This window comes from Prosopis cineraria, unplaced genomic scaffold (genome assembly GCF_029017545.1).
Source record: "Prosopis cineraria cultivar Desert tree isolate PC_DT_omini unplaced genomic scaffold, ASM2901754v1 PC5, whole genome shotgun sequence".
NCBI lineage: Eukaryota > Viridiplantae > Streptophyta > Magnoliopsida > Fabales > Fabaceae > Prosopis > Prosopis cineraria.
This window is the reverse complement of record NW_026555336.1, coordinates 15,396,938-15,469,026: the sequence shown is the minus strand read 5'-3', so window position 1 is coordinate 15,469,026 and position 72,089 is coordinate 15,396,938.

Sequence of the window (72,089 nt, the reverse complement as noted above, 5' to 3'; positions counted from 1 at the left end):
TGCCGCGGCATACGGCACAGAGCAGGTGATTGTGGCCTCTATGCCACATGCTGTGGTGTACAGTGCAAATTTTCACTTAATTTTTAAGTGATGCACATGTTTTATTGACCTTTGATGCACCAAATCTATATGCTTCCGCTGTGCATGTAATTGTGTATGTGGTTGATTAGCCTAAATGATTAAAAAATGTTTCCTAAAAATCTTTTATTGGGATCCCAATGTTTTCAACAATTTTAACTCAAAGATTAGAAGTAATTGGTGATTTTTGTAATGGAGCATATGGTAATGTCAGTGAGCGCATTGCAATTAGCTGCACCGTGGTTAGGACAACCTTCTGCTTAAGGGTACAGATCACCACCTCAAATATGGTTTCCATTCACTTGATCCACGATTTTGCTTCCCCTTCTCCCATACTTCAGTCAAAAGTTGGTGACTTGAATTGAACAAACATCTTCCAAGCACGATCAATAGATGTATTAGTGCCAAGAACTTCTAGTTTGCTACTCGAACCTTGAGATGATCTAGGTCTACTATGTGCTTCCTCATGCAGTAGAATGTTTTGAGCCTCAACTCTCTCTTCTTGCTCTCTACCTCTTAGGATCATGTCATGATCTCGAACAGTCTGTCTTATATCTACTACCATATCTTTTGAGCTCCTCAAGTAGCTCATCATGCCCATCTCTTCATGGCTGAACTGGTTGTACTTTCAGCTCTTACTCCTCCTCAATAATCCATCTAGACACAACAGTTTTAGCACGAGTGCCTCTCATATTGTACTATTTTCTTCTCTCTTAAGAACAAAAATAAGGAATACAAAGGACATCAAAGAAAGAGTTGTGTAATAAACAAATAAAAGTTTCCATATCTATAAATGAATGCATCAACCACAATTAGGTCTCAAAACTCGAGAAATTGATACCAAAATGTAACCTCCTCCTATATTCACTCAACACAAGAGAAGATTAACAGAATCACCACATCCAAATACACAATTTAGCAAAAATGTTGTTGTAAAAGCTTCGGCCAAAGACTTGTCTCATAAAATCATCAAAAATCATAATATATTCAAGTAATAGTATAAACAAATCACACATTTGTATTGTGCATAGTGAGCACAACCCATGAGCATTCCCATTTCAATTGCATGCATTAAAGCTAGGAAAAACAAGTTGGAAATTAGTCAATGTACCACGATGTGTAGTACGTGCGCTACGGCATGTGACATAAAGCCACATATTCAACCTTTTTTTATCATGCACTACGGCATGTGTCACTATACGCCGCGGCGTGCCTGTTTGAATTTTTGCTATCATTTTGATAGCAAAAATGACAAACTTTTGGCATGTGCCATTTTCACATATGATGTTCGATTAAAATGATTCAAGCACCCACAAGAAGCATAGCTCACAAGTTAGCTAATGAGAAAGTTTTGGACCCAATCTAATGGTCGAATCAAAATTTAGACACCTGGGGTGCAAAAAGCTACTTTTTCTGAAAATTTCACACACCCAAGTGCTCAATTCGACCTTTTGTCTCATTAGACCACACAAGGCCTTGAATCAAGTCCAAAAGGACCTAATACACTTGATTGATCATATTATATCACAATCATACACATATATTAAAATTTGACTCTTCTATGGCCAATTTTTCACATTAATCAACTTTGTATAAATTGCCATTTCTTGGCCCACTTGCCCTTTTTCTCAACATATATATATTACAATCTTAGCTCCAAATTACTCCTTTCATCATAATTTCTCACTTTGGCTTAAGATTCACTAATATCAACACAAACATACTCAAATCATAGCCCTTGATTCATTTCATCACATACACATACAATTGGGCTAAGATTCCACAAAAATCACTACTCAAGTCATGCATGCAACCCCATGGAAACTCATTTACATATATATACACAAGCTTCTTAGTTCAGTTCATTACACAAACTCAGAGTATACATGGCTTTAACAACTCAAGCTAATCTAGACTCTCTTCCCTTACCCTGTAAACATGTAACTATGGGGTGAGATAAAAATCTCAATAATAGAATAACTCACTCCTATTGATTATCACATGCAACAATATGAAAGTAAAGCATAATATATCATTTAAATCTCATTAATCTAGCATATATCACAAGCTCTACTTAAATTACCATAATGTTTCATACTTCACCTCTTTACACCACTTTTCACCACTTTACCAACACAAACATCACATAACATTCATAGCATGATCCCCACTGACCAAACCTCTAAATCACCTTAGCACAAAACCATAGGCTCACCTTAGACTGATGTACACTCTTATTGACCCTTAGCTCACCTTTAGTGGTAGAATCACCTGGCCAAAGGTGTTCTATCTTACTTCTAGACTATGGCTTCCCCCAATACACACAATGGGTTGTCGTTGACTCCAACACCATATCACATAGACACCAAGGAGTCTAAAATCTCTAATATCACACCTTAAAGGCACTAAGGAGATCTTCTCCAACACCGCACCATAAAAGGCATTAAGGAGGAATTTCTCCAACATTGCACCTCGTCAGGCATTAAGAAGAATATGCCATATGGTCTTATCACCACCTTTCCACTCGTGTGAACTCCCACCCCTATGATCATGCTTTTTGAACCATATAGGTTCCTCATTCATCACTTTACCAGTTTCTCATACATAACATATATATATATATATATATTATCATACCATTTGAAATCATCCATTTCAATGCTTGTATTCTATCAAAAGATATTTCATGCAACACTCACACAATACTATAAAACATGTTTAGCTCAAAACTCTTATATGCACTACATAGCATACTAATATACAGTTACAAAAAACAGTTAAACAAAAGAAATTATTCAGTTATGTCAATCCTTCTATCACTAGAAAGGTTACCCGTGGATTTAAACTACCACAATAGCTTATTTGAGGCCTCCTTTTTCTACTCACACGTCCAATATACCAATCTAAACACATTTAGCACATTTTAGTCATTTAGTTCATTTTGACCAAAAACTCATATTTTCTACTTAGGGCTATATTCATCTATAAACTCTTTTCCATTTACCCATTCTAGGTCCATTACTACTTTATATCATCTCAACCAGTCTTATTTCACTCAAATTAGATTTTCTGCCCTATTCTCTCTCTAACATAAGGCCAAATTGAGCCCACAGGTTTAAAGCTCTAATTTAACTTTCGAGAACCTTTTTATTACTATTGGGCAAAAATCAAACCCCTTAAAATCCATCAATTCAATTTTCCTATAACTCATTTTTAGAGAAATTTGTGTAGAATGGAAGGTAAGAGTTATACATAGCTTACCCATTAAGTTATCAATTAGAAGCACCTTCCAATGACCTAAAATAGCTTGCCCTAGCTCCTCAGCCCTTCTTTTCTCCTTCTCTCATATGTTTTAAAATTTCACTCCTCTAAATTTTCTAAAATTTCACGGCTTAAGAAGTCATTTTTGATCCATACACCGCGGCGCATGCAGTACAAGCGCGGCATATGGCACAGTGAGATTTATTCTCACCATGCGCACTTGCTTCGACTTGAAACATACTCCTTCTACCCATATCTATTCATACAATATCCCCATGAGTCAAATCATCAAGTAATCATCCAAATATCTAATCCTATACTAGTTACCACTTTACCCCTAGTTAATAACTAATCACGGGATTAAAAAATTTAGGATGTTATAAATTGTGTAAAAAGCATGATTATAAGGGTGGGAGTTCACTTAGGATATGTGGGGATGTGTGTATATGGAGATGTGAGTGAAAAATTCATATGGTCAAGCTGGCACCATGTGACATCTGGTACAACATATTATGAGATGCTAACATAGGTAATCCAATACAACATATTATGAGAATGTTACCATAGGAGATCCAAGTAGTCTAGCAACTCCTTAGTGTCCATTAGGGCACATTTAGGAGTCAATGATGCCTCTATCACAAGTATGTGAAATGAGAGAAACTATAGTCTATAAGTGGGATAGTTTATCTTTAGTCAGGTTTTCTACCATCGAAAGTGAGATTGGGTTAATATGTGTTTGATCCAGTAGAGCCTATGGTTTTGTGTCAGGGGGCATTGGAGGTTTGGTGGGTAAATGACCATGCTATTGTGGATAATGGTGTGGAAATGTTTGAAATTAGGAAAATCTTACCTACTTTTATATATATAATTGCTATTACTCTAGTTTTGTTACTTTGGCATGCTTATCTGTGGTAATAAACGTTAAATGAAGTATATTGATTATTGAGATTTTTATCTCACGGGTGGTTATTTATATTTTTTAAGTTTTGATAGTCATAATGCAAAGGGAAAACACATAGGTTGAGTTGATATCTCTCACTAAAGCCCTTTTGTAAGAATTGGTATAATGAATTTGTATATTATTAGTTATGAACATGTGTATAAGTTGCCATAGGAATTAAGTGCGTGAGCATAATATTGTAAATATTGTGTTTAGTAGTTTTAGTTCCCTAGCCCTGTGTATATGTGTGAATGATCAAATTATAGAGTAGGCTAGTAGATGAATGTGAATATGTATGGAAATGAGGTATACTTGATGTGTATGTAGAAATTTAGCCTTAGTGGTGAGTGAAATGACAATGTGAATTTTGCTTAAATGTGTGATATAGGCGATTTACAGGCTAATTGCATGTGTGTGTTACATTGCTAATATGATTGGTCAATCAAGTGTGTATTGTCCTTTTGGACGTGATCAAGGCCCTAAAAGCAACTAATGACATACAGTTTCAATTAGTGATGCTCAAGTGACAAATTTTGACATAAAACTGTCAAAATGCACTTGGGTATCCAATTTATAAATGAGACATTGAATTGAAACAAAACTAGTGTCATTAGTTAAATTATAAAACATACATACTATTGCTCCTTCTTTTCTTCCTGTACAAACCCACCATCCTCGCTTTGTGTGCATACTTGAACCACCCCAATAGGACATCGAATGTGAAAACAGTGCATATTCAAAGTTTGCACCAGAAATCACTATATGACAGCAAAATCAAGTATGTGTGCTGCGCCGCATGTATCCACATGCCGTGATACGTGCCATAGATCGAGTAGCTATAGTCTCTATACCACATGTCGTAGTGCATGTGGGACAAGCCGTGGCGCATCCCTTTATTTTAACTTAATTTGATTAAAATGCACATATTCTCTTGAACTTTAATACACTCTTGCATATTGCTTCTATTATATAGGGTTTTTATAGTTTGAGTTATTTATGAAATTATTTTAAAATGTTTTATCTGGGATCACAAACTTTCTAAATAATTGATTTTCATAAGAATTAATAGAGTGAGTAGAGGATTATATGGTAATGTCAGTGAGGGCATTACAAATAGTTGGTATAAGTCTCTAGAGTTTCACAATTTGGTTACTTTAATTGTTTGTTGCATCCATCCTAGACCTTGGCAACTTATATCTATTGTTCATTACACCATTCTTTTCCTTTTTCTTACCTTTCTTTTCCTTTGATCCTTAAGAGGGGAGAACTTGAGAAGAAGAGGTACTCGAACTTCGCATAGTACTCGAGTGTTAAGGTATCTAGTTGAGGATGAGCCTGTACTAAAGGTTTAACTGGATATGCCTTAACAAGCCGATGAAGAGATGGCTTGTTAGAAGAGTTGAGGGACATAATGATTGATTTTCAATAGATAGTACAAGATCATGATGTTTTATTAAGGGTTAGAGATCAAGTAGAGGAAAGAGAAGGTTAAGAGAGGCCGATGCAAGAGGATGCTCATAGTAGTCCTAAGCCATCTCAAGCTTCGAGTAGTAGGAAAGCTGCAGGAGTTGCTGTGGATTTGTCCATTAACCGAGATTGGAAAACTTTTGTAAGGTTCAGTCCACTTACATTTGACGGCAGTATGAAAGAGGGAGAAGCCAAGCAGTGGATTGAGCACCTCGAGACAATATTCGAGGTAGTGACTTCTAGTTCAGAACATAAGGTGACCTTAGCTACAGTTTAATTGGTTGGAGTAGCTAAGAGATAGTAGGATTCGGTTAGAGCATCTGGTGGTATGAGGTATTCTTGGGAAGATTTCAAGAGGGTGTACTTTGATTACTACTTCCTAGCATTATGTTTAATTGTATTACATGTTATGTTTAACTATATAATATGTTATGCTTTCATATAGTTGTATGTGATAGTTTTCAATAGTAAGTTATTATATTACTGAGATTTTTATCTCACCTTGTGGTTACATGTTTACAGGATAGAGCAATGATCAATGCAAGGAAAATGAGTCAAGACTGACATAGTGGTGCCGTTGTCATGAAAAGTCTTTGAGATTGTGTAATGAACTTAAATATTGTGTGTTATGTAAATTAAGTTTCTATAAGAGATTGCATGCATGTTCAAGTTGTGTTTCATAGAAAATGTAGTGATTTTTGTGAATCTTAGCCCATATGTAAGAATATATGATAAAATGAGTATTTGGGGCTAAGATTGAGTTGTGAATATATTGTGGATGTGTAAAGTAGAGATTTGTAGTGAAAATGTGGTGAAAAGGCCAAGTGGGTCAAATGTGTTAAATTGTGAAAATTTATGAAATGGGCCATTGAGTGGCCAATTTGTGATATATGGGTATATATGTGTTATAGTGTGGTTAATTAGGTGTGTTAGGTCCTTTTGGACTTGGTTCAAGGCCTTATGTGGTCTAATGAGATAAATGAATCGATTTGAGCACTTAAGTGCGTGAAATTCTTTGAAAAAGTGACTTTTTGCACCCTAAGTGTTTTAAATTTTGATTGGACTATTAAATCGTGTCTAAACCTATTTTATTAGCTAGCTTATGAGATAAGCTTCATGTAGGTTCTTGAATCACTTTGATCGAATGTTGTATGTGAAAAACAATGCACGTTGAAAGTTTGTCATTTATGTTTTGAAAGCCATAGAAGCAAAATAGGACATGTGCATCGTGGCGTATAACACAAAGAAGGTCTGGGCTTGTGGTTCTGTGCCACATGCCACAGTGCATGGCCTAAAATCTGACCTTGTTTCTTTACTTTGGAGGCATGCAATAGTTCTTATGAATGCATATAAGTCATTTCTGCTATGTAGTACTCTAATGTATTATGATTTTAATAATTTTGCAAAATGAGTCTTGCGCCTAAACTTTTCAAAAAAGTATTTGTTTACTATTTAGTGTGATTAGTATGGTAATTAAGTTAATCTTCTCCTATATTAAGTAGATATAAGGGAGGGTTATAGTTTTGCTTTGTGCCTCCTAGATGGCCATTTAATTTGATAAGAAAGGATAATTTTTTCCTTTCTAAATTAATTTTTGTTGTTCATATCATTGATTATTAATTGATGTTGTTTAGTCTTTTTAGGTTAATTTGAAATAAATCAAATTATATAATTGAACTTAAAGTCCATTTTTTTATGGGAATGTTTTTTCTTTTTTGGATTTACTTGAGAAGGTTATTGGTTCAATTGTGTGAATAAAAGTCTATAGCCATAATAGAAAGAAAGAGATGCATAGGCTCGTACATGTTATTGGTAAACTAGCTTATATAGATCAGACACTAATTCTAAAAGCAATTTTCATATGTCAATTTCTAATGAGTAAATTATTTGAAATTGAGATTTCCAATTTGTAATGTTACAGAAAGAAGTATAAAAATAAAAGAGATTTGTAATGTTACAGAAACAAGTATAAAATAAGTGAGATTTCATATTAGGATTTTTTCTGAGGTGAATGAGATATTTTCTTTTATGTTGTGGAATCTAGATTTTGTAGTTTTTTAATTGGGTCATTTAATGGTTAATTTATTGATTATTGTGTCCAAGATGAATGCAAATGAAATAGTTGTGCCAAGGCATAAGATACTAGTATTCATTAAAGTTTGATTTTGGTTAGCATATATTACGTTAGATCTCCATCCTTTGGATTATCCTTTGTTTTGTTTAGGATAAATAGTTTTGATGGTTTAATTTGCATATTTTTGATCAATTGCAGAGAGACATTATGGATAAGGCACTGACACTTCAAGCAATTTTGGTGAAGACTTTCTTCCTTGGATCTTGGCTTGTGTGTTTATTGTTTTCTCAGTAAATTAGTGTGCATGTGTTTTTTTATTTTTATAGTAAAATAGTTGCACAATAATTGATAGATTTGTACACATGGGTGAATATATATAATATCTTCTTATTAATGCCTAATGATGTATTTAGGATTAGTAATTCTAATATGTTGTTCTTAGATTTGTTTGAAAAATTGTAAAAATTATGAAGGCTGTGAAAAAATAGTTTTTTTTAAAAAATAAAATGTATTCACAGGAGTGCTTTATTGAAAAGCACTTCGAAGGGAATCAAATTGTAGTGCTTTTAAGTAAAAGTGCTCTTGTAAGATGGGATATGGGAGCACTTTGTCAAGGAAGTGCTCCTATAGACTAATACTAGAGGCGTGGCACTCTTGCAAGTTACCCATATAGGAGTGCTTTCTCTTTTAAGAGAAAGCGCTCCTGTACATATAGAAGTACTAGTTACAAGGAACTTTTTGTGTTTAAAAATTAGGGCTCCTATAGGCTTTTTTTACAGTAATGTTTGCATAGTTATAAGTTTTGCAAAAGTAAAAATACATAGTCTATTATGAAAACTAATAATCTATTTGTATGGATTTTGGTGTTTTGGAAAGCTATGTGAAGTGGTATTAAACTACAGTATTATTTCTATGTTTAAGACCTATTTATACTGATAGATCATTGTGAAATCAAATACAAGTTCAAAATGATAGTAATTGTTGTATGATCATCCTTAATAAGCTAAAAATATGTATGAATGGAATTGTATTAGCATGGTCATTGTGAGAGCATGGGAGTTTACCCTAATTGTTTCAAATCCATATGATACACTAGTACTTTGGAGGCCTCGGTGCTCAATTTTTTTTTGTTTGGAAGTCTCAGTACTATCTTTGTGATAAATTGAACATAGACACCCTTGATATTCAAGAAAGGAGAATTTTGTCTGAAAATCAATGAAGTCATCTTTGGCCAGGTTACCTTTGATGATTGGTGAGGTTGGGCTAACCCAGTCACATGGACTTGGTACCATTATGTTGTTAACCCATAGACTTAGTTGGAAAAACTAAATAGGATATAAGCCATAATATTGATCATGCATTGTGTGAATGGAATCTTATAATTATGTGTGTGCTATGTATTCGATAAACTTGTTTTATTTGCCACTTCACACACTCACATAATATTCTAGTATACTTGTGGAAAGATCACTTGCCTTCAAAATTAAACTAAAGCTAACCCTAATGCAATATCGGGCCACCCTAGGTCATCTCCCAAGGAATGATTTTAGCATAATTAAAAGTTATCTAGTAAAATAAATCACCCAAAGTTGTAGGAATTTAGTTACCTAATTATCTATACTAATTACCTAACTGCAAGTAATTAAAATGGTAATTAAAGTGAGTAAAATGAACTTTCCTTTTCACAAGAGTGGAACTCTAGAGATTAGTTAATTTTGGACTCATTATCTTCCCATGATTAGGCTAAGTTTAGCTTTCCTTTCCTCTTGACTAAAGCTGTCATGACTTAAGAAAATTATCCTAAGCCAATTAACTTAATTAGCTAACTTCTCTAGGTCTTAGATTAAAGTCCCTAGTTCAATTAACCAATTGTTGTAAAAATTAGTCAAGTGATTCACTCAAAATCTCCTCTCAATAGCCACGGTCAAAACAACAATATGAGTAACCATAAGATTATGTCAAGCTACTCAAAATTACAATCATTAACACCACAAGATTATGCAATATCAACACATGTAATTCACTAAATTAAAAACACAAGATTGTGTGCTCAACATGAAGTGGCCGAATCAGTCATGGTAGCCTAAAGAAGAAATTAAATGAAACAATCATCTTCTCTTTACATCAACATCAAATTCAAATTAGAATTTACAAGCCAAGATGATCAAACCCTAGATTAAGGAATCTAATCATCTTTTATAAACAGAAGAGGATAGAAACAAAAGAACTTAGCCATATTGAAGCTCAAGACTCATCCTCCATCTTCATCTCTCTAGGATTCCACTAAGAAACTTAGCCAATCTTCATCATCTACAAGAACCCTAAGTTGAAAGCTTGTTAATTGAAATTCATGGAACTTGGGATGAAGAAAATGAGCTTAAAACCTTGTGAAATAGGAAGGGATGGAACAAAAATGAAGAGAGAAGAAGAATGGTGTGAGGTTTGTGGAGGTTTGGTGGCTGAAAATGGAGGTTAGGGTGCTGGAAAATGAAGAACAAAAGAGAGAAAAAAAGAACATTGTGAACAAGAGAGAGAAAATGTGGAAGATGAATAAGATGAGTGTTGGATCTGCATTGGAGAGTTGAACAGCGTGATTATTCCATTTTCAATCAGCTGAAGCTTAATTTAAAAAAAGAAAAAAAATTAAAATGAAAATAGGAGCCTTGTCACACTTGCAAGGTGACAACCTCTTATTAGTTAGTAGATGATTCCACTGTGTGTGTAATTTTTCATGTGTCATCCATATTTTAAAGCTGATTTAATCCCCAAATAAAGCCTAATTCACATGCAAACCATTAGCTTTGACCTCAAGGAGTGTTGACCTTAATTGCTCAATTGATGCATAAGTCACATGCTACCTATGTCACATAAATCACATAATTCAATTAAATAGCATGTGATATAATAAAATCTAATTAATGTCCAAAATTAAATTCATAATTAGAAGGGAGAATTTATTAAATTAACCAAGTTATAAGTTGTAAAAATTATATAAAAATTTTCACATAAAGGCAAACCGAAAACTAGGTGAAAGTAAGACATTTTAGAAAGTGTTGACTTTTTATTTAATTACTCCCAAACTAAAATTAATTTTAAAAATCTAATTTCACTACTCATCAATTGGACATAAACTGCACTTTTTCAAATTTTCTTGTACATTTTCTCAAAATTTATTTTTTTAGACCAAAATGCCCTTAGTGCACTAAACCTAGAAACTTAGGCAAAATTTCATATCTAATGCAATGTTTGCACTTTAAGGTGATAAATCATTAATAAAAAGGTCCTAATTGACAAATAAAAGTGGATAAAAATGTGTCCTATCAATTCCTTGACACTTATCTTTTGCACTCCAGGTAAAATCAAGTGAAAAGGTCTTAAAAGCAACTATTAGACAAAGAAACAAGAGAAAAAAAATGTTCAAAGTCACTAAAATACTAGCTCATAAACTTATACAAATTATCAATCAATGTGGAAATAATTAGGAAAGAATTATGCACATCACAAACAAACCCTACTAAGAATCAATGTCAAAGAGTAGGCCTCTCTAGGTTAAGTGTTTGCTCTCATCACTCAAAATGTATAAGGTATTCACTCAAAATCCCTTAGGATAAGCCCAACCATATATTTGTAACCCTTCCACATCTCCATCACTAAATAGAACTTGCAATCAAGAATCAGGTGGACTTTATTATGTTGTAATATGGATAATGAAAGGATGTTTAAGAATGCATGTATAAAAAAAATAGGGTTAGCATCAAGATAATGCTAAAGTTAAGATATATCCCCTTAATATGCAAAGAATAACCTAATTCAATTGAGTAGCCACCTTGATATAATGAAGATGGAAAGCAATGATAAGAAATAATAAAACAAATAGAATGGATGATCTAGGAAACTTTTTATTCTTTTCTTTCTTTCTTTTTCTCCTTCTTTTCTTCTTCCTTTTGTTTCATTTTCTAGCATCTTTATTTCTTTTCTTTTTGACTATATTTTTTTAAATCTTTCTTTTTTTTTAATTTTTCTTTTGGTTCTCCCTTACTCTTTAAAAACAATAGAAATAATGAATATGATGGTGTAAGAACAAAGGATAAAGAGTAATGGATAGAAAAATGATAATAGGTATCCACTCACTTGATCTAGGACAAGCAATAAATATTAAAAAGATATAAAAAGTGTAACATGCATTCCTTGGGAAAAATAGGGTGAATATTTATTTTTAGGAATCAAACCAAAAGTTCAAAGTAGTTAACAAAGGATAATCAATAATAATAGGTTGGCTATTTGGCTGTTGGCTATTTTTTATGAATGCCATCTTTCATCTTCTATCAAACAAGTGCAAGATATGTAGTCTCAATTAAAAGTAAAACAAATTATAGAGGGTAAGATCACTAAGGAATTAATCACACAAGATTGTTTAGTCTCTTCCATGAAAGGATAATATGCTATTCTAATCATTAATTCAAGATAAAAGATTGTTCATTTCATACCTATTCAATCCTAAAAATTACCATATCTCAAGCATTAAAATATCTATTCAAAGAGCTAGATAATTAAGTAACCTCAAACAAAACAAACAAAGCACAAATTTTTTTATTTTTGATTTTTTTTCAAAAGCCAAAACAAGATATTTATTTCTCTTCCCCACACTTAAATCATGCATTATCCTTAATGTATGCATAGACTAATGATAGAGCAAGGTGAGATCAATATGGATGTATGTGTAACAAAAGTGTGGTGCAATTTTTTTTTTCAAACAAAACAAATAACCAAAAAGAATGAAATTCTACCTTTTCCTACTAGATTCATCTCCTCCACACTTGTAATTTACTCAATCAACAAATCAAAGCATAAAGCAAAGTAAAGTAAAAAGTAAGGGTGAAGAAGATACAACCTAGTTCAAATCTCCACACTTGTAATAAACCAACTCAAAGGGCTCACAGCCTCAACAGCACTTTATCGGTCCGAACTCTTTTCCCTTGCCCAAGTCATAGCTTTATCCAGTAAAAATGTAACTATATGAGTGAGATAAAAATCTCAATAACATAATAGCTCTCTACTATCCACGTTATATCAATACTAAGAAGTCTAAATCTCTAACACTGCACCTATATAGGTACTAAGGAAATAATCCCCAACTCCACACCTCAAAAGACACTAAGGAGATACAAATTCTCTAACACTATATACCCTTGGGCACTAAGGAGAATGATGCCATATGGTCTTTCTTTACATCTCCATATGGGTAAACTCTCACCCTTATGACCTCTCTATGTATATAAGCCACATATGTATACGACCTCTATATATATATATATACATTCTTAAGCATGTAATTCATAAACTCCCTTTCTTTGGAAACAAAATTTCATGCATAAACCTCTCTATGACAATCATACTTTAATAAAATATTTTCATGCATCATTAGTCATATTTTCTAATAGTTACACCAAATAATCAAATAGAGGAAGTTGTTCAGTTACCTTAACCCTTCTATCATAAAAAAGGTTACCAATTAATTTCAATTACCACTACAGCTTGTTATAAATTTCCTTTCTCAACTCATACACGAAACATGCTAATCTACACACAATTAGCACAATCAGTTAATTGATCTAGTTGACCAAAAGTACTTATTTTATTACTATAAACCACCTCTAACCATTCACTTACTTCTACTCATCCATTTTAAGTTCATTAGCCCTCAATTACCACTTTCGATCACTTCTCACAATCCCATTTCACTCAAACATAATTTCACCCTAAATTTCTATAGAATTAGGGCTAAATTGAGCCTAGGGTTCAAAGCTCCATTGCCAACTCCAAACTAGTCATAATGCTCTAACTTAACTCTCGATAACCTTTTTCATTACCATTAGTAAGAACCAAACATTAAATTTTCCTGATTTAATTTTTCTATAACTCATAACAAGAGAAATTATAGCAGAATAAGAGGTAAGGGTTGTACGAAGCATACCCGATAAGTTACTAATGAAAGTTCCTTCCAATACTCTAAAAACCTTTGCCTTAGCCAACCTTTACTTCTTCACTTCTCCTTTTGTGTTTTCCTCTTCTTTCTTCTCAGCCTTCACTAGCTAATCGACAACTTTTATTGTGATTTTTTAGTACATGTATCGTGACACAGGTAGCATTAGCCATGGCGCATGGCATAGTGAGGAGAATCCTCACCACGTGCACATACTTTGCTCTGAAACATGATCCTTCTACCTATATTTGTCCATTCCATAACCCAAAGACAAAAATCATCAACCAATCATCCAAATCTCTAATCGTTTACTAATTACCACTTTACCCTTGATTAATAGCTAATCTTAGAATTAGAAAATTAGGATGTTACATTATTCTCCTTGGTACCTGACAAGATGTAATGTTTGAGAATTATATCTTCTTAGTACCATTTGAGGTATAATGTTAGAGCTTATCTTCTTAGTACTATTTAAGATACGGTCTTGGGAATTTAGCCCCTTAGCATCTGTGATGTGGTGTTGGAGCCAACAACACCCCATTATGTGTGATGGGAGAAACTATAGTCTAAAAGTAAGATAGAACACCTTTGGCTAGGTGACTCTACCACTGAAGGTAAGCTCAAGGCCAATAAGCATGTGTGTTGGTCTAAGATGAGTCTATGGTTTCGAGTTAGGGTGATATGGAGGTTTGGATGGTAGTGATCATACTTACAAAAGTGTTAAGTAGTGGTGAAATATTATATTGATGTAAATTAAGGTGAAATCGATGTTATATGCTATGTTTAATTGTATAGTATGCTATAATTGCTTATAGTTGCATGTGATAATTGGCAGTAGTGAGTTATTCTATTACTAAGATTATTATCTCATCCTGTAGTTACATTTTTATAGGTCAAGCTACTGAGTTGGGTAAAGGAAAAGATTTAGAATTGGCTTAGTATTGATAAGCCATGCACTTCTCAGTTTTGTGTAATGACCCTAAACTTTTATGGATGTTGTATATAAAAGTTGCCATAAGACTTGCATGCATGTCTAAAGTAGGGACTTGTTGAGATTTGTAGTGATTTTATAAATCTTAGCCCCTATCTGAATAGGTTAGTGGTGAAGATGTAGTGAATGAATTGGATTTCTAGCCTAAATATTATATTTTGTTAATATTTTTAGAAAAATTCCTATTTTGAAAATGGGCGATTGAGAGGCTAAATTTTGATTTGTATGAGTATAAATTGTGTTTAATTAGGTGTATAAGGTCCTTTTGGACTTAGTTATAGGCCTAAAGTGGTCTAATGAGGCAAAGGGGTGAACACTTTGATGCACCTAAATCTTTAAAAAAGTAACTTATTACACTTAGGTGTCTAAATTTTGATTGGACCATTAGATCATGTCCAATCTTATCTCATTAGCTAGCTTGTGGAATAAGCTTTGTATGGGTGCTTGAACCATATCGATTGGATATCATATGTGGAAATAACACATATTGGAAGTTTGCTCTATGAACTATCATATGACAGTAAAAATTACTGTCATGTGTGCTACAACACATGGCACAAAAGGGGTGCACGTGGCTTTGTGCCAGATATCCTAGTACATATGGTATACATCGTGGCACATGGCCTATTTTTTGACCTAGTTTCTTTAATTTAAAGCTTGAGCAGTATTGATGAATGCGTACTCGTTTCTTTCACTATGCAATGTATGAAATAATAAAGGAATTTGATTATTGTAAATGAAGTCTTGGTCCTAAGCTCTTCAAATGAATTTTTTTTTAGTTTAGTTTGGTATGTATATGTGGTGATTTAGTTAATCCCTCCTAGTATCAGGTGGATATTGAGGGAGGTTACACTTTAATATTAGTTTCTCGAGTTTTGAGACTTGATTGTTGTAATTCTTTGTTGAATTCATGATAGATATAGCAACTTCTCATTGTTCATTACAAACTCTTTCCCTTTTTATACTCACTTTTACTTCTTCTTTTCATCCTTAGGAGGGTAGAAATAGTATATCATGAGGAGAGGTACTCATGCTAGAAGTGCCTATTCTAAACATGTTAATAAGAAGAAGTAAGAGCCTAAAGTTCAACTGGTTCAGCCACATCTAAGAGATAGGTGGGATAAGTTATTAAAGGAACTTAGGAACATGATGGTGGGTATCAAATAGATAGTCTAAGATCATGATACAATCTTGAGAGGTAGAGAATAAGAAAATAAAGTTGAGGCTCAAGGTAGATTGGTACAAGAGGAAGTATAGAGTAGGACTGGACCATCTCAAGGTTTGGGTAGTAAACAAGAATTCCTAGTACTGATCCATCAATAGATCAGGCTTGGAAGACTTTCACTGGGTTCAATCTACTAATGTTTGATGGCAGTATGAAGGAAGGGGAAGCAGAGTTATGGACTTAGTGAATGGAGTCCATTTTTTAATTTATGGTTTATACTACTGAACAGAAGGTTATTTTGGCTATAATGCAGTTGGTTAGAGCTTTAAAGAGGTAGTGGGAATCTGTAAGACCAACCGTGGTGCTTGTCTGAGTTGAGAAGAGTTTAAGAAGATATTCTTCGACCAATACTTTCCAGTTTCTTTTAGAAAAGAGAATAGAGAAGAATTTCATGCATTCAAGCAGGGAGATCTAGATAAAGAGGAGTTTATTAGGAGGTTCAATGATTTATTTATTTACTCCACATATGTCCGACATAGCAATGACACTAAGTGGAAGGTAGAGAGGTTATTAGAAAAAATAAGACTCGAGTATTGGTAGTAGATTACTCTGTTTGATGTGATGATATATGAAGACATATATTATAAGTTAGGAGTAACAATCCGAAAAGGTAGATAGGCTAAAGTTGAGAGAAGACAAGACATTCTAGGGAGATTCTCATCCCTATTAGGTCTGATAGGCATAATTATGAAGAAGCCTAGGTACAATTCGGGTAATTTTAGTTCCTTAGGAAGGAAGATTTTTATTATAGAATCTTAAACTTGTTCAGTATAGAGGGGATCAATTTAGAGGAATAGAGGTGTGAGAACTGTGCCTCCACAGTCTTGGAGGTAAGAATCCAATGTTCTAATGTCGACACCAAGTATAAGGATGTCATCCCAGTGTAACATTTATGGTCGATCTTATATGGGTAGATGTTGGGCTTGCTTCAAATATGGCAAGTTAGGACACTTGAAGAGGCAACGCCTAGAAAGTAGAATTGAGGGGATCGAGTAGTAATCCACCATTCTTGGCCAAGTGTTTGCAGTTACATAGGAAGAGGCCAGAGCATCTCTAAGCTTGATCCAAGGTATAATTTTCACTTGTAGTTACCAAGTAAAGGCATTGTTTGATTCTGGTACTAGATGGTCCTTTGTGTTTAAGGAGTGTATGAATAGATTGAGTTTGTCTTTGCAAGAATTTACTACACTCATTATAGTAACTACTTATAATTATGCCAACCTAGGATCATGCATCATTTTGGTATACTTGCATGAGTATGTGATTTGTAGGTATTTGACCTAAGAAAATGTAATTGTAATGAAATTATTGTAAAGGGTTTAAATACCAATGCAAGTAGTATTATTGTGGTGTTTATGTGTTTGATAAGCCAAGAGATTGTTATATATGGTTTATTACCACCCCTTAAATTACTGTGAAATTAGGGTTTTAATGGCCATATTGTGTTTGGAATGTAAGTATTGTTTTATAACTACTCATTAGGTGTATTGTGGTCTAATTGAGTTGGTTTAAGTGGTCCAAGTATTATTGGCACTTGGTTGATGGGTTTGGACACCCTTGTGGTTGTTTTAAAAGGAACAAGGATAATTTTGTATCTAGGTGTCATACTTTGAAATGGCAAAGTGGTGGGTTTTGAAAACTAGTTCTAATAACTAATTGGCTTAAAGAGCTACATGTAAACACTTGAATTACTCAAATTGGATGTCAAATGGCGAAACACACACTTTGGAAGTTGGCTGAAGGTTATGTCATGATAGTAGCAATGCATCATAGTGCATTAAACATCTATTTGAAAAGGGTTTCTTAGGATCCCAAACATTTAACTTATTTCTTAAGCCCTTATGTTATGATAACCTAACATAAGGAGTTTTCTAATCTTGGTTATCATAATGGTGTTCATATGCAGCGTTTTGGTAATGACAAGACAAATATTACATACTAAACTTCAAATTAGTACTCATTACTCTTTGCAATACTCCCCAAAAATTAGATGTCAACCTTAGATCATGATCAGAGATTATATCCCTTAGCATGCCATACAATCTCACAACTCTTATGATCACTAAACATACTAAACATTGTACCACACAAATAATGATGCTAAATCTTTAAAGCAAAACTATAGTTGTGAGCTCCAGATTATACACTAGATAGCTTTCCTCATATAGTCTCAATTGTCGAGATGCATATGCTACAACTCACTTGTCCTACATTTATATACATCACAGAGCTTTTAAAGAAGCATTTGTATAAACTTTAAAAGGAAACCACATATTAAGGATAACAAACACAGGCATTATAGTTAGTTTCTCTTTCAACTTTTGGAATACAACTTCACACTTGTCATCTTATATAAATGAAAGATGTTTTTACATCAACTTGGTTAAAGGAGAAGTAATATGAGAAAATTCTTGGATAAATTGTTAGTAATATCTAACTAATCCTAGAAAACTATGTATCTCTATGATTGAACTAGAATGCTCCCATTTCAATACTACATCCACTTTATGCAAATCAACTAAAATCCTATCCACAAAAACTACATGTAACGTCTTGAGTTTTAAATCCAAAAGTTAATTTCTAATTAAAGAGTAATTAGTAAAGTAAGTGAATAATTAATTTAATCATGTTGTTAATTGACAATTTGGATTATGAATAGCTTGAAGATTACACCAGATAGAAGTTGGATCAAATTGAGTTCCATGGCATGAGGCAAGTGAGAAAATGCTCTTTGTGCCACATGCCATATCATATGGCACAGACTTAGCATAAAGACCTAAAAATGATCAAAAAATAAAGGAAAAGGTAGGGAAAGTTTAGGGCACGAAGAAGGATGAGGGTTCTGTTAGGGCTTAGAATTAAGAAAGGTTAAAAAAAATTTGGATCTTCAATCATTCAAATAAGTTTCCTAACAATCTTTTCTACCTATCCACCTTAGTTTTCTTGGATTTTGGAGGAAGGATAGTTGGGTTTTGAGTTGGAGGGAGATTATACTTGAACCCTTGGTCTTACATATGGTTGTGGGATTTTGGTTTAAGCTTTTTTTGAGTTAAATGAGTGTTAATTTAAAGCTTGAGTGTTGGAGCTTTTGGCTTTTAAGGAACCCTAGGTGAATTTAGGATTGCCAAAATTGTGTGAGCTGAAATTAAGGATGAATTAACCTTATATATGTTAAATTAAGATAAGGTGATGGTGTAGAAGCTTTGACTAGCTCAATGGTTGTAAAGCCCTTACTTAATCTGGACTTTACCATCACATTCACATACCACAAAATAAAAAATTAGAGTGATAAGCCTCAATTTAATTTCAAAATGTGAGATCCCAACTTTATCAAAAGCATGTTCAAATAAGAGGGCTAATGGACATGTAAACATAAACTTCAAGACTCAGGAAGGCACAATTATTTTTTGAGAAACATGCTATGTGCTATGGCTTGTACCACTATACACCATAGCACGTGGTACAAAGCAATGTTCCCTGTTTCTCTTTGTGCCATTCGCCATGGTGTGGCACACAATGTGTTGCAGTGCATATGACAGCAAATTCTGCTATCAAATGACAGTTCACAGGGCAAACTTTTACCGTGAGCCAATTCCACATTAGACATCCAATTGAAGTGATTCAAGCACTCACATAAAACTTATAACATATTATAACCTCTTCCAAATTAATAGTTTTTATCTCTAATTAAAATATTATTTATTTGCATAAATAAATACTTAATCTTGAAATGAGAGAAAAAATTATAAAATTGAATTAATAAAATTTATATGTATTTATATATATACTAAGGGCAAGAAGATTAGCTTTATTAACTAAATCCTAGACAAATTCTCCACATGAAATCTAATATTATTTTTTATAAAAAGACTTATTTATAGATTATGTAATATCATATAGACACATAGTAAATAGTATGTTATTTCAAAGGAATTTATATAATATGTCTCTATTTATTTATGTTAGGAATATAGATATATTTAATTCATACTAAACATGTAGATTGGCTGTGACTTGGCTCCTCACTAGGGGTTCCCTGACTTGGGTCTATACTAAGAGCAATATCACCAATTGACTAGCTTGTAATGGCCTGGCTCTGAGTGTTATCACCCTAATTCTCCATATTCCTATTAATTCAAATAAATTAAATTAATTAAAAAATAAATAAAGATAAGATAATTAGGAAAAAAATCCCACAATATAAATTTAATTGAACTAATAAAACATACTTTAATTTTAAAACTAAATTCATATTGGGACATTCTCCCATATCCCTTTATGGTGATTATTTCTTGTAGTATGTTTATCATCTACTTCATCTACCATATCCAAAATTGGTGGCCCTGATGAGAAGCTAGGGGTTTCATCACTATCAATCACCCTTTTTCCTTTAAGTACTATTGACCAATTTTTATTTACTAGATTCGTGACATAGAAAACTTGTTTAGCTTAATCTACCATAATAAATGGCTCATCTCTATGAGTTAATTTTTTAAGATCAACTATTGTAAATCCTAACTCATCATCATGAACACTGTTGATGTCAACCCCTTGCATTTGAAAACAGAAATTCTAAATTTTATATAATCAACCTCCCAAATCTCATCAATAGCCCCAAAATAAGTCCTAGATGTTAGTTTAGGTTTCTTATCTTTTGAACTAGAGAAGTGAACAGCTTCAGCCACTATCATAACCCTACTATTTTACATTGTACTCTTCTTATCCAAGGACTTTGTTTAAAGGAAGACAATTAAATCAAACATTAATTAACTTAAACAAAATTCACACAATTAACTCAAACATTAATTAACTTAAATAAAAATAACTCAATTAATCAACTTAAACAAAATTCACACAATTAACTCAAACATTAATTAACTTAAATAAAAAGAACACAATTAATCAATTTAAATAAAAGGTTTATGTGTTCAAGTTGCTCTTTTATATTTCCTTGATTGTTGTTTTTTACTTAGCCCTTTGAAATATTTCTTCTTATGCTATAATAATTTACCCTTTTTCAAAATTCAAATGCCTTCATTATAATCAATTTTCATGTATAGAGCATCATCTGCAGTGACATTACTTTGATTTGGTGTCCCTTTACTGCTTCATCTTCATTTACTTTTTCATTTAGTAGAAGAATAGACCTTCCTTTATTAGCAGGGTCAAGGACATAAAACACTTGTTTCGCTTGTTACGCCAAAATGAAAGGCTCATCTTTATACCCTTCCTTACTCAAATTCACTTATACAAATCTAAATTGATCATCAAATTTCAAGCTATTTTTACGATCAATCTACTTGCACCCAAAGACTGAAACCCGAAAGGATATGTAATCCAAATCCTATATGTGCTCAATTACACTAAAGTATAACATGTTTGCATAGATAGGATTTTTATCCTTAGTACTAGAAATATGCATGGAATGAGTTACATGAGTTACACCACTATTTTGCATCATGCAACTATTATCTTGCTCACTTGTTTAAAATATATGCCCATTAACAAGGTATGCAATGGAAGAAATGACTTGTCTACTTGGACCATTAGCCAACCATCTCAATTTTTTAGAAACTAAATCAAAATCAACATTTAACATTTGAAGAATATGCTCCTTAAACCATCTTGTAAAATGATTGTTGTGTTCCTTGGCGTACCAAATATCTAATCTATTGAAGTTATCCCTCTTAAGTCAACTATATGCTTGTCTATATACTCTTCAACCTCTTCAGTATTGTGCAAAACATATAGGTGGGCTTACTCCTACTATATACTTGAGATGGTAACAACTTTGTTTCCTATTATCCCCTCTCCACCTATTCTACCCATATATTGAGATTTTAGAAACCTAACATAGCTAACATGTCTTAGGTACTTAGTATAAAAGTCAACAACCTCTTCACAAATATACCATTCAACAATGCAACCCTCCAATCAAGTCTGATTTTTCATATAGCGTTTCAAAATCTTCATGTAATGCTCAATTGGATACATCCATCTTAAATAAGCATGCCTACACATTTAAACTTCTCTAACCAAGTGAATGGTTAAGTGGATCATAATATCAAAAAATGCTTGTGAAAAATACATCTCAAGCTTAGATAATGTTGATACAATTCAAGCTTACAACCTTGGCAACTTATGTAGGTCAATCACTTTACTACAAATGGACTTGAAAAACAAACATAACTTAGTGATCGTCCCTCATACTTTAGGGGATAAAATTGCATGAATAGCTAGCAAAATGAAATCTTCCATCAAAACATGGCAATCATGAGACTTTAAGCCCTTCAACGTTAGATCTTTCATTGATACAAATTTCTAATGTTTAAAGAGTAGCCCTTAGGGACTTTAACTACATGAAGGAACTCATAAAATTTAGTTTTCTCTTTCTTCAATAATGTATGAGCTGCCAAAAGGAGAAAAGTATGATTTCCCTTATCTTGGGGTGCAAATTCTTCTCTTATACACTTGACTTTCACATGATCTTCAAGTTATCAATTAAAGGAGCCAAATATATGTCTATGTCATTCTCAGGTTGCTTGGGTCCTATAATTAGCATGGACAACATCATATACTTACGCCTTATGCAATGCCATAAAGGAAAATTATAAATCACCAAAATGACTAGCCATGTGCTATGCCTATTGCTTTGAAGCCCATGAGGATTCATCTTGTCAACAGATAAAGCAAGGCATAGGTTCCTACTTTCTTTTTTAAATTCAATGTACTTATAATTAATCTTTCTCCATTATGGAGAATCAGTAGGATGATGAAGCATGCCGTCTTTAATCCTTTCATCCACATGCCATGTTAAGCTTTTCATAATATCTACACAGCTAAACATACATCTAAATCTAGGAACGATTGAAAAATACCATAGTGCCTTTGTTAGACTTGATCTGTTCTACCTGTAGCGTGATGAATTACACTTTGAACATTTAGCTAACGATGCATACTCATTCTAAAATAAAAGGAAATCATTAGGGCATATATGTATCTTTTCATAACTTATGCCAATTGATCACAACACTTGTTTTATGACATATGTTTAGCCAGGAAGTTTATTTTCCTTAGGAAAAAATTCTACTTCAAATACCCAAGTAACTCGGTGACGCTTACATCACTCTGTCCATGTTTTACCTTCATGTCGTATAGTTTTAAAACTATTGACAACTTTGGTACACTACAATCAGCATACAATAGTGCCTTCACATCACTTTTTAACTTCTCAAACATTTCTAGACAATCCTTAAGGTCCTCTTCAATTGCTTTGTCCATTTATTCGAGACAATCTTTTTCAAGTATGTATGTGTCAAAATTATTAGGAGATGATGCACAGCCTTCACTATGCTTCTGGCTACAACTAATATCATCTCTTGTCTCACCATGCATTATCTAGCACTTGTAATTTTGATCCATCCCATTAATTACTAGGTGTCCTTCACAAGTATCTGGACTAACTTGCTACACAAGACTACACTTTAAACATGGGCAAATAATCCTAGCAGGGTCCTCTACATGCTTAACTGCAAACTTAACAAATTCTGCCACCCCATCCTAATATTCCTTGGATAGACAATTGGCAGACATCCATTCATTATCCATAATTCCTAGAAAGATTAAGAGGGAAATATGATTAGTAAATTTGACTACTCCTAGATAGTGGGAGAGTTAGATACAAGGACAAATCAGTCAATAAGTCACTAACCACATGTTTGTACATTCCCTCTTGAATCTTATTTAAAACTAATAATTATATTTTAATACTAGCCATTGAAATAATTTTGGCAGTATAATGACTTAAAAAAGATAGTTTCCTAGGTTTTATGGCCTCTCTTTATAAAAAAGTTTTATCAATCAAGTTTTCATATAACTTAATTATACTAAATCAAGTTACCTAACAACAATAGATATAAAAATTTTATCTTAAAAAATTCAACAGCATAATGGCTTGAAAAAGAGAGTTTCCCAAGTTTTAAATCCTCTCTTTATTTAAAAATTTCATCATTCACAAGTTCTCACATAATACTTATATTCAATCAAATTATCTACAGCAATAATTAATACAAAAATTTCATCCTAAAAATCTAATATAACTCAATCATACCTAATCAAGTTATCTAACAATAAAATTATCACCATCACCACAACAAGGAAAGAAAATTTTCAATAAATTCATATAATGCCCAACAGTAAATTGATTTTCATATAATCCTAAATTTAATTTCATAACTAATAAATGACCAAAAACTATAGCCTATATACATTTAGTCACAAATCATAGTTCTAATGAACAAAAATTTCATATTCCAATCACTAATTCCAATCAACTCTCTAATTACAATCAATTGACATCAATGCCAAAAGGAAGAAGGATAGGCCAACTTACTTGAGAGAGGTAGAGCACGAGGATAAAGAAGAGTAGGGGGAAGAGAAAAGACAACTCATGATTTGCATCGATGAAAAGTAAGGAGGGGAATTTCAAGTTGGATTTACCCTAAATACTAAACCTAGAAATGAATTAAGCAGATGAAGGAGAAATTAAACCTACATATGGAGGATGGAGAACAAACCCAAAATGCCTAAAATGAAGACTTGATGAACGAACAATGCATAAACCCCAGAAAATGGAACACACGAGCAAAACCTAAGAAGAATTGAGTCTAAATCTATGTTTTAAGCAGTTTCTGTGATGAAAAATGATTTTTAAGCACTCTGGGTGTGTTTCTAAAAACCTTTTGAGTTGCAAAAATGTAAAAATGAAAGGTTCTAAAGCATAAATTTAAAAGGAAATACTTGACGGTTATTTCATAATAACCGTCAAGTATGTAATACTTGACGCTTGTTATTAAATAACCGTCAAATAAAAGGAAAACATACTTAATGGTTCTTAATAAACAAGTGTCAAGTAATTAATTTTTTTATTTTTCTATTTAAATCATATATTTGATGCTTGTTTACAAATAACTGTCAGGTATATTAAAATATAATTGATGGTTATTTGTAAACAAGAGACAAATATATTTATAAAAGCACCAAATCTAAGATGAAGATATAGTTGACAGTTATGCCAATATAATTGTCAAATATACTATAAATACTTGACAGTTGTTTTATGAAAATATATTTGACAGTTATGTTAATTTGACCATCAAATATATGCTTAATACTTGACAGTTGTTTTAAAACAACTGTCAAGTATTTAGTGCCTTTTTTATTTGTCATGTTACACTTATGACCATCAAATATAGGGTGTCATATATAGCTTATTCTGTTATAGTGAATATTGCTACTTTATCAGTTCATAAATCATAATGTATACTATTATACAAAATACTTGTATAGTTTCATAAACAAACAAGTATAAGGGTTACTCGAGTAACCTTTTACCCTTACCACTAAGGGTACCAAACTATACTAGATTCCCAGAGGGTGTAGTTACTCATGAGTAATGTCTCAGATGCTCATTCTACATAATGCAATGTCCCTCAATCAGTTCTTAATAGTTGACACAGGCACTAATTTTGCATAACTAAATTCCTTAATGAATAACATAACTCAACTAAACCCTTTCAAATTCACATAATCCATTATCTATAGTCATTAGCCCTATAGGCTATTCAAATGACCAAAACACCCTCCTAACTCATTCATTTGCCAAATTCTCCATTGTTAACCTAACAATATGGGTTAAATATGCTCATATCCTAAAGATTCAACCATTAAATTTCAGACCAGTTGTAAAACCTTAGTTTCACATTTGAAAGCCATTTTTAATCCTTTCCCTTAGATTATAACTCCTTAAAACTTCTTAATTCAATTTCTCTACTGATGGCCGGATACTTACCCAATAAGTCACTAGCTAAAGCAAACTCTCGATAGCTAAATAATGCTTACCCTAATAGAGAAATCTTCCCTCACACCTCAGATACATTTCCCCTCCTTTCTCTTCCATTTTCACGAGCTAAGTTGTTAGCTCTTAAGTAAAAATCTATACCACTCACCGTGGTGCATGGCATGGTGAGGATAATTTCACTTATGCTTGTACGTTTCATCCCGACTTGCCATTCTACTATTCAATCCTATAAATATATCAACCAACTAATACAAAATATCAACCTAACATCTAAACCATAATCAATCCAGTAATTACTAATTTACTCCTAATTAGCAACTAGTTTTCTTGGATTGAATTTTAGGATGTTACAATCGTAGATATTCGGATTATTGGATAACTAAATTTAGTTAATTTGGCCAATGGGTGCTTATGTTAGGCTTGAGAAACTAACATATGGTACTTGAAATTGTAGATTTATATAATTTGGTACTTCTACTAGTCACTAGGACTATTGGAGCAAAGATTACACCATGGGTAACCTTTTGGTAAAAAGTGTTGGACTGGGGGGCGCAGGGGAAGAATAAAATTTAAATGCTCAATTAAGATTACAGATCGATCGAAGTTGTTTAAGTCAAGGTAGAAAGAAGAGTTACCTTTCTAGCTTTGAATTCCTCACATGTTTTCTTCAAGTGTTTTGGACCTCAAGAGCTGACAATGTAGATCTACTTCTTTTACCAATATCCTCTCAAACAACTGTCAACTTAAATAGTGCGCTAGCACTCAAAATGTTCATTTGTTTTCTTAAATGTTGAACTTCTCTTTTCTTTAAGGCATTTTCATGGCAAATATTGTGTTTTGTTATTAGGACTTTTCTGACTCTCTTTATCTCAGTTAAGCATGATTCTATAATATATATAGATTAGGGTTTAGACTTCCTCTTGAATAGCTAATGAGAACTTAGATTAAATTTATCTCATAAATAAAATCTATAATATCATATCTATTTTGAATTTATCTCATAAATTCAAAATAATGAACTCACATGATATCATCATATATTATGTTAGTTACTAAATTTAATTTTATCGTACAAAACTAAATTTAAAACTAACATAATAATAAAATAAAATATAATATAATATTATATTATATTATATTATATTTATATATATATATATCAGATATACATATTATATTATAGTATATACACACACACACATGGATATACATGCTTATATATATATTTCAAAAATATATATACATATATTATATTATATTTTGAATTTTATATATCATACACGCGCGCGCGCGAATATATATATTTTGAATATATATAATTATATTATGAATTTTATATTTCATATAAATAAATATTTAAATATATATATATATATAATATTTGTTCATCCTAGATAAAGCATTACATTTATTGAATCCAGACACATTCCAGATTCAATGAACTTGGACATTATAGCTTGAGTTGGGCTATTCTTATGTGCGACCTTGTGGGCCCATATGAAGTTAGCAGTAGGTTGATAATGCTATTAGACCACAAGTCACAAGTAGCCTCTAGTAAGACCTTGTGAGTGCTTAATCCATATAGGGATCGATAATCCGATGTAACCTATCATATAATTGTATCACATCTCTTTTGTCATGCGATGTTTTGGTCAAGTATGAGACATGGAATTGTCATTCTCCTTTACTGACCATTACTTTCTAGGGTGAACCCTTTTCATTACGGTATGGCCAGTCTTACTCATTGAGGGGCCTAATAATACATCTCAATTAATGTGAGGGACAAATTCCATTATGACTACTCATATTCCTCTGCATGAACATCCCTCAACACAATTATAGCCTTTATGATCACTCGATTAAAGATGACTTTTGACTAGGTCAAAATACAATGGTCATCATGTAAGAATCCATGATGATTTTAGGTCAAAGGGCTTAGTGACATGATTATCTATGAGATAAGCTTGTGACTTATACTTGTATCTTTCTCATATCAGGTTGATCTAGTACCTTATCCGCTTTTAAGTGCCTCTAACTTTGATTTATATCTCTATAATTAATCAAAACCATACTAGTCCTGTTTCATCTATGATCCCTCATAGATTACCAACTAAGGACACTTTGGACAATCACTATAGTTTGTCTAAGGATATAGTTATCATAGTGAACATGCAATTAATATGACAAAAAAAGATAAATGTATTAAATAACAATGTTCATAGTACAATGATTGGCCTTATGGCACAATTTCCAATACCCTCCCACTTATACTTGGTACAATCATTAATTTGTCTAATTCCTATTGTCCTGACATGATACTCATGCTTCGCATGTGCAATAGGCTAGGTAAGAGGATCAGCGACGTTATCTTCTACTACTTTGCATATTTTTATATCACCTCTATCATTGATCTCTCTAATAAGGTGAAAACACCTAAGTATATGCTTGATCTTTTGGTGTGACCTTGGCTCCTTGCTTTGTGCAATTGCATCACTATTGTCATAGAACAAGTTTATTAGATATGAGATACTAGGCATTACTCATAGTTTAGGAATGAACTTCCTAATCTAAACGGCTTCCTTAGTTGCATCCGATGCTCTCAGCTTTTATTGCAGAATCAGCTATCATGCTTTGCTTAGATCTCTTCCAACTTACAACCACACCATTTAAGATGAACACATATCCTGATTGTGATTTAAGATCATCCTAGTCAGTTTGGAAGCTTACATTTGTCTAACTTGTTAAAACTAGCTCGTCATCCAATCTGCCATATACTAAGAATAAATCCTTAATCCTTAAGTACTTTAAGATATTCTTGACAGTAGTCCAATATTCCTCTCCTAGATCTACTTGGTATCTGTTAGTCATACTCAAGGTAATGAAACATCCAGTTGAGTACATAGCATGGCATACATGATAGATCCAATTGTTGAGGCATATGAAACCTTACTCAAGCATTCTTGTTGATTACATATACTAGGATACTGGTCTTTGTTAAGATGAATGCCATAAGACATGAGGATGAAACCCTTCTTTAAATCCTATATACTAAATCTATGCAGTATCTTGTCTATGTATGTGCTTTAACTTAGGGCTATAAGCCTCTTAGATATGTCTCTATAGATTTTAATCCTTAGGATGGAAGTGGTTTCACCTAAGTCCTTCATAGAAAAAGATTTTCCTAACCAAGACTTGACATTCTATAAGGTAGGAATGTCATTCCCAATAAGTAGGATGTCATCTATATATAGCATTAGAAATATAATTGTGCTGCTATTAACCTTTTTGTGAACACAAAGTTCATTGATGTTTTGAATGAATTCAAACTCTAATTACTTCTTCAAAATGTTGATTCCATCTCTGAGATGCTTGCTTCAATCCATAAATGGATCTTTGAACTTTTCACACCTTACCAGAGTCATCTGGATGCACAAAGCCTTTAGGTTATGTCATGTACACTTCCTCAAGTAGACATCTATCAAGGAATACTATTTTAATATCTATTTACCATATTTCATAATCATAATATGCTGTAATGGTAAGGAGGATTTTGATTGATTTGGCCATTGTGATTGGGGAAAAGGTTTCGTCATAGTCTACACCATGAGTTTGGGTGAATCCTTTTACAACCAATTGTGCCTTGAAAATATTTACTCTTCTATCTATGTCAGTTTTCTTATGAAAAACCTACTTGCATTTGATGGTTTTTATACCTTTAGGTGGATCAACTAAGGTCCACACCTTATTATCATACATGAATTGCATTTCAGACTTCATGGCATTTAGCCATTTCTTAGAATTTGGTCCAACTATGGCTTGGTTGGTTCGTTGTTTTCAATAAGTAACATATCACAACATTCATCAATTAGAAATCCATATATCTGAGGATGATACTATGTCATATCAGACTTTTATAGCCCTTGTGTTAGTTAAGTAGACTTAATTACTTTTTATGAGTCTTCTAAATTTTCTATTTGTGATTGTATGCTATTTTGTGGTTCTTGAATTTCCTCAAGATGTATATTTTTCCTACTAGTCATCTTAGAGATAAATTATCTTTCTAGAAAGACACCATTTCAAATTACAAACACTTTTTTATTGAAGGGATCATAGACATAGTATCCCTTTGTTTCTTTAGGATACCCCACAAAAAGGCACTTTGTGGATTTGGGTGCTAACTTGTTTGAGGCCTATTTCTTAGCATATACCTCACATCCCTAAATCTTGAGAAAAGACAAACTAGGTTTCTTCCCAATCCATATCTCATATGGTGCCTTTTCAATTACCTTAAATAGAACACAGTTCAGTGCGAACACAGCTATTTCTAATGTATGGCCCTAAAAGGATAGTAGAAGTTCTACTTGACTCATCATGGATCAAACCATATCTAATAGTGTTTGATTCCTCCACTAAAAAATTCCATTCCATTGTGGTGTTTCTAGAGGAGTTAATTGTGAGACTATCCCACAACTGACTCATCTGTATGTATGAGTCCTAGTAAATCATTAGCCTTGTCACTATGCCCAGTAAAAGGTGCTTTTATCATCTTTCTTAATAAAAAAGACTTGCAAGTGTCAAAAGATTCAAAATCAAATGAGTTGAGAAGTCTATCCTGATAAAGCTTAGAAATGCACTTTTCATTTATATAGCCTAGACAACAATGCCATAAGTAGGTTGGCTTCAAATCAATCAACTTGATCCTTTTGATAGTTACATTATAAATGTTTTCATTATTATGATGTTCTAGATTTAAAAGATAATCACCAAAATGCAAATCACCATCAACATAAAAAATGTCATTTTGATAAATAGAACATTTATTATTCCTAGTAATAGAAGTATAACCTTCCTTATCCAAACAAGAAAGAGAAATAATGTTACTACTTAAAGTAGGAACACAATAGCAATTGTTCAAAATTAACAAAAGCCCATTGGGTAAAACTAGTTCATAAGTACTTATAGCTAAGGTAGCAACTTTTACTCTATTTCCAACTCATAGGTCCAGTTCGCCCTTCATCAACTTTCTGCTATCTTTGAGACCCTTCATATTTGTACAAATGTGAGAACCACATGCAGCATCTAATACTCATGTAGAAGAAGCAGAAAGGTGAATATCTATACATAAATACCTAAAGGAGTAGCCCTGCTATCCTTCTTCTTTTTTAGATCTTCCAGGTAAAGTTTGCAGTTTCTCTTCCAATGACTAGGTTCCTTATAAAAAAACCAAACTCCTTCCTTTGAAGGCTTTTCCTTCTTGGCTGTAGCTTAGTTTTGGGCTTGTTTAACTCTCTGGTCTTACCAGCTGAGTCTTTATCCTTTCCCTTATCCTTGCCTTTGCTTTTTCCTTTACATACCCTTTCCTTTTTAAACTATCAAAATAGTGCTAGGCTTTTTCTTAATGTTTTGCTTGATAGTTTTGAGCATCCCATATAGTTTAGAAATATATTTTTCTGTATCATTCATGTTATAGTTCATAAAAAACTAGTCATAACTTTTTGAGAGTAAGTTCAAGATTAAATCTATAGCTAACTCCTAGCTTAGGGAAAATCCAAGCCTCTCAAGGTGATCCATATAGCTCTTCATTTTTAAAATATGAGTGCTAACTAATGCACCCTCAGCTATCTTATAAGAATGTAAGGCCTTTGTGGTCTTATACTTCTCTTGCCTTGCCTGATACTAGAACATTTCCTTAAGATGTACAATCATCTCATGAGCTTTTATGTGTCCTACATCTCTTTAAAGTTATAGAACGATGGTAGCTAGCATTGGGCATCCTACATCCACCATGTTATTAGTATGCTTCATGTAAGTATCCCTTTAAGCTATTAGAGCATTGGCCATAGGCTCCTCAGCAAGGGGTTCAACTAGGTAACATATGCATTTCTTTCCTACTTGAGAACAATTTTCAAGTTCCTGAACCAATCAAAAAGGTTTGTCATATTGAGTTTGTCCTTCTCAAGGACCGATCGCAACAATAGTATAGCAGTGTTACTAGTTGACATGATTCTACAATAATAAAATACACAAAGTTAATTTTATACTTCATATTAAAACTAACAACCCTCAAACTTGATTAAAGGGCTGAGACCTATATTTTACTCAAACTTAAGTGTTCTTTGGCAGGACACTTAAAAATTAAGTTATTTAGGTAGGTAATTCATTTACCAATTATATCACATGTAACTCTTAGATCTCTATGGGATTCAATCATCTGATGATTTGGTATGTTCAATTCTATCTAATGCCTTGAGATCCAAAACCATTTTAATAATCTCAATTAAGTCAAGCAATAATTGTAATACCCTCACTGACATTACTATATGCTCTACTTTAAAATTTCTAATCACTTTAAAATCATTTAAGTTGAAATATTTCAAAACATTGGGATCCCAATAAAAGATTTTCATAAATCATTCCATAAATATCAAACTCTATACATACAGTGAAAGCAATCTTTAAGGGTACATTTCAGTCTAAGAAAACATGTGCATTTCAGCAAAAATTAAGTGAAATCTAACATCATACACCACGATTCGTGCCACATGCACCACGGCATGTGGCACAAATGTAACATCCTAAAACTTTAAATCTAGAAAAGTTGATTAATTAAGGGATAAATTAGTTAAAAATATGATTAATTTATTTAATTATGTTTTTAGGTTGCTAATTGGATTTTTGGGTCATATTTGGCTCTAGATTGAGATAGGATAAAACTCAGATCAAGTTAGGTGGCATTGGGGGTAGTAAAATCAACATTTTGCTCATTGCGACGTGAGCCACAGCTTGCGTGGCATGCGCTGTGGTGCATGGCACAGCAGGCAACTTAAAATTTCACAAATCATCAGAAATTGATAGATTTTGGGGTGGAAAACCTAGAGCACGAAAGAGGCAACTTTGGGAACTATTTTGGGAGGATTTTGAAGACAAATTGAGCCTTCAAAACTCTTGAATAAGTTTCCTACCCTTCTCCTCTACCTTTTTATCTCATTTTCCATGGGATTTGAAAGAGTGAGAATTTGGTATGATTGGATTAAGCTATAAGTCAATGTTTTAAAGGTTTTTATTGACTCTAAAGGTTTAATTTAGGTTTATTGATCTTGGATATGTAGTAATAAGAAGCTACTTTATTGTTTGGTGAATTTTGGATTAAGCCCTAACTTGATCATAGGGTGTTGAAGTGTGATAAGTTGAGATATTGAGTTTTATATTGTGATAGAGTTAGAAGGAGACTTGAAGGGATTGTGAGAACAAATTGTAATCTTGACAAGCTTATTTGTTGAGACTTTGAGTGAGAAGTGGGAGAATTGGGAGGTTCTTAGTAGTTAATAATGCTTGTGTTAATTAAAAATTAACATATAGTACTTGTTGATGTAGATTGTGGTGTGGGAAGACTTACCTTGACACAAGAAGAAATTTAGTACTATTGGTAACCCTTTTAGTAATGAAAGGGTTGAGGTAACTAGATAATTTGCATTGTTTATTACCTTGTATAAGTTATTCTCAAGTTGCTTTTCTATGAATTGTTGGATATATATATATAAATTCTTTAAAGGTTAACTATTTTGGAAAATGAGTGAGTATTGCTTTGTGAAATTCTATATTTTTGAAATAAATGGTAAGATTTTGTTATATTTGTTTAGAAAGTTGTTTATGCATCGTCAAGTGGAGATATGTAGTGAAATGTGGGATATTAAAAGGTGGGAGCTCATCCTAGTGGAGATAGTGAAGATTAAGTCCATATGACATTGCTGGCACCTCGGGACACTAGGTGCAGTACTTACGCTCCTTAGTGTCCCAAAATGGGTGTGATGTTGGAGACTTACTCTCCTTAGTACCTAAAAGGGTACGGAGTTAGAGAATATCCTCCTTAGCATCTGTAGGATGCAGTGTTAGAGTAACGATACCTCAATTACTGGTAATAGGGGGAACCAGTAGTCCAGAAGTGGTTTAGGAAACCTTGGCCGAGTAGTCCTACCATGAATGGTGAGCTTGGGAGCCATACATGTGGTTTGGTTCTATGAAATAGCCTACCAGTTCGGCTGAGAGTATTGGAGGATCGGATGGTTAGGGATCATGCATGCAATTTATGGTGATCTTATATGATGTGATTATGTTACTTATTTTAATGCTTGTTTATAACTTGACTTGTTAATCAATAATGTAGATTATCTTAGTTACTGAGATTTTTATCTCACCCTATGGTTATCATTTTACAGGTTCTACCAGTGAGATTGAGCTAGGGAGGGAATCGGGTAAAGGCTAGCATACTTGCTACATTCTATTTGTAAAGCTCGATTTCATTTTAAGTCATGCACATAAAATTATATGAATGATATTATATGTTGCCAACTAGGAATGCATATCATTTTGATTGGTTGCACTTGTTTCATACTATGTTGTTTTGTATTTTAGCCCAATATTGTATATGATATGAATATGTAGGAATTTTTATAGTGATGGGCTAAAATACTAATACAAGTGCAAGGAATTTTTTATCTATGTGGTGACAATATATTTGTAAGGTATTATATGGCAATAGAGGCCAAATAGTACTTGTAGTGTTAATTGTATATTTTGATCATATTGGGCAAAATGGCCATTGAGTGGCCAAATTTTATGTTTGCCATATTTTTTGTGTGTTTGATTGGTCACTCAAGTATATTTTGGTCCATTGGACTTGGTTCAAGCCTTACAATGGGTTAATGGTATAAGTTATGAGTTTTGGGTACTTGGATGCTTGAAAATTTCTTTAAAAATTGACTTTTACATCTAAGCATCTAAAATTGTCATACGATGTCACATTGTAACGAAACTTGTACCATTAGTTAGCTTATTGAATAAGCTTCACATGGGCACTTGAATCACTCTAATTGGACATCGAATGCGAAAATAGCGCACGTTTGAAATTTGTCCAGAAAACTTGTCATGACAACATTGCTGTCATGGACACGTTCGCCGCGACGTATGGTACAGCGAGCGAACTTGACTTTTTGTGCCACATGCCACAGCGCATGGACCACGAGCTATGGCACATAGACCAAAACACTCAAAAATGACATTTTTGGCCCTGTTTTGAAGTGGTTTACTTCCCAAAACTTTTCTATGCTTCCAATACCTTTATAAATCTTTAAGTTTGAGCTCAAACTATCAATATGAAGGGTTTTTATAGGATCCTAAATATTTCAAAATTATTTTTAAAGGATTATTAATTTTAATCCTTATATGAATAATGTGAGCTTATGAGCAATCCTTGCTCCTAATTATGATTGTTTATTGTGATTGTGTAGTGAATTTTGGTAATGTCAAGGTGGACATTACAACAGAGGCCACAGTCATTCGCTCTATGCTGTGTACCACTGCGTGTGTGTACATGCACTGTGGTGTACACACTTGAATTTGCTATCAAATGACAGTTTCTGATATGAAATCTAGATGCATGTTGTTTCCACATATGATGTCCGATCGGGATAGTTCAAGCGCCCACACAAAGCTTGTTTCAAAATCTAACTAATGATACTAGTTTCAACTCAATCCGATATCTCTATCAAAAATTGGACATCCAAGTGCATTTTGACTATTTTCTATCAAAATTTTGCCACTCAATTGTCTTAATTCAAAATCAAATGTCATTAGCCACTTTTTGGGCCTTGACTATGTCTAATAGGACAATACACACTTGATTGACCACACACATGCACACTATGACACGCATACACATATTTGGCCTGTAAATCGCCCATTTCACCCTTTAGGCCAAAATCACATTTTCATTTCTTTAAATCAATACAAGGCCAATTCACTACATATAATCTTCACACATCTCATATTCATGCATAATTACATCCAACCACTAGCCCATCTAATCATTTCATTATTCACACATATACAAGGGCTAGGGAGCTTAAAATCACAAAATATACCATAATCACATCTTTATGCACATGTACAAATCCTATGGCAACTTATACATATACAAGACTAATAACAATCAAATTTATTACACCAAAACCTTACAAAGGGTTAGTGACAGATCTCAATTCAACTAATGTCTTTCCCCTTTGAACCATTAGTAATAGAGCCTGAAAAATGTAAATAGCCACGGGAGAGATAAAAATCTTAATAACCAAATATAGTTTAATTAAATGTCTATTACCACAAATAACCATACCAAAGTAATAAAAACTAAGGCAATATCACATATATATCAAAATATGAAATGATTCATATTTTCAAAACATTCCACACAAATACACACTAATATGATCGTCTAGCCACCAAACCTCTAATGCTCCCTGACATGAAACCATAGGCTCTCATAGATCAACCACTTGTTGACTCATGCACACTTTCAGTGGTAAAAACATCCAACCAAATGTAATCTAACTCACTTATAGATTATGGTTTTCCTCTTCATACACTTGTGATAGAGGTGTTATTGACTCTTAAGCACACCCTATCGGGTATTAGGGAGTTGCCAGACTACCCGAATGTCCCATGGTAACAGTCCTATAATATGCTGTACTAGATTTCCCATAGTACCAGCTCGTAATATGCTATACTGGATGTTTCACAGTGCTAACCTGACCATATAGATTTTTCATTCATATCTCTATACACACACATTACCACATATCATGAGTAAACTCCCACCCCTATGATCATGCTCTTTCACAATTTCCACTACTTTTCTTTGTATTTCCACATCACACACTTTTACAAATAGTATATACATATTAATCAAAATCAATAGCCTTTTACAAATTAATTTTCATACTAAAGTCATTTACAATATCAAATCATACATGAAACTCAAACCAACAAATCTCTCATTTATATTTACTTCTACATAGTTATAATAGTTAATAAACACAACAAACTATATGGTTACCTCAACTCTTCTATTTGATAGGAAGGGTTACCCGTGTAACTTCAACCCTATTCAAGCTCCTTTCTCATAATTTGTGCTTGCACATTAGAATCTACACAAAATTGGCATTCAGAGTCAATTCCTCTATTGACCAAAAGTTCCAATTATCACATTTAAATACTTAATTGCTATCAATTCCATAATTTACTCTCGATTACACGCATTACCACTGATTACCCCTTAGTTCAAGCTTTAACATTTTCTAGCAACTTTCTCTCCCTACTCTCTCTAGATTGGGGTAAATCTTGCCTGTAACCTTAAAACTTTATCGTTTCAATTCAAACCAGTCATAAAGCACTAGTTTAGTTCTGAGAACCTTTCTATTACTAAAGGGTAAGAAATCAACTCCTCAAAACTTCTAAATTCAATTTCTCACTAGTTAAAACTAAGAGAAAATGGGGTAGAATTGCAGGTTCAGGCAGTACGTGACTTACTCGATAAGTAACAAGTTGGAGACACCATCCTTATTCCTGATTTAGCTTTCCCTAGTACATTCCTTGCTCTTCTCCATGTCTGAGCTCTCTTCCCATATTTCTCCCTTCTGTTTCATGAGCTAGACACGTCCTTATTACTTTAATTTCTGCTTCATGCACCATGGCACATTAATCCCCTGCTGCAGCGCGTGGCACAGTGAGGGAAATCCTCACTCTGCTCTATGCTCTATTTAAGGACCCCACTCTTCTACTCATATAAGTTCATATAATATCCCAGTAAGTTAATATAACATTTCACCACTCAGAACCTTAATCCTACATTAAATCCCTAATTGATTCCTAATTAGTTATTAACGTAGGATTAGAAATTTGGGATGTTACCATAATAAATCTTTATGAGCAGTATTATTACTTACACTCGTCTCACTAAGATAACTTAGATGTATCCATTTTGATGGAACCTACATTTGAGTGATCTAGGTTTTGACAAGTATTCATTAATTGATGATTTTGATTGGAGAGTTTAATTGATAAATTTAGTCATCATGTAAAATAAAATATAGTTGCATCTCATATAGAGTTATGCATATTTTGATCTAATCAAATGCATAATTAAACTTGACACAATATGGCTCACTTAACCTATGTCCTCCTAAGCCAATGATAGGACCTCTCTAAGAAAATAAATTACATAAAAAACCTCATTTATACATACGAAGGGATTGAGATGAGAAGAGAATATACATTTAGAGTTTATAGAGAGAGATACGACACGAAAACTATATTTAAACTTTACAACGCTTGTAAAACTAGAGCCATATTTGTCACCATACCCAAAAAACTTCAAGCCAAGGAAATCACAGGAAATAAATAAATCATATATGATGAAAAGCTATAAATTTCAAAAGGCTTATTCTCTTTGAATGAGTTGCTACCTCAAATCCTTAAGATTTATCAATCATATTGAGAATCTAGTCGAATTGATTACATATCGAATGCACATCATATGGAGAAAAATATGCATCACAATTAACTTATTTATATTTATATAAATTTTGAATATATAAAAATAGTTTATATATATATATATATGTTTTGAAAACATCACATGTAGAACATATATAGATTTTGAAAATATTTTAAAGAAATTCATCGCATGAAGATTCAAGAGTGTAATCAATTATAAACCAACTTAAATGACAATTCAACCTAGCTCCAATACCACTGTTGGATTAGGGGTGTAGTGGAAGAATAAAATTTAAATCCCCAATCACAATCACGGACCAATTGAACTTATTTAAGTCAAGGTAGATAGAAGAGTTACCTTTCTAGCTTCGAATTCCTCACACGTTTTCTTCAAGTATTTTGGACCTTAGGAGATAATAACATAGATTTGCTCCCTCTATTGCTATCACACAAACAACTGTCAACTTGAACAGCATACTAGCGCTCAAAACTTTGGTATGTTTTGTTAAACATCGAACTTCTCTTTTCTTTAGGGTGTTTCATGGCAATCACTATGTTTTGCTTTTAGGACTTTTTTGACTCTCTCTATCTTAATTAAGCACGTCCCCTTTTTCTATAATGTATATAGATTAAGATTTTTAGACTTTCTCTTGAAGAGCTAATGAAAATGTAGATTAAATTTATCTCATAAATAAAATTTATGATATCATATCTAATTTAAATTTATCTCATAAATTCAAATTAAAGAACTCATATGATACCATCATATATCATGTTAGTTACTAAAATTAATTTTATCATATAAAACTAAATTTAAAATTAACATAATAATATAATAAAATATATCATATATACATATTATATTATATATATACACACAAACACAAATATATATATATACACAACCCACTTATCCTACTCTATCAATTCTATCAACTCTAACATAATTTTTCCTCAATTCCCATTCTCATTTCTTTCTAGTTTAGGGATAAATCATGCATACTGCCCCAATGCTTTATCATTAAACCTAAAGTAGTCACAAAACCCTAATTTAATTCCCGAGAACCTTCTATTACAAAAAGGTAAGAAACAAACCATTAAAACTCCCTAATTCAATTTCTCTTTAACTTATTCTAAGAGAAATTATAGTAGAATCAAAGCTAATGGTGGTAAAAACTTATCTGATAAGCTATTGGTTAGAGATGTCTCCCTTAGCTTTAAAATCTAATGCTCTAGCAGGGCAAAACTCCCTTCTCTCCTCTATGCACGATTTTACTTTGTTTTTCCTCCAAAACCCACAAGCTTCCACATACTTATCAGCTCACTTTTTATGCCTTGTGCTGTAGTGTAAGTAGTATTAGTTATAGTGGATAGCGCATTAAGGAAAATTCTCACCACACACATCTACTTTGCTTCATAACTTGATTGTTCCACCCATATCTTCTCATCCAACATTCCAAAGAGCCCAAATATCAAACCTCCATCCAAGACCTTAATCATTCACTAATTACCAATTTACCCTTAAATAGTAATTAGTTTCAGGATTAAAAAAATTAGGATGTTACAATTCTCCCCTCCTTTTAAGAATTTTGCCCTTAAAATTCATAAAACACTTAAACACATACATATGGAAACAAGTTAGGATATTATTACCTCATTTTACCTCTATCTCCCAGGTAGTGTCTCCAAGAGCCATGCCTCGCTAGCTTTCACCAAATGAATGGTCTTGTTCTATAACTATTTGTCTTTCACATCCACAATTCACTCTAGCTTAACCTTATGGTTAAATTCTCCTAGAGTTCAACTTCTTCAGGTTTCATGATATGAGAGGGATTTGGTTGGTATTTCTTAAACTGTGACATGTGAAACATCTCATGCACCCCCGACAGTTATGGGGATAAAGCAATTCTATAGGCAACTGTGCCAATCCTTTTTAGAATCTCAAAAGGACTGACAAATCTAGGAGTCAACTTCTTAGCTCTAATTGACCTTCTAATTCCCATCACTGATGTTAACCTCAGAAACACATGATTTCCTACCTAAAATTCTAACAGCCTTCTACACCTATCTATACAACTTTTCTGTATACTCTAGGCCATTAACAACTTTTTCCTTATCAAATCAATCTTCTAAGTCATTTGATCCATAACGTCTAGTCTCAACGTACTCTTCTCACTTAATTTTGTCCAGCATAAAGGTGATCTACACTTTCTCCCATACAATGCCTCATATGGTGCCATTTGAATACTGGAGTCATAACTGTTGTTATAGAAAAACTCAACTAAAGGAAGATGGCTACCCTAGCTACCTTTTAATTCTAATACATAGGCTCTCAACATATCTTCTAGAGTCTGTATAGTCTACCTTGCATGACTATCTATCTGAGGATGATGGGCTGTATGAATCTCGACTCAGTACCCAAAGCTCATGTAAAGCTCCCCAGAACTTAGATGTAAATCTCAAATATCGATCAGCAATTATATCTCTTGCTACTCCATGCACCTTACAACCTATTTGATATAAATCTCTGCTAACTTTACTAATGAATCGCTAATCCGTATAGCCAGAAAAATTAGCTGACTTTGTGAGTTCATCAATAATCACCCAAATAGCACTATGTCCTGCTTGAGTCCTTGGTAATCAAGGCATAAAATTCATGGATATGCCATCCCACTTCCACTTAAGGATTTCTAGTGGTTGCAACATTCTTGCTAGCCTCTGATGCTATATTTTAACCTTCTGATAAGTTAAACACCGAGATACAAACTCAGTCACCTTGATAGGTCTAATTGCTCAACCCTCAAAATAAAACTAATTAACCTTAATGTAATATAGGGCCAACCTAGGTCATCTCCCAAGGAATGGTTCATTAGTTCAACTAAGGAAGTTGCTTAAGTGAGTTAGATTAAATTCCAAATGCTTAAGATTCAATTGGATCACTAAAGCTAATAAACTAAGGAAAACAAGTTAGGGGTAAAACAAAGGTGTTTGAGAATTAAGTGTGAATGGATAGATTTCTAGAGCTTGAATTAGGGAGAATTCTTTGCCACTTAAGTCATTAACCAGGAATTATGCCCTCACTAGTCAAAAGTACAACTAAGTTTAACTAAACTAAGTTAGGTTTAGCTAATGACCTAAACTTAGTTCTAAATTAAGTAACCAAAGTCATGGCCATCACCTAAATGAAAAGTCCTAGTGTTTTTTATATTTACAAGGCATGTATCTCTCTCTCTCTCTAAAATCACTCAAGCACTACAAGATTATGTAACACAAGAGTAAGGCTAGAAATCAATCCATAAGATTATGCAAGACTAATTCCAACCAAATTCACATTAATAAGTCACAATATTATGTAATTCATCAATATGGAATCATTGAGAAGAGAGTCAAAACCATAGGAAAAATTCAAACAAGTTATCTTTCATTACAACAATAGTCTACTCAAATTAGAGTCAAACCCAATCACAATGTAACCTAAATCAAGAATTACAAGGTGATGTAAAATGAAAGAGCTAGGTAAAAGTAATTCATAGCTAAAGGTACAGATCTAAAATGGTGGCTCATCCTCCTTCAAGCTTTATGAAAGTGTCCATCAATTTCTTGAAGTAACCAAATCCTTGCATGCTTCCAACTTGAGTTTAAGGCTTTGGATAGATGATCAAGTAGTGTAGATGAGAAGAGGATGACAAGTGGAGAAGAAAGGTAGTGTTTTTGTAAAGATCTAATGGATAGATGTTGAGATGGAGTGTTGGAAAAATGAAGAAAGTAGAGAGAAGGTGGAGAAAATAAAGAACAAGATGAACTAAAGAGAGAGACTGGAAGGGATGGTGAAATGAGGTAGTGTGAATCTCAATTTAGGTGAGAATAGATATGCTCAAGGTGTTGCTTTAGCTAACTACTCAATTAGAATAAAAGAAAACAAAATAAAAAGGAATTTTTGGGCCTTGTCACACTTGCAAGGTGTAATGTCCACCTTGACATTACTAAAATTCACTACACAATCACAGCAAATAATCATAATCAAGAGCAAGAATTGCTCTTAAGCTCACATTATCCATATAAGAGTTAAAACTAATAATCTTTTAAAAATAATTGTGGAATAATTGGGATCTCATAAAAACCCTTTAAATTGATAGTTTGAGCTCAAACTTAATGATTTATAAAGGTATTAGAAGCATGAAAATGTTTTAGGAAGCAAAACACTTCAAAACAGGGCCAAAAATGTCATTTTTGAGTATTTTGGTCCATGCGCCGTGGCTCATGGCACAAAAAGCCATGTTTTCTCGTTGTAACGTGCACCGCAGCTTGCGCGAAATGCACCACAGCGCACGTGTCCATGACAGTAATGCTTCATGACAGCTTTTTTGGATGAATTTCAAACGTGCGCCATTTTCACATCCGATATCCGATTAGAGTGATTCAAGCACCCACGCGAAGCTTATTCAACAAGCTAACTAATGGTAGAAGTTTCGTTATGATCTGACACCATATGAGAATTTTAGATACTCAAATGCAAAAGTTAGTTTTTTAAAGAAATTTTCAACCATCCAAGTATCCAAAACTCATAACTTATACCATTAACCCATTGTGAGGCTTAAACTAAGTCCAATGGACCAAAATATACTTGAGTGACCAATCAAACACATAAAAACATATCAAACACAAAATTTGGCCACTCAATGGCCATTTTGCCCAATATGGCTAAAATACACAATTAAAACTACAAGAACTATTTGGCCTCTATTGCCATATAATACCTTACAAATACATTATCACCATATAGATAAAACATTCATTGTACTTATATTAGTATTTTAGCCCATCACCACAAAAATTACCACATATTTACCTCATATACTATATTGGGCTAAAATACACCACAACATAGTATGAAACAACTGCAACCAATCAAAATGATATGCATTCCTAGTTGGAAATATATAATATCATATAATAAGTTTATGTACACCACTCAAATTGAAATCGGGTTTTACAAAGAGTGTAGCAAATATGCTAGCCCCTGCCCGATTCCCTCCCTGGCTCAGTCTCACTGCTAGCACTTGTAAAATGATAACCACGGGGTGAGATAAAAATTTCAGTAACTAAGATAATCTTTATTATTGATAAACAAGCCAAGTTATAAACAAGCATTAAAATGAGTAATATAATCACATCATATAAGATCACCACAAATTTGCATGTATGATCCCTAACCATCTGGTCCTCCAATACTTCCAATCGAACCAGTAGGCTATTTCATAGAACCAAACCACATGTATGGCCCCCAAGCTCACCATCCATGGTAGGACTACCCAGCCAAGGTGTTCTAAACCACTTCTAGACTACTGTTTCCCCCTGTTACAAGTAATTGGGGTGTCATTACTCCAACAACACATCCTACGAATTCTAAGGAGCATAGTCTCCAACTCTGCATCTTTTTAGGTACTAAGGAAAGTAAGTCTCTAACACCGCACCTATTTTCGAGCACTAAGGAGAGTAAGTACTGCACCTAGCGTCTCGAGGTGCCAACAATGCCATATGGACTTAATCTTCACTATCTCTACTAGGGTGACCTCCCACCCTCTAATATGCCACATTTCACTACATATCTCCACTTGAACATGCATAAACAAATTTCTAAATAAATATAACAAAATCTTACCATTTACTTCAAAAATATAGAATTTCACAAAGCAATACTCCACTCATTTTCTAAAATAGTTAACCTTTAAGGAATTTATACATATATACTCAACAAATCATAGACAAGCAACTTGAGAATAACTTATACAAGGTAATAAACAATGCAAATTATCTAGTTACCTCAACCTTTTTGTTACTCAAAGGGTTGCCCATGGTACTAATTCTTTTCTTGTGTTAAGGTAAGTCTTCCCACACCACAATCTACAACAACAAGTACTATATGTTAATTTTTAATTAATACAAGCACTATTAGCTACCAATAACCTCCCAATTCTCCCACTTCTCATTCATATTCTCAACAAAGAGGCTTGTTAAGATTAGAATTTATTCACACCATCCCTTTAAACCTCTTTCTAACTCTATCACAACATAAAACTCAATATCTCAACTTATCACACTTCAATACCCTATGATCAAATTGGGGCTTGATCTAAAATTCACCAAACAAGAAAGTAGCTTCTGATTACCACATATCCAAGATCAATAAACCTAAATTAAACCTTTAGAGTCAATAGAAACCTTCAAAACATTGACTCATGGCTTAATCCAATCAGACCAAATTCTCACTCTTCCAAATCCTATGAAAAATGAGATGAAAAGGTAGAGGAGAAGGGTAAGAAACTTACCCAAGAGTTTGGAGACTCAAATTATCTTCAAAATTCTTCTAAATTGATGCTCTAGCAGTACCCAAAGTTGCCCCCTTCGTGCTCTAGATTTTCTACCCCAAAATCTATCAATTTTTGATCATTTGTGAAATTTTAAGTTGCTTGCTGTACCGTGCACCGCAGCACACGCCACACAAGCCACAGGTCATGATGTAGCAAGCAACAAGTTGATTTTGCTCCCCTTGATGCCTCCCAACTTGATCTGACTTTCATCCTATCTCAAATTAAGAGCCAAATATGACCCAAAAATCCAATTAGCCACCCAAAAATATAATTAAATAAATTAATCATATTTTTAACTAATTTATCCCTTAATTAATCAACTTTTCTAGATTTGAAGTTTTAGGATGTTACACAAGGTGGCACTATCCTGTTAGCTTATAGATGATTCCAATGTATATCTAATTTCCCACGTGTCATCCACATTTTTCAAGCTGATTTAATCCCTTAAATGAAGCATAAAAAACATCCAAATTATGAGCTTTTACCTCAAGGAGTGTTGACTTCAATTGCCCAATTGATGCACAAGTCAATTCCACTTATGTCATATAAATCACATAATTCAATTAAATAACATGTGACATAATAAAATATAATTAAAGTCTAGAATTAAATTCATAATTATAAAGGAGAATTTATTAAAACAACCAAGTTTCATTTTGCACAAAATTATATAAAAATTTTCACACAAAGGCAAATTGAAAATTAGGTCAAACTAGGAGACTTAAGAAAGTGTTGACTTTTTTATTCAATTACTCCCAAACCAAAATAAATTTTAAAAACATAATTTGACCAATCATCTTCTAGACATAAAATTTACTTTGCCAATTTTTCTTGTATGTTTTCCCAAAAGTTCATTTTTTAAACCAAAATACCCCTATTGCACTAAACCCAAACACTAAGGCAATTTTCCAATTCTAATGTAATATGTGCACTTTGAGATGATAAAAACATTCTCTACAATAGTATTGTATATATAATGCTATTTATTAAATGGTTAAAGCATAGAGAGATACCTAATAATGTGAATAATAATAGCTAGGGGCATATGGAAAGTTGTTCATCATCATTGAATTCTAACACAAGTGCATATAAGGCCGACTACTATCTTAAAGAATTGGAAAATGAGATGGAAGGGGAACTAGAGAATTTTCTAGAGAAGTTAGAAAGGTTAAAAACTGATATGAAGACACATTTGTATAAAGGGTTTATTGAGTTCACTCTATTGTTTGCTGTGCTAGAATTATACAACTTGAAAGTTATAAGTGGGTGGAGTTATATGAGCTTCTTAAGCTTTCTCTCTTTGATGAAACTAATGCTACCAAAGAATAACAAGCTCTCGGGCCAGCTATATGATGTAAAAAAAGTGTTATGCACAGTTGGCCTGAGCTATAAGAAGATACATGCCTACCCTAACAATTGCATCTTGTCCAAGAATGAATATAAAGAGCTAACCCATTGTCCTAATTGTGAGGCATCACAATATGAATAGAATGGGAAGAGTATGGAGAAGGCAATGTGGTATTTTCCTATTATTCTAAAATTCAGGCACTTGTTTAGCATACATCAAGAGGAAAATAATTTAACATAGCATGTAAGTGAGAGGATTAGAGATGATAAGGTTTGCCATCCAACTGATTCTCCTGAATGGATAAGGTTTGACCATAAGTACCCTGTATTCAGAAAAGAAGATAGGAACCTATGCCTCACATTATCTACTGATGGGATGAACCCACATGGGATACAGAATGGTACTCATAATACATGGCCTGTGATGATGGTTATTTATAACCTTCCTCCCTGGTTTTGCATGAAGCAAAAGTATATCATTCTTTTATTACTAATCTCAAGACTTAAGCATCTCGGGAGTGACATAGGTGTTTACATAGAACCACTGATTAAAGACTTAAAGCTATTATAATACATAGGTGTAGAGGTATATGATGCCTACAAAGAAGAGATATTTATTTTGAGAGTTATTCTCTTCAGTACAATCAATGACTTTCCAACATATGGTAATCTATTAGGGCATAGCATTAAAGGCTAACTTGGATGCCCTATTTGTAAAAAAGGCACACATTCCATGAGGTTGTAGCATGGTATGAAAAAAACATATACCTTAGGCATCGCAAATGGTTAAGTGACAATCATCGGTATTGTTGTTAGAAAAAGTCATTTAATGGAAAATCAAAAGAAAGGAGACCACCAAAGTAGTTGACTAGTAAGGAATTGTATTAGAAGGTAAATGACCTTGATATTGAATTTGGTAAACCATTTGTGAAACATATTGAAACAAGTGAGTAGAAAAAAAGGTCAATTTTCTTTGAGTTCCCATATTGGAAGACCTTAAATATGAGACACTTTCTTGATTTGATGAATATTGAGAAAAATGTCTATAATAGTCTTGTTAAGACATTGCTTAATATTTCAGGAAAGACTAAGGATGGCATCAATGCGAGGTTAGACATGATTGAGATGGGGATAAGAGAAGAATTGGTACCATAGGATAAGAGAACTCATACATTTCTTTATGCTACAGCTCATATACTATCAAAAAAAAAGAGAAGAAAAATTTCTGTGAGTTTCGTGCTACAATCAAGGTTCCAAATTGATGCTCTTTAAATGTTAAGAACCTTGTTTCAATGAAGGATCTAAAGATGAAGGTTTAAAAACTCATGATTATCATGTTTTAATGGAAAATTTTATTCCAGTAGCTATACATGGTATTTTACTCGATAATGTTCGAGCTACAGTTATAAAACTATGCAACTTCTTTAAGTGTCTATGTAGTAAAGTAATTAACCTTAATAAGTTACCGAGATTGCAAAGTCAAATTGTGCAAACATTGTGCAAGATGGAAATAATTTTTCATCCTACATTCTTTAATATTATGGTCCATCTAACAGTTCATTTGGTGAGAGAGGTATAATTATGTGGTCCTGCTTATTTAAGGCGGACGTATTCGTTTGAGCATCACATGAAAGTATTGAAAGGATATGTGGAAAGTCATAGTCAACTAAAAGGTTGCATTGTTGAACAATATATTAGTAAAGAGGCAGTTTATTTTTGCAATTAATACTTAAAGAATTCAAGGGCTATTAGTGAAAAAGATATAGAAAGGACAACAGGAAGGAAAGTTATCACCCCTTATTAATTAGAGAGTTAGATCATCAAACTGCACAATAAACATTTTATACAATGGTTGAAAGAGCACATCGAAAGGAAGTATAATGTCAAACTAAATTCAATTCTTGATAGATTGAGATGGCTAGCACAAAGTCTAAACAAACATGTCCTTTCTTACATGAGCTATTTCAATAATGGGTATAAGTTCTATAGGAATAAGGATGATGATCGAAGTATAATGCAAAATATTGTTGTATCCGCAGTAGTTGAAGTCATACACATTTTTTAGTGTGAAAGATAAAAAACCATCTATGTAAAAATGCATTACTTTAGGGTAATTGAGCATATTTAGGAGTTGGATATATCTTGTTTGGAGTTCTAGCCTTTGGTTGCAAGTGGGATGACAATAATAATAAGTTAAAAGTCAATAACTTTAGGTTGATTAGGGTTAATCTAAATAAGAAAGAGTATAAAGAGGATCCTTTCATTTATCCATCCTAAGTCAAACAAGTTTTTTATGTCCATAATCCTACTGATAAGGAATGGTCTATTTTTTCGTGGTGTAACAAGGAAGTTGAAGAAACGAAAGTAACAGAAAGTGATGAAAATAGAAGAAATGATAAAGTTGAGGTTGATCCATTTTGTGGGACATCATTTGAAAATGATGATGGTTTAGACAATATTGATGATCATGCATTCTATGTAAGACATGATCACAATGAGGGTATTCAAATTTCCAAAACAGTAAAATCAATTCACTTGAAAAAGAAAATAGTTAAAATTAAAAAGGAATTAATTAAGAAAGTAGTTAGAACAAGAAAAAGAAAAAGAACAAAATAAATAGGTAAATGACTATTAGTTGATTATTTTTAACCCATTATTAGTTGATTATTTTTTAACTTATCCCTAGTTGATTATTTTTGACTAATTATTAATTGATTATTTAATCTTGTTAATTTTGATTGTTATTGTCTTCATAGGTAAATGGCTACTAAGGGTGATCATCCTGACATTAGCTCTAGATCCAATAGTCCTAGAGGGCAAGATGATGATGGTGGGCAAAATGTGACTAAGAAGAATGACCTTGAAAGAGAGGAAGAATAGATAAATAAGGGTTGGTTATGATGGAGCAAGTTATAAAAGCTAGAAATGAAGGCAAGAAATTTACTATCAAATAGAATAATAAAATTTAAGTAGTTGATAGTAATAACTTCATCAGCTATTTCAGAGTGGTAGCAAAATCCTCTGTGCCCATCACTTTAAAATCATGGAAGAATGTAAGTCCAGATATAAGGGATGCAGTTTGGAATACTATAATGTTAAGATATTATCACTTTGATTATTATTTTAACCTTGTTTGTTACATATGTCCTTACAAGTTGACTTGTTTATTTTGTGAAATATCTCGAATTTCTAATCCTGCATTAATGACTAATTACGGGTTGAATTTGTGATTTAATGTGGGATTAGGATTTTGTATAGTGAAGTGTTAATTTAACTCATTGGGATGTTATATGAATAAATATGAGAAGAAGAGTGAGGTCTCAGAGTAGAGTGTGTGAGCATAGTGAGGATTTCCCTCACCATGCCACGTGCTGCTATAGATAGTGGATGTGTCACAGCACATGGTTTAAAAATCAAATTAGTTAGGATGTGTCCAGCTTGTGAAAACAAAAGAAGAAGTAGAAAAGGAAGGTCTAGCATGGAGAAGAGTAAGGGCTTCTACTAGGGCATTAGTTTTCAGGAGTAAGAGCGACATTTTCAAACTATATTTTTGAACACGGTACAGAGTATCACATTGTTGTCTTTGTGCCATATGCCATGATACATGTCCTTTATTTTGAACTAATTTTACTAAAATGCACATGTTCTATTGATCTTGAAAGCGCCTTTGAATATTGCTTCTGCTATGCAATGTTTTGTGATTTGAGTAATTTATACAAAATGAGTTTGCTAATATTTTCTTAAGATCCTAAAGTTTTCAAATTAAATGATTTTGTGCTTGATTAGTAATATAAGTAAGAGGGTTGTATGGTAATGTTAGTAAGGGCATTACAAATAGTTGGCATGAGTTTCTCGAGTTTCAAGATTTAGTCTTTCTCATTGTTTATTGCATTCTTCCTAGCACTTAGCAACTTACATATTATTCATTATACCATCCTTTCCTTTTCGCTTACCTTTCTTTATTCCTTAATCTTTAGGAGGGGAGAAAAAATAAAAATGAGAAGAAGGGGTACTCGAGCTTCACATAGTACTTGAGTGTCTAGAAGTCAGGTAGAGGATGAACCTGTGCTAGAGGTTCAACCAGATGTACCTCAACAAGTCAATAGAAGAGATGGCTTATTAGATGAGTTAAGAGATATGATGATTGACATCAGACAAACAGTAAGAGATCATGATGTCTTGTTAAGGGGCAAAGATCAAGCTGCTAAAAGAGAAGGTCAAGAGAGACCAATCCAAGCGAAAGCTTGTAGTAGACTAAAGCCACCTTAAGTTTTAAGTAATTAGCAAACTATGGGAATTATTGTTAATCAATCTATTAACCTAGCTTGGAAGACCTATGTAAGATTCAGTCTACCTACATTTAACGGCAGTATGAAAAAGGAGAAGCCTAGCAGTGGATTGAACGCCTTAAGACTATATTCGAGGTGGTGACTTGTACTTCAGAATAGAAGGTGACTTTAGTTATGGTTTAACTATTTAGAGTAGCTAAGAGATGGTGGGACTCAATAAGACCATCGGTGGTGTGAGGTACTCTTAGGAAGAATTTAAGAGGGTATTCTTTGATTACTACTTCCCAGTGTCCTTTCGTACCAAGAAAGAAGATGAGTTTTACTCATTTAAACAAGGGGAATTAGATGAAGAGGAATTTATTAAGAGATTCAATCACTTGTCAGCCTATTCCATATATTTACCACACCACAATGACACCAAGTAAAAGGCAGAGTAGTTTCTAAAAAATATACGTCCTGAGTATAGGTAGCAAATTGCTTTATTCAATAGTACTTCTTATGAAGACATGTGTCATAAGTTAAGGATAACTGCTAGAAGAGGCAGGGAAGTAGAGGCTAAGAAGAAGAGAGATAGCATAGGAAGGTTGACCTCATCTCTAGGTTTATCGAGTGGTATACCAAAGAAGCCTAGTTATAGCTTGAGCAATTTTAGAGCTTCTGGGAAGAGAAGCTTTACTATAGGCTCTCAAACCTAGTCTGTTCAAAGAGGTTCAGTACAAAGGAGTATTGGGGTCAAAATTGGGCCTCTGTAACCTTTAAGGCAAGCCTCGAATGTGCTAGCTCCTACTTTTAACACTAGAAGGTCACTTCAATGTAATATTTGTGATAGATTTCATGCAGGAAGATGTTGGTCCTATTTTAAGTATAGGAAGCTAGGCCACATTGCCAAGTATTATCCCAAAGGTAGAATTGAGGCGACAGAGTAATGGTCAATAGTTCCAGGATGAGTATTCACAGTGGCACAAGAAGAGGCCATAGCATTTTTAAACTTGATTAAAGGTATAATTTCTGTTTGTAGTAGTAAAATTAAAGCCTTGTTTGACTCGAGAGCTACACATTCCTTTATCTCAGAAGAATGTGTAGATAAGCTGAAATTAGAGCTGAAAAAGTTACCTATGTTAATAAGAGTGACTACACCTTCAAGGTCCTTGAGCATTACTAGTACATCATGTCAAAAAGTAGAAATTGTGTTTGATGATCAAGTATTTGTGATCGATCTAATTTGCATTCCCATAAAAGGGATTGATGTGATAGTTGGCATGGATTGGCTAGCAATTAATAATGCTACACTAGACTATGCTTGGAAGTTAGTGTCTTTACTAGTATTGACGGCAAGAATAAGTTCTACTAAGCAGGCTAAATTTCTATTAGTTGTGCAAGCTAAAAAGTTAATAAGACAGGGGTGTTGTGCATACATGGTAATTTGTGCAGTAGGTAGTGTGCACGATAGGAGTATTGAGAAGATTGGAGTGATAAGTGAATTTTCTAAGGGATTTTTAGAAGAAATGTTTGGATTACCTCTAGAAAAAGAAGTTGAATTTTTGATAGATTTAGTTCCTAGTACTAAACTAATTTATAAAGCTCCATATTGGATATCACCCTTATAATTGAATGAGTTGAAGAAACAAATTGTAATATTTGCTTGATAAGAGATTCATCAGGTCGAGCGTATCGCCTTAAGGTTCACTAGTATTATTTGTGAGAAAGAAGGATGCAGTTTACGATTATGTATCAACTACCGGTAGTTGAACAAGGTGACAGTGAAGAATAAATACCCTTTGCCCAAGATTGATGATCTATTGGATTAGTTAGCTAGAGCCTTGTTCTTTTTCAAGATTGACTTGAGGTTAGGGTATCACCAATTGAGGGTCTCTGAAAAAGATGTACATATGATGGCCTTTCTTATGTCTTATGGGCATTATGAGTTCCTTATAATTCCATTTGATCTGACTAATGCACCTGTAGTATTTATAGATTACATGAATTGTATCTTTAGACTATATTTAGATCAATTTGTTATGGTTTTCATTGATGACATTTTGGTTTATTCAAAAGATGAGGAATAACATGTCAAGCATCTTCAGATTGTCCTCTAAATTCTAAAGGAGAGCAAGTTATATGGTAAGCTCAATAAGTGTGAGTTTTGACTGAGAGAAGTTAGATTTCTAGGCCATGTGGTATCAACAGATGGGATTTCTATTAATCTGTATAAAGTTGATGTTGTGTTGAAATAGGAGCGACCTAGCTCAGTTACGAAGATTTGAAGTTTTATACGATTAGCTACATATTACTGAAGGTTTATCCAAGGTTTCTCTCATATTGCTTCTCCATTGACAAAGTTAACTCGTAAGGATAAACCTTTTATGTGAAATGACAGGTGTGAGGTTGTCTTTCAAACATTGAAAGAAAAGTTGACTACTACAACGCTATTGATAATTCCAAATCTAAGACTATCTTATAAGGTATACACAGATGCTTCTCTATGAGGTTTGGGTTGTGTGCTGATGCAAGATGGATGAGTAGTAGCCTATGCATTACGACATTTGAGGCTATATGAAGATAATTATCTAGCTCATGACCTGAAACTTACAGCAATAGTTTTTGCACTGAAGATCTGGTGCCATTACTTGTATGGTTTAGTATTTAATATGTTTAGTGACTGCAAGAGTCTGAAGTATTTGATACATCAGAAAGAGTTGAACATAAGATAGAGAACGTGGATGGAATTAATCAAGGATTATAACTTTGAGTTGAAATACCATCTAAGGAAGTCTAATGTAGTAGCTGATGCATTAAGCAGGAAGACACTACACATAGCTAGTTTGATGCTTTGAGAGCACGATTTAATAGAGTCATTCATCAGTTCTCAATAAGATGCACCATTGAAAGTCTTAGTTAGTGCCTATACTACTATGATCAGTAGTGATTTCTAGAAAGAGTTGAGAATGGTGCAGCTGGAAGATGAGTATCTTCTAGGATATGAGAAGAGGTTAAGTCAAATTTAGCTCAGGATTTTAGTTTTAATGATGATGGATTCGTGGTTTACCGAGACAGAATCTGTGTGCCGAATGATGCCAACTTGAGAAAGGTGATTTTGAGTAAAGCATACTATAATAAATACACTATTTACCGAGAGTTATGAAAATGTATCAAGACATAAAGTGTTATTGGTGGGGGCTAGTAATGAAAAAATAAGTGACAGAATTTGTAACACAGTGCTTGGCTTGTCAAAAAGTGAAAATCTAGCATCAGAAGTCAACTGGGACATTATAGCCATTAAAGATTCCTAAGTAGAAATAGGATAGCATTTCTATAGACTTCATCTTTAGAATGCCAAGAACTTAGTTGGGGCACGATGCTATCTGGGTGATTGTTGACTGGTTGACGAAGTTAGCTCACTTCTTAGCCATCAAGATCAGTGATTCCTCAGAGAAGTTAGCACATATATATATATATATATCTAAGAGATTGTGTGGTTGTATGGAGTGCCTAAGGATATAGTCTCTGATTGAGATCTAAGATTCACATCTAGATTTTGGAGAGCATTATAGAAAGCCATAGGTACTACTTTAAAGTTTAATATCACTTATCAGTCCCAAACTGATAGGTAGACTGAGCAAACTATTTAGACCTTAAAGGATATGCTGTGATCTTGTGTGCTAGAGTTGTATGGTAGCTGTGATAACTACTTACCATTGGCTGAGTTTGCATACAACAGTTTCCGTTCCAGTATTCAAATGGCACCATATGAAGCTTTGTATGGAAGGAAATGTAGATCATCATTGTATTAGACTGAGGTAAGTGAGAGAAGTATTATGGAACCTGATATTATTGATCAGACTACTCGGAAGGTTAAGTTAATAAGGTAAAAGCTATTGACAGCTCAAAGCAGGCAAAAGAGTTATGCCAATTAAAGAAGGAGACCGCTAAAGTTTCTAATAGGCAACCATGTTTTTTTTAAAAGTTATGCCAGTAATGGGAATCGGGAGATTGATTAAGGCTAAGAAATTAACTCCTAGATTCATAATGTATTTCACATATCTTAGCTTAAAAAGTACCAACAAGATCCTTCTCATATGATTGAACCTGAAGAAGTAGAGTTGTGAGAGAACATGACCTACCTAGCAGAACCAGAGCAAATAGTAGATGTAAAGGATAAGCAATTAAAAAATAAGACTATTCAACTAGTAAAGGTGTTCTAAAAAGGTATAACCCCTGGTGATGCAACCTAGGAGACAAAAGTTCAAATAAGGCAACTATATCCTCAATTGTTTCTTTAAGTATGTGTGTATTAGTAGTTGTTTCAATTTTAGGGACAAATTTCTTAAAAGGAGGGGGAACTGTAACATCCTGAATTTCTAATCTTACATTAATGACTGATTACGGATTGAATTATAATTTAATGTGGGATTAGGATTCTGGATAGTGATGTATTGATTTGACTTATTGGGATGTTATATGAACAAATATAAGAAGAGGAATGAAGTCCCGGAGTAGAGCGTGTGAGCATAGTGAGAATTTCCCTCATTATGCCACATGACGCAGTGGAGAGTGGATGCACCACGACACATGGTACAAAAATCAGATTAATTTAGACATGTTTAGCTCATGAAAATAGAAGAAGAAGTAAAGAAGGGAAGCTCTGGCATGGACAAGAGCAAGGGCTTCTACTAAGGCATTAGTTTTTAGGAGCATGGGTGATTTTTTCGACCTGTTACTTTTTAGGTAAGTCTCGTACTACCTTAACCTCTGATTCTACCCTATTTTCTATTAGTTTTAACTAGTGAGAAATTGAATTCGGAAGTTATAAGGAGTTGATTTCTTACCTTATAGTAATAGAAAGATTCTCTAAAACTAATAAAACTTTGAACTATAAGCATGATTTTCTTTAATATATAGAGAGAGAGTAGTTAGAGAGAAGGTGATTGTGAGGAAGATAATGGCTATAGTGAGTGGTAATTAAGAATGATACGCATGAGCGAATGTGAATCGTGGAAGTGATAGCGATTAAGTGCTAGATTACTATAAATGGCACTTTTTATTAATAGAGTTATTGACTATCGGTGCCTAAATTGTGTAGATTATAGCATGCGACACATGAATTCTAAAAAAGAGCTTGTATAAGGTTGTTGGAACATGAGTAACCCTTTCTATTAAATAGAATGATTGAGGTAACCATATAATTTGTTATGTTTATTAACTATTACAACTATGTAGAAGTAAATATGAAATGGTGAATCTGTTATATGTATAATTTGATATTGTAAATGGTTTTAGCATGAAAAGTTAATTTGTGAAATGAAATTTTAAAGGTTATTGGTTTCAATTAAGATATATATATATATACATATGTTAAGTATAAAAGTGTTTGATACGTGGAAATGTGAAAGAAAGTAGTAAAAATTATGCAGGAAGCATTATCATAGGGGGTAAGAGTTCACCCAGATTATGTGGGGATGTGTTATATAGAGATATGTGAGAGAAAAATCTATATGGCTAGGCTGGCACCATGGGACATCTGGTTCAGCATTATACTGGCTGTTACCATAAGTAATCCGGTACAGCATACTATGAGACTATTACTAAGGGACATCCGGGCATTCTGGCAACTCCCTAGTGCCCATTAAGGTATGGTTAGGAATCAACAACACTTCTATCACAAGTATGTGAAGAAGGAAACCATAGTCCATAGGTGGGTTAGATTACCTTTGGTTGAGTGTTTTTACCACTGAAAGTGAGCTCGGATCAATGAGTGATCGATCCAAAAGCACCTATAGTTTCGTGTTAGAAAGCATTGGAGGTTCAATGGTGAGATGATCATACTAGTGTGTATTTATGTGGAAATATTTTAGAAATAAGAAATTTCTTCATACTTTGATATAAATCTAATATTACCTTAGTTTTGTTACTTTGGCATTGTTTTTTGTGAAAATAAACATTTAACAAACTATATTGGTTACTGAGATTTTTATCTCACCTGTGGTTATTTATATTTTTCAGGTTCTGGCACTAGTATTCAAAGGGGAAAGACATTGGCTAAGTTGAATCGCTCATTAAAGCTTTTGTAAGATTTTGGTGTAATAAACTTGTATGTTGTCTGTTATGAATGTGTATAAGTTGCCTTAGGATTCAAAACATGTGCATAATGTGTTGAATATTGTGTTTTATTGGTTTTAGATTCCAAGCCTTGTGCATATGTGTGAATGTGATGAAACGATAATGTAGGCTAGTGGATAGAGCATATTGGGTGAAGATATGATAAATGTGTGAAGTGTATGTGGATATATTTCCTTGTACAAGATTGGAAAGAGGAAATGTAATTTGGCCCAATATGTGATATGGGCAGTTTATAAGCCAATTGTGTGTATATGTGTTGTATTGTGTATATGAATGGTCAATCAGGTGTGTATTGTCCATTTAGATGTGGTCAAGGCCCAATAACTGGCTAATGACGTATGGTTTTGAATTGAGATGCTTGAGTGACAAATTTTGACTTAAAATGGTCAAGATACACTTGGATGTCTAACTTTTAAATAGGATATTGGATTGAAACAAACCTAGTGTCATTAGTTAGAATATAAGACAAGCTTCATGTGAGTGCTTAAACCACCCTAATCGGACATCGGATGTGGAAACGGCACACATATCAAGTTCATAACAGAATCTGTAAAATGATAGCAAATGTGTATGTACTGCGATACATGTATCTGCATGCTACAGCACAAGGCACAAAGTGTGATGCTGTGCTCTCTATACCACATGCCACAGTGCATGTGGCACAAGCTATAGCACACATCCCATACTTTGACCTAGTTTTACTGAAATGCATATGTTCTATTGGTCTTGAATGCACCTTTGAATATTGCTTTTGCTATACAATGTTATGTAATTTGAGCAATTTATAAAAATGATTTTGCTAATATTTTTATAGGATCCCAAAGTTTTCAAATTAAATTATTTTTTGATTGATTAGTAATATGAGTAGGAGAGTTATATGGTAATGCCAGTAAGGGCATTACATTTTGTAGTCGAGATTTGAGATCGAGGAAAGACACAAGAAGTTTATCCTACATAAGGCTGGGATAGCCCTCAGAGTATTTAAAAGTTTTGTCACCCGTAAATTCTTGCCAAACCCTAACATTAAGGGTATTGAAAATACGATTCCTGGCCTTATTAGGTCGATTGTGAATTTAATGAATGGAAAGCTTTTATTGACTCATGCCGCAATCCTGAGTTCAAGGTAATATTTTTTGTATTCTATCTATATATTGTTGATTTTGTTAGCTTTTACTTAAATTTATTTGTCATGTTTTGTGTTTCCTAAGGCATTAAGTGCCAAAACCAGAGAGTTGGCAAAGAAAAATGAGTACACCAATAAGGTTAGGCATAAAAGATATGCGGGTGTTAAGAAGGGGTTGATTGAAAAGAGCAAGTGACTAAGGTTCTATATCCCATGGCAACATTTGGGCCGAGCCTTGAAAAAGAAAAGAAAAAAATATTGACTATCCGAAAACAAAAGTGGTTGTTAATGTAATAGTAAGTGTTAATGATATAATGTTATTATTCATTTGGTTTTAGTTATTTACTTTGCTTTTGCTAATTCACAAGAGAGCTTGACTCAGGAGGCATTAGCAGGTACTCTTACTGCTAATGAGGATATCTTGGAGAAGGCTTTGGGGAATACCGACCATCCTAGTCGTGTTCGGGGTGTAGGTTTTGGCATCACAAGGAAAGAATTCTTTGGATAGGGATCAAGGCATAGTAAAAAGTCGCTTCGTCGATTGAGGTTTAAGAATTAAAGCAAGAGCTAGTAGAACAGAAATAGAAAATACAAGCATAGTTGTAGTAGTTACAAGAACAATCTAAACTCACTAACATGCTACTAAATCATCACAGATTAAGGCTTCCACTATCGATGCTAGCCCTAATGTGAATGACAGTTGCACAGTCCCATCTCAGCTCCTACTTGAGGTAATATTTTTCATTTTACTAGCCTTATTCATTTTAATGTTACTTATATTGTATAATGTTTTACTCTCTTTTGTTAGGGTGAGATTGACATTGTTTGTTTGGGAGAAGACGACACTGTGGTTGTATAGGGATGTATGTACAACATTACTGGACAAATCATGCTTCACAATGAGCCTATCCCTAAAGTGACTGTGAAAGTTAGTTTGAATATGGCTGAGAAGCCTATTATGATTTTCCTTACCCACTAAAGATGTAAGGACAATAGTAGATGCAATTGGAAAATTTAATTTGTAGCATGGCTAGTTTATCTCATACATGTTTTAGTACCATCTTCAAAAGTATAATAGTTAAACTCATAACTAAAATTTAACTTTCATCTTGCATGTATTTATAGTCAGTCTCTAACTATCTATATGTGACAAAACTAGCCTGTTGATAAACATGTGGGAAAAAAAGTATCAGAGGCTAAGAAAGCACAAGAGGTCAAGAAAGTATCAAAGCCTTTAAAAGCACCGGTGAATAAGCAAAAGAGGGGAAATGATAAGAACTCCATCAATAAATCTAAGAAGTCCATCACATTTCTTAAGAAGGCACCAGAAGCTTTCTCTCCACCTACAGCCTTTCAATTAGCATCTCAACATGCAGTGGCAGTTCTCGATGAACACCAAAAGTTGCTCAGGACTTATGCAGTGACACAAGAAGGAGTATTACTTCCCTTCCCTATAGAAATGTATGCAAATCCAGAGTTTGTCGATTAAGTCAATGATAAGGTGTTGATAGACTTATTCAATCATGCACAAGCTACTACCACTACCTCATGTAACTTATATATGAGGTATGTTTCTAAAACCTTAAATTAAATGTTTAGTTATATATATATATATATATGCTTCAATCATTCATTAATCTACTTTTTGACATTTAAGGAACCTATACACCACCATGCTTGCTGGGATAGGTGATGTAGCGCAGAGCATGATACTCATTAGTCCCTACCTAGTCTCTCCTCATGGCTATGAGATAATGACTTCTAAACAAGGATTAAAAATAGCTCAAAGGCTTTTTAAGTACTTCAAGCTATGTGGTGCCTATAAGAATAGAATATTCATAGCGCCTTATTGTGAAGGATAAGTCACTTTATGATATTTTATTTTATTTTTTCAAAATAAATTGTGATATATCTTAAATCATTTTCATAGGGGCATTAGATGTAATGCCCATATTGACATTACCATACGCTCTACTATAAAATTTCTAAACAAATCAAAATCAATTACTTTGAAAACATTGAAATCTTGGGATCCCAGATAAAAATTTTTAGAAATTATTTTTATAATTCACTCAAGTATAAATCTTATTTATTACACACAATAGAAGCAATAAACCTATATGCATCAAGGATTAAGAAACCATGTGCAGTATTGAAAAATAAAGTAAAAATTGGCACCGTGCGCTGCGGCTCATGCCACATGCACTGTGGCATGTGGCACAGAGGCCATAGTCGCTTGCTCTGTGCTGTGCGCCGCACGCACACACCTAAATTTGCTGTAAAATAGAAGTCTTTGATACAAAATTCAGATGCGCGCCATTTTCACATGCAAAGTTCGATTAGGATGGTTCAAGCGCCCATACAAAGCTGGTTTCAAAATATAACTAATAACACTAGTTTCATCCAAATTCGATATTTCTATCAAAAATTAGACATTAAAGTGCACTTTGACCATTTTCTGTCAAATTTTTATCATCTAAGTGTCTCAATTCGAAACTAAATGTCATTAGTTACTTTTTGGGCCTTGACTACATCTAAAAGGACATAACACATCTAATTGACCATATACATACACAATATAACACACATACACACATTTGGCCTGCAAATCGCCCATTTATCCTTTCAGGCCAAATTCACATTTCATTACTTTTATCTCATATAAGGTCAAATTACTACATATAGTCCTCCACCCATCTCATATTCACACATAATTACATCCATCCACTAGCCCATCCAGACATTTCATTTTTCACACATGTACTAGTGCTAGGGAGTTCAAAATTACAAAATACAAAATTTACCACAATATGCACATGCCACTAGTACAAAATATAGTTTTAAAACATAACCTTTTCTTAACAGTTACAGGTTTGACTATCATTATAATGAATTCAATGGCAAGACCAGTAATTCTAAGTAAAAATTTTGACCTTATAACGACAAGGCTTTAATAAAATTATTGTTGTTAATGTTTTTAGCTAATTAAAAAGCATTAAATAAAATTTAGAGATACACTAAAAATATTAATTATTTTAATGTTTACAATTAATTGATAAAATTTTGAAATTAATATATATATCGACAGTCATTATCTTACCTGTCATTAATTAATTATCCAGTTCATATACCATTAATATTAATAAAAAAACTAATAAATAATATTAATATAAATAATGTAAGTAATAAAAAAAATTATAATACTAATAATTCCACGACATGCCCATTCGAGGCCTACTGTCAGAAATTTATACGTCCATTTAATGACATCATTCCACAGACCTGTCGTTAATATACCCATTAATATATTTAATTTAATATAAATATTAATAGATAAGTAATATTCAAAGTCATAATATGAATATTAATAAATGTTAACATAGAAAATAAATAATTATAATTTTATTATTAATATTATTTAATGTTATTGCAAAGAAAATAAATATTAATAAATAATAGATTACCAATAGGTTTCATGATGAAAAGCTATGGTGTTATTACATTTACCTCTTTTTAGCTTTCAGCTTGCGAAAAAATTAATTAATATATTAAAACACATATTAAGACAGGTTTAATAAAAACCTATCATTATATGTGCTCTTAATTTGTCTTCATTTTCTTTTAGCTAAAGAAAAAATTAATTAATATCTATCTATCTTAATTACGACAGTTCATTCGGTAACTGTCGTGATTATACATAATATTATTAATACATATATTATTAATGAATATTTTAATTTTAGTTATGTTTGTAACTAAACTATTAATTTGAATCATTAAATGATAATCAGGGACATATTTATATCTATATAAATTTAATATTAATATAAATATTTATAAATAAAACGTTTATTTATATTAATATAAATAATATTAATAGTTATATATTATTAGTATTATAAATAGTATCGTTAGATATATTAGACTAATTAATTAAAATTTACTAATGTATATAATTTATAGAAGATATTAACGATAGGTTTATTGAAAGCTGTCGTTAATATAATTAATAATTATTATATTTAATATAAATAATATTTTTGTTAATTTTAGTATATTTATTTAAATTTAATATTAATATTATGTATATTAATGACAGGTATACTGAGACCTGTCATTAATGTGTTTGATTTTCCTTAATAAATAATATTTATATCTATATAAATTTAATATTAATATAAATATTTATAAATAAAATTTTTATTTATATTAATATAAATAATATTAATAGTTATATATTATTAGTATTATAAATAGTATCGTTAGATATATTATACTAATTAATTAAAATTTTATTAATCTATATAACTTATGGAAGATATTAATTACAGGTTTATTGAAGCTATCGTTAATATAATTAATAATAATTATATTTAATATAAATAATATTTTTTTTAATTTTAGTATATTTATTTAAATTTAATATTAATATGATGTATATTAATGATAGGTATATTGAGACTTGTCATTAATGTGTTCGGTTTTCCTTCACTAAATAATATTTATATCTATATAAATTTGATATTAATATAAATATTTATAAATAAAACTTTTATTTATATTAATATAAATAATATTAATAGTTACATATTATTAGTATTATAATAGTATCATTAGATATGTTATAATAATTAATTAAAATTATATCAATATATATAGTTTAGAAATATATTACGACAGGTTTTTTAAAAACTATCATTAATATAGTCTATAAATAATGTTTTCCTTTATTTTAGTATAAATAATATTATTAATAATAAGTTTAGATAAATATTATAAGGTATAATTTATTTATATTATTATATACAATAATAATTTTAACTATTTATTATTATATATTTGATGATAATATTTATAATATTATTTACACTGTTGGTAAGGCTTTTCAGAAGGCAGCTGATTCTATGAGAATTGTTATGTCAATGCATGAGTTCCAAAACATTAGCGGTGAATTCACAGAAACCGTGAACAACATGTAACGACAGTTTTAATGAAAACTATCGTTATATGTTACATTTCTAATCCCCATATTATTATTTTCATAAAACCTTCAGCTTTCTCTCGCGCCCTTTAGCTTGCTCTCGTGCCTTTCTTGCCTTTCCTTCAGCTTGCCTTCGTCTCCCTCTGTCGTCAGCTTTGTCGTAGCTTGAGCTCCCTCCAGCTGCTTCTTCGCCCTTCGCCATCAGCTCATCCTCTTCTTTCAGCTTCTTTCTCTCCACCCTTAGCTCCTCCTCTCTACCCTTCAGCTTCTCTTGTCTACCTTAAGCTTGCCAGTGATTGTCATTAATCTTTCTTCGGCCTCCAGCTTGGTGCATTAATCTAGGTAAGCTCTCGCATGTTTAGCCATGTATTTCTTTCAATTTTTTTTTCATGTTTTTCTCCAAATACATGTAACTAAGTTCTTTTTACTTATATTTTTTATGGCATTAATTATTTATTTTTAATATATTAAAATTTGTAGGAATAATTGTTTACACCCATTATTATGTTCCACCTTTTCCTTTATATTTTTTTATCAAATTAATTATTTATTTTTAATAGAAATTTAATGTAAAATTTATATGCATAATTTTTAACTTGATATAACATTTTTTATTAGATTATATTTTTTCATATATTTTTTATTAGATTAATTTTTTTTTATTTTTAATATAAATTTGATATGAAATTTTTAAGCATAATTCATATTTTAATTAGGTAACTTTGATAGCTTGAATTGGTTGTGAATTCTATATGTAATTATTGGTCATCCATTTAAAATAATTATTCATATTTTAATTTGATAATTATTTGATAGCTTGAATGTGTGAAAAAGCTTGAATTGGTTGTGGATTAGAGTTTATAATTGTTGATTATCTATTGACATCTGTTGAAATTGGTCAAATAAGGGTTTTGTGCCCAAGTAATGTCAATTTATAAGCCGTAATGCTGCCGATTGTTTTTTAATTTCAAAATATAAAATAGTTTTTTATATTTTAATTAGGTAATCATGAATCGTAGTTGGATAGATGCTTTGCGGACAAGTGATGAATATGAAGTCATTGTTTGAATCGTAAGACAATATTTTGGACCACATAGGTTAAATTTTTATTATTAATAAATATTTCTTCTTGTGTTTTTTAATAGGAAAAAAGTAAAAAGGGTCAAAAGTGTCGCAAGAAAAACCCATACAATCATACCATGTCTCGAGGAGGATATAAACATGTTTATGATATAATGTTTCAGGAGAAGTAGGAAGCTAAAAAACAAGCAGCAGGGGTTGATGATATTAGAAATATTTCCCCTCCATCTCCTATTAGTCATGCTGAAGTGTGGAAGAGTGGGTGAATGAATAAAAAGGGAGAGTTTATATTTAGTAAAGCTAGAGACGTGGCTGTGAAGATTGTAAGTATTTCAATAGTTAACATCTAGATTATAAGATTTAAATATACTAATTGCATTGCTTGCTTGCATATTCTAGGATTCTCTTATAGAAGCAACCTCTAAGGGGACCTTTACATCTACTAGCAGGAAGGATATACTGACTATAGCTTGGGGAGTGAAGAGCATCCCGACTGTATTAGGGGAGTTCTAAAAGGTGTGGGTATAAGATAATATTTTGGACCACCACCCTCTAATAGTGTGCTAATACACCAAGTGAAAAAGATGATAGCGAAATGCAAATCAAGTTTGATGATAGAAATGCAATTAATGATCAGTTCCATGCATATGCAATCTCAACAAGCATAAAAATTTGGTGGTGTTCCATAACCAGAGTATGATCCTAACTTTTCAGATCAAGGATTGCCGTGCATAATTTATTTAGAAGATCCTGTAAAATGTATAGTTGCATATGGAAAATTGTATAACTATTCAACTATAGTCCACCACCAGTAGTTACAAGATAATCAAGTAAAGATAATTGTTGAAGTGGTCGTGGATGCTAATGCTCTTGTATTATTTCTTACTAAGGAGGTGCAAGCAATAGGACAAGCTCAACAGACTTTTATTATTTGGTTGAAAAGGCTTGTTCAACAAGTTATTAAAGAGGTATGAAAACTTTATAATTTTCAATATTTCTTAATTAATATGGCAGATATTTCTCATTTTGATTATATATTAATTAGGAACTTCAACAATCAAAAGAATCACTAGGTTCTAATCCCCAACCAATTCGAGATGACTTGAAATAGTTAGCTTCCATAATTGTTGACATGAATAAATTTACTGATGAAATACAAGTGAGGACATTATTAGGAAGGATATTACTTTTCAAGTTGCCAGAAATGATATTAATGCTCTCGTGATTATGGAGTGGTTGGATGTATCAATAATACAAGTTTTTATCATGTAAGTGTTTATTTTTATTTCTAATTTAATATTTCTTATTTTTATTTATTGTTAATATTTTTATTATTATTAAAGGTTCCTCTACAAAATATGCATCCAACTTGACGTCAGTCGTTATTATGGATTCTTATCCCTACTCTTAACATCAGGTGGGAAACCAAATCAAAAAGCATCTTATATTGAAAGTGCGATGAATAAGCTAAAGAAGAGGTGTTTTTTTCACCAATTGTTGAAAGGTATCAAACATCCTATTCATCTCTCTATTTATAAAATATTTACATAATTATGTGATATTAATATAAACTAATATTTTATAGCAATCAGTGGATGCTTCCTATTATCTGTCCCTATAAAAATACTATATATTAGTTTTGTTCATTACAATGGGAAGTAAGCGACAATATGAAGTCCTTGTTTGAATCGTAAGTTTTTTAAATAATTATTTTGTGATATTATTAGCATCTTTTTAATATATTCTAAGTATTTATATTTGAAAAATAGATCTTTATATCGTTATTGGAGGATGGGGGATATAGTTGATAAGGAAAAAAAATGAAATCAAGTGGGTGCGTATACAAGTAAGTATTTTAAATTCTTTTTCAAATTTGAATAAAGATAATAATATTGATTTGATGAATTAAATTGATTTTAATTTTTTTAATAGTGTGCTCGACAACTAGGAAGTGTTGAGTGTGGTTATTATGTGATGATTTTCATGTACGAAATCATCACTCAAGGCATTACCCACTCATTTGATAAGGTAATAATTTATTAAAAATAATTTATATTTTACACTTTACCCTATACTTGAATTAATATGCATGCACATATTTTTATTGATCTATAACATTATAACAGTTTAGAGCCATTTTCCAAACAAGAGCTGAGGCATATACGGAATATGTGGTCTACTTACTTCTTAGAATTGATAAGTTAGAGTAGATAATTAGATAGATGTTTGTATTAGATATGTAGAAATTTTAATGGATATGTTTGAAATTGTCTCTGGAATGCTATTTATGTCTAAATGCAGGCTTTTATAAGTAAGAGATTTAAAGCATACAAAATATGCATTCTTTTTTTAAAAAAGGACACATACCGTGACAGTTGTATGTAAAACTGTGGTTAAATATTACTTTTCGCGACAGTTATGTATTAAACTGTCGTGAAAAATAACACTTTTTGTGACAGTTTTGGTAACAAGTGTTACAAAAAGCAACACTTTTTGCGATAGTTATGGACACAATTGTCGTAAAAAGGTCTCGTTGATTTCTCCCATCTCAAACATCATTTTGCGACAGTTATTATTATAACTGTCATGAAAAGTTTATATTTTTATCCACACTACTCCATCTGACTGTCGCGAAAGCTGTAAACTTACAACTACACCCATTTCCACTGTACCGCTTCTTGTGTCGCGAAAGGTGGTTTTCAACTGTCGTGAAATATGCTTTTTGCACTAGTATGCTCAAGTCCTAAGGCAACTTATACATACTCTTGGCTAATAATTTACAAATCATTACATTATATCTTGCAGAGTTTTAGGCGAGAGATGTCAACTCAGCCTATATCCTTTTCCTTTGATCCACTAATACCAGAATCTAAAAATGTAAATAACCACGGGTGAGATAAAATTTTTAGTACCTAAATATAGTTCATTAAATGTCTATTACCATAAATAACCATGCCAAAGCAACTGAAATCATCATATAACACATATATATAACATATCAATACTAAATTATCACTTTTGCATATAAATCACGTTTCAAATACTTATATACCTTAGCATAATCAACTATCCACCAATCCTCCAAAACTCCCTGACGCGAAACCATAGGCTCTTCTGGATCAACCACTTATTGGCTAGAGCTCACTTTCGATGGTAGAAATACCGACCAAAGGTAATCTATCCCACCTACAGGCTATGGTTACCTCTTCACATATTTGTGATAAAGCTGTTGTTGACTCCTAACCGCACCCTAACAGGCACTAGGGAATTGCCAGACTGGCTGGATGTCCTATAGTAATATTCCTATAGTATGTTGTACCGGATTACCCATGGTAACAGCCCATATAATGCTGTACCAGATATCCCATGATACTAGCCCAACCATATGGATTTTACATTCACATATCTCCACAAACACACAACCCCACATATCTTGGGTGAACTCCCACCCCCTATGATCATACTCTTTCACAACTTCTACTACTTATATACCTTTCCGCAACATATATATATCCATCAAAATCAATAACTTTTTAAATTCATTTCACAATGAAAAATTCATGCTAAAACCATTTCAATAATAATCATGCATAAAACTCATAAATTCACAATTTATCATTTGATATTCACTTCTACACAGTTATAATAGTTAATAAACATAATAAACTATATGGTTACCTTAACCTTTTTGTTCAATAGAAAGGGTTACCTATATAACTTCAACCCTATTCAAGCTCCTTTCTCATAATTCGTGCGTCACATACTATAATCCACATAGAATTAGGATTCAAAGTCAATTTCTCTATTGACCAAAAGAGTGCCAATTATCACATTTAAGCACTCAATCGTTATCAAATTTGCATTTCACACTTGATTATGCACATTACCACTGATCACCCATCATTTCAAGCTTTAACATTTTCAAATAATTTTCTCTCACTACTCTCTCTAGATTAGGCCAATTCTTGCCTACAGCTTCAAAACTTTATCGTTTCGACTATAACTAGTTACAAAGCATTAGTTTAGTTCTAAATAACCTTTTTGTTACTATTAGGTAAGAAATCAACTCCTTAAAACTCCTAAATTCACTTTCTCATTAGTTAAAACTAAGAGAAAATAGGATAGATTTAGAGGTTAAGGTAGCACGTGACTTGTTCAATAAGTAATGAGTCAGAGACACCATCCTTGCTCTTGATTTAGCTTCTCTTAGTAGATCCCTTACACTCCTCCATGTCTAATCTCTTCTCTCATGTTCTCCCTTCTATTTTCGATGAGCTGGACACGTCCTATTAATTTGATTTCTGCTCCATGTGCTATGACTCATCTATCACCTACCGCAGCGTGTGGCACAGTAAGGGAAATCCTCACTATGCTCACATGCTCTGCTCTGGTACTCCGCTCTTCTACTCATATCTATTCATATAACATCCCAATGAGTCAATATAACACTTCACCACTCAGAACCCTAATCTCACATTAAATCACTAATTCATCCTTAATTAGTCATTAATGCAGGATTAGAAATTCGGGATCTTACAATTCTCCCCTCTTTTTAAGAATTTTGTCCCCAAAATTAAAAAAACTACTATCTCACACATACCTTAGAAAATAACTGAGGATATATCTGTCTCATCTTAACTTCTGTCTCCCAGGTCGCATCACCAAGAATTATACCCTTCTAAAATACTTTCACCAGTCGAATAATCCTGTTTCTTAATTGCTTATCTTTCATGTCCACTATTCATTCTGGTTCTGATCTATAGGTTATATTTTCTCGTAATTCTACCCCTTTAGGCTTAATCACATGAGAAGGATCTAGTTAGTACTTCTTGAGTTGAGGCACGTGGAACACATTATGAAGCCCAGATAATTATGGAGGTAAAGCAATTCAATAGGAAATTGGTTCGATCCTCTCCAAGACTTCTAATAGACTCATGAATTGAGGAGTCAATTTCTTAGCTCTAATTGATCTCTTGATTCCTGTTACTGGTGTAATTTTCAAACACATATGATTGCCTACTAAAAACTCCAATGGTCTCCTTCTTTGATCAGCATAGCTCTTTTACCTACTTTGAGTTGTCAGTAACTTCTGTCATATCAACTCAATCTTCTGAGTGGTTTGATCCACTATATCAGGTCCCATCATACTTCTTTTACTTAGTTCGGTCTAACATAATGGCGATCTATACTTCCTTCCATATAAAGCTTAATATGGAGCTATTTGAATGCTGGAATGATAACTATTATTGTATACAAATTTGGCCAATGGCAACATTACTACAAAAATGACTTTTTACAGCGATTAAAAATGACTTTTTTACAATGGTTAAATAGGCGATGTTGTTACAAGGGATATAAAAAGTTTACATTAGTTATATGACCACTATAAAAAATACATATTATACATCAGCTAATGATAACCGATGTAGAAAATAGATCAACGATTAAAAAATTAAAAACTGGAGCACTTTCTGTAGTAGTTGTGTTCCAACAGCTGTAGAAAGTGGACTTTCTACACTGGTTGGGAAGTCCACCCGCTATATAAAGTCCACTTTCTACACTGGTTGGCAGTCTAATCGCTGTAGAAAGTTTGCTATTTTACACCTATTTTTATATTAACTGATGTAGAATAGTAATTTCTACACCTGTTATGATAATAATCACTATAACAAGTGTATTTTGTTTTTAAATAAACGTCCGTATTTTTAAATTTACCTTACTCTGTACACAAAAATTACCACAGCCAAATCAGACAGTATAATTTATTTTTAATTTTCAATATACAATTAAATTAACAACTATCCAAAACTCAAAGTTATCTATAAACTATCTAAAAACTATATATTGAGCTATTCAAAACATTGTGTCAACAAATGTTTTCAAAAGTTGTCTACAACTAAAAAACTTCTTAAATTCTATGAAACTTTCTACAAAACTCACAAATTCTGCCCAAAATAAGTTGCCCAATGTATGCGAATGTCTTCAATTTCAGCTTTGAGGAATGGATCCAAGTTGTCAAACATCTAAAATATAATTTGGAAAAGAGACTTATTATGTACTCTCAAATAACATAATAAAATAAAACTCTAAAAAATATATTTACCTCTTTTGTAATTTCAGTCATGCCCAATGTAATAATGCTGAGCATATGTCTCATCACTTATAGGCCACACAAATTCATCTTCACTGGTTGTCTATGGCTCTGTATAAGAATAAATCATAAGAAATCAATAAAAAATCTTAGTAATTGAACATATTCATAAAGTATAGCAGTACCTTTGGCTCGATCTATGTAGGATCCTTGAGCTCATGTCTGTGGTTTTGTAAGACCACATTTTGATATGTTTTCATTGCTCTATATTCAAGATCACCAAGTTAGTAACTAAAATATTTAGTGTAAATTATATTAAATATTTTTGCAGAAATATACTTACAAGTCTATCATTTTCTTCATTTCCTTCCTAAGTTTGTAATGGAGAGAACATAAGAAGACAATAGTATTGCTCTTCATTGAAAGAACAAACAACTGCCAATGGTCCCTATAAAATATGATGAGTTAAAGTAAATCTATATCAAAAAAACTATTAATTACAAATTGATCCTTACGAGTGCATGTATGGAGCCATAAAAACATCTTTCTTGACTTCATATATTCTTTACTGGAGATACTAGGCCCTTAACTCTAGAGTATTCTCTTTCTCTATCATGTGATGTGGGCAAAGGAATCTGAACTTATCACATTCGCTCGATGTGATGCACAAATGATGAAGGTACCTCCAGCAATACAATTGTGTTAGATCACTAGACTTGATAATTAAGTTAATTGCATTAATGAAACACAACTTACATCATAAATAGTTTAATGTGTAATATGGTAAGCTAACTATTTGACAAAAGTCCAAGCAAATCTTCTCGTTCAATTGTCACTATCATGTCTTTCTTACCCACAACCTCCAGATCTATTTCTAAATCTTTGAATTTGAATGATGGATCATATGCCATTAAGATCATTCATTAGTATGGAGTTAACAAGGGTTCTGGAAGTTTCAGGAGATTGGGTAAGAAAAGCTATTATACATAATAAAGAAGAAATAGTTAGTAAGAAAACATTTTAGGAAAGCTACAACATAATAAAATTGCATACCACAGGTTGAACCATATTCACAAGTCTCTTAGGCCACATAATAAAATTGCCAACAGCTTCTGCTATAGTCTTCACCTCATCAGTAGGGAATGGAACCAATGGACTTGGCACTTTTGGATCTTCAACTACCACTCTTACTTGATAATCTTGAATTTACTTATGGTAGATAGTTGACCCTAAGTTGTAAACGCTACCAAGAGCAACCAAGCATCTATCAAGATCTTCTAGAAACATCTCACATGGTTTGCCAATGTTGTCACCAGAAGGACCCTCTGACACATGCTCAAGAACATTACTCCTTCTTGTGCTATTAATCCAAGAAATGTATGAACTGGTTCAATAGGCATCTCCTGTCGTGAGCTCATCATGCTCATAATCTCCTCTTTCATTTGCTCCTTCATTTGTAAAAGCTGGGCCTTGAATGAAGCTTTAAACTGTTCTTTGGTTTGCTATCTCATAGTGGATATCACTATTTCAATCTCTTCTCTAGTCACTACACCTCCTGAGTTGGGGCATAAAGGTGCTCCAAAGTAGTCTCTTATACCCACACCATGTCCAATGCCCCTCACATGACCGAGATGCTCTGGTTTTTCTATTACAACCGTCAAGATATCATTTCTACCCACTGTAATGAAACTTCCTTGGGCTTGTTGCTTCTTAAGAGCATCCTGTAATATAAAAATAACAATCTTAATTAATATTATATATAATTGTAAAGAAATTTAAAGGGACAAGAAATAATAATATTACTTGCAATCCTATTAGCATTCTCGCGCACCGTCTCGCTTGCATAGCCTTTTTTGCCTCCTCTTTTGTATTGGTGTCCATATCTCCATTTCTCTTCTTGAGAGATGGGGGGTGGTGGAGAAAGGAGTATGGAAGGATCAAACTTAGCTTTTTCTTCTCTCTTCTTCTGTTTCTCCACCATCAATATATTATCAGCCTTAGCATAAACCCCAGGAGACAGCATGTGAGGGCATTGATTCTGTCGAGCAATTTCCTACCTTTTAGCTCATTTTTCTTATTAAAAAAATAAATTTTAAATTTTATAGTTGAAGTAAAACTAAATAAAACTTAAATCAATTAGAAATCAATAGACCAAAGCTTTTTTAGAAGTTTGAATCCTGACAAATTCTTTCCAAGTATCTTCATCAAGGAACTGGTATATGTCGAGAGGATTAGGATGAGCCTGACCTTCTAGTACCTCAATATGGATATATCTCCTAACAAGATTAGTCTTAAAATTTCTCTAGTACATTCTACAGTAGGAAATCAACTTATGTCAGCAATCTTGATTAGAAGGAACATCATATGTGAGCTGTAATTGAAACACAAGATGATAATCAATAATTTAACAATGATATATAACTACATGCATAAATTAATTATATACCTGAATACTTTCCCATATCTGGTCCTTCATACATTCTAG